General features: G+C 38.8%; 3 protein-coding genes across 4 annotated transcripts in view; 2 read left to right on the top strand and 1 right to left on the bottom strand.

Moving 5' to 3' along the window:
- The window catches only part of slc6a3 (solute carrier family 6 member 3), a 25,557-nt gene extending 17,460 nt beyond the window's left edge, over positions 1-8,097 (top strand). The window contains exons 8-15 of the mRNA XM_037783503.1: positions 18-142; positions 727-839; positions 1,679-1,807; positions 1,987-2,086; positions 4,358-4,458; positions 5,155-5,322; positions 5,515-5,586; positions 6,135-8,097. Coding sequence (XP_037639431.1) covers positions 18-142; positions 727-839; positions 1,679-1,807; positions 1,987-2,086; positions 4,358-4,458; positions 5,155-5,322; positions 5,515-5,586; positions 6,135-6,158 — 832 coding nt within the window. The 3' untranslated portion in view covers positions 6,159-8,097. The remainder of the gene's footprint in view (positions 1-17; positions 143-726; positions 840-1,678; positions 1,808-1,986; positions 2,087-4,357; positions 4,459-5,154; positions 5,323-5,514; positions 5,587-6,134) is intronic.
- A 6,869-nt stretch (positions 8,098-14,966) lies between these two features.
- LOC119496520 (doublecortin domain-containing protein 2-like) lies at positions 14,967-43,575 on the top strand. The gene is made up of 9 exons (XM_037783894.1): positions 14,967-15,845; positions 18,661-18,715; positions 23,024-23,100; positions 23,906-24,040; positions 24,480-24,629; positions 25,369-25,423; positions 25,880-26,063; positions 40,617-40,687; positions 42,051-43,575. Exons 1-9 carry the CDS (start codon positions 15,559-15,561, stop codon positions 42,795-42,797), a joined length of 1,761 nt encoding a protein of 586 aa, XP_037639822.1. The 5' UTR covers positions 14,967-15,558; the 3' UTR covers positions 42,798-43,575.
- A 3,543-nt stretch (positions 43,576-47,118) lies between these two features.
- nrsn1 (neurensin 1) lies at positions 47,119-55,984 on the bottom strand. Of its 2 annotated transcripts, none has more exons than XM_037785715.1 (6): positions 55,847-55,984; positions 52,242-52,360; positions 51,947-52,039; positions 51,741-51,859; positions 49,957-50,144; positions 47,119-49,809 (listed from the first exon to the last, which is right to left on the bottom strand). In XM_037785715.1, exons 2-6 carry the CDS (start codon positions 52,338-52,340, stop codon positions 49,706-49,708), a joined length of 603 nt encoding a protein of 200 aa, XP_037641643.1. In that variant the 5' UTR covers positions 52,341-52,360; positions 55,847-55,984; the 3' UTR covers positions 47,119-49,705. The 2 variants fall into 2 exon arrangements, with proteins under 2 accessions (XP_037641643.1, XP_037641644.1); XM_037785716.1 differs by having other exon boundaries at positions 52,242-52,357; positions 55,847-55,979.
- Between the last annotated feature and the right edge of the window lie 16,105 nt (positions 55,985-72,089).

Below are 72,089 nucleotides of genomic sequence, written 5' to 3'. Positions count from 1 at the left end.
TGATTTTATTGATTCAGAGACGCCATCATCACCAGCTCCATCAACTGTTTGACCAGTTTCTTCTCCGGGTTTGTGGTCTTCTCCTTCCTTGGGTACATGTCCCACAAGCACAACGTAGCCCTGGACAAAGTTGCCAGAGACGGTATGATATTACGTGTCTGTGTTTGTAATGTAGCAATGTAGCTACATTTTATTTTTATTGCACTTTGTATATTTGACTACGAGCCTACTGTTGGAGGTTCTCCTCATACGTCAGTAATACGGTGTGTGAAATAAGAGAGAAGGTATATATTACTATATATAACCCACAGCAGGCTACTTTTGACATTATTCTGTGATGGGTGCTTTAAATGACAGTTAAGATAATGTGCATCCACAAGTCAACGATACTTAAGATGAGCTATCTTTAGTTGGCAGGACTGTAATCAACGAAAAAGAAAACCCACATGAACCTGCTGACTGGATTCAAATACCACCAATGCTGTTACTGGATCTGTGTTGCTTACTGTATAAGTCGATTAAAATTAAACTTGTTGCACAAACTATCCTGTACTTCTGTTTTTTGTTTTTTTACAACGTGTAAGTTAGATTTATTCGATGGTCATGCATTTTGCTTTTTAGCTATCTATTCTTTTATGTCTGCTTCCATGTTAAATGCTCCAAATGCTAATTTGTGTGTGTTTGTGCTGTCTTCTATTTCCCTTGCTTGAATTTGTTGTTCTGTAGGTGCTGGTTTGGTGTTTGTGATTTACCCAGAAGCCATTGCAACATTACCTGGTTCATCCGTGTGGGCGGTTATCTTCTTCATCATGCTGTTGACACTTGGCATTGACAGTGCTGTGAGTATGCACCCATCCACCCACACACACACACACACCTTTACATTATTATCTCCGCCAGGCCTGTGGGGAGATCATGCGTTTGGCCTTGTGTGTCTGTATCTGTCTGTCTGTCCACAGATAATCTTGCATTCTACTGGACCCACCGGTATGCTCAAAGGCCTCTCTGGGTTGCAGTGATTCACGATTTAAAAAAAAAACTATTTTATTGACTGTTTTATACCGTCATTGACAGCTGACTCCTCGCTCCTCTTATCCGGCCTGTAGGGGCCGCAAGTGATCAACAACCGCTTCGGTAGCAAATTGCATTTCTGGCAATCGGCAAGGCTAAAAACAAGCCTTACCTTGTCTGTTGCAAGCCATATTTTGACCTTTGTTGTGGCTGAAAAATTGATATCCATAGAAGACTTTGGTCTCTTTTTGAACCAGAGCATCTGCAGATTAATTCCATACCTGATATGTTATGACTCACTAAAGTTAGGCACGATAAGAGATTAATATATCCCCGTTTTTGTTATCTTTCGCCGCCATCTTGACTGTAAGGGAGCCGGGAGAGACAATTGAGTGAATTATTCCACTTTTCTGGTTTGTGACATAAATTGTGTCAGACAGGTTGTGATGTTGCTGCAATAGTGCTGGTGTTTATGGGGATGTATTTAGTTTATGTACCGTAATGCTTTTTAGACAATCATTGGCAAAAAAATGTATAACAAACAATTTTCAGTTCAAATTGTTATGTTTTGGAACTTCAGCGCGGCAATTATGCAACAACAAGTTGGACATCTACAGTGACTCGCTGACTTTGTGCTTTAATCTAACTCTTGTGCCTTCTGTTGTAGATGGGTGGGATGGAATCGGTGATCACGGGGCTGATTGATGAGTTTAAATTCCTCCACAAGCACAGAGAGCTGTTTACCCTCTTCATCGTTGTTGCCACCTTCCTCATATCCCTCTTCTGTGTTACAAATGTAAGTATCTGGTTGGAACACTGTCCCACTAATCAAATGATGACAACTATCAAATGCAAATGCAGTGAACTGAATAATCTGATTTTTTTTTTCCTATTTGTTCTTACTGTAGCATACAATAAAGCTCATTATAATAATACAGTTATTATACATTCATTATATTTTTCCTGTCTCTCTAGGGTGGGATGTATGTGTTCACACTGCTGGACCACTTTGCGGCAGGAACATCGATTCTCTTTGGAGTGCTTATTGAAGCCATCGGCATTTCATGGTTTTATGGTGAGAAAGACGGACAGTTGGGAAAGAAGAAGGAAAAACAGATGATTCATGTTTTCATGGCCGGCAAAGCTGATGCTATATTAAGGGTTTGATGAGAAATCTCTTGGTATAGGCATGCTGTGCCACAATGCAGCATAGTTCTATTAGACGTAGGGATACCACAGCTAGAAAGTCTATTCCCATTAACGGTGTTGGCCACTTCAGTCCCTGTGCATGTGTTGTTAAGGTACAAGGAGATACTGTAGCTGTGGTGCTCATAAGAGCTCAGCTAAATGTTAAATGGCCTGCATGTTGAACACTGCCAGCATTACCTCTGTGTTCGCTCGGCAGTAGTGAGCCACCACATAAAGAAAATTGCAGCTGGGGAACAGGCAATTCCCATTTGTCATGGACAGGAATCAGCTGTCTAATAGCTAGGTTGTAGATTGTTGTGGGTGGCAAGTGGGGGTGACCTCAAAGTCAATTTCTCTCCAGATGTCTAAATTCTATTGACACTTGATTTAACACAATTTTGCCATCTTCTCTACACTGCTATATACAGTGTTATATGTATCACTCTTCCAACACACAGCATCTCTATAATTTACTGTGCATCTCTGCATGAGATAAGACAGTTTGTTAGTCTGGAGTGAATGATGAATGTAATTTCCAAGCACTCTATCAGCACAACATGGAATACATATTATGTGTAACCTCATTATACTATATGTTAGGGCCTCAGAATTCAACCCCTTATGTGCTGTTTAGTGACCAATTATGGTTCTGTAAATAATTACAGTATGGTTAGCCATTTGGGTTTTCCTCCTTTTCCTTCTTTCCTGTTTAGTAATAGTAGTAGTAGTAGTAGTAAATTAATAGCTAAAGTCCAAGTGCTTTAAGATGGATAATTACCTCTGCATGTATTTTCACCTATAGCACCATCAGCTGAAAACAAGAAAAAATGACTTTTCAAATAGTGTGAAAAACTCACCCACATTTTGAAACTCCAGCAACCACAAAATACGTGTATTATAAGAACAATCTTAAGGTTATGGAAAATGGTTGACCTGAACTTGCGTATCGAGTTTATTGTCTCATGACTGCTGAACCTGACTGTGGAGGGATCCATAAAGGGCTAAATACTAACCAGGCCCCAGGCGGTGGGGTCAGAATATTGCCCCAGTTTGGTGGGTCTTGACCTTGGCAAGCCAGATAAATCAAGCCTAAGGCTTGAGTGGTCCTTTTTTCCCATCCTCATAACTGCCTGACAGGAACCCTTGACCCCTGGCCACTGTGGTCTTTCGTTCTGCTGTCCACTACATAAGTACGTTTAGCTGTGCTGAATACCTGGTTGTCAGTTTGGATCTATCCCTCTACAGTGAGAGATGCCCTCCAGGCAGGAAAAAAAATGTACAGCAAGGTTTAGGAGAGAAAGTAAGTTGTGATAAGCTATCAAGGGTTTCTGCATGGCCAACTTTTGATTTAAACTCATGCATAGGGACCATATACAAAAGCACCAATTGCCTTGATAATATTTCCAGTACCAATTTTAGCAAAGGCTGTATTTAACTATGCCTTGGAAGTAGGGCTGGGTATTGTTTAAGAAATGACGATGCCAATACTAATACCAGTAGAGGACTTCTTGCGATACCCATCATGTGAATGGAAGCTGTATGTGTGTCTGACTGGCTAGCTCTTGGAGCCACTCCACTCAAATTTCTCCAAAAAAAAGACAAGCTGTGTAATAAGGGTTGTAGCCTACAGAATGTTTTTTTTTTTATTATTATTTTATAAGTCATCTTTCTTTAATAAATATAACTTATCAGTTTTGTTTGATTGCTGCTGGACTCACCATTAATACAGGTGCATCCGGTGCGCAGTAAAAATGTTTTGAAAGGCTAAACGCCATCAAATATGGATTGAAGCAGAATATTTCTTTACATAAAAACACGTTGTAAATTTTGGAAATAATTACATCTATCTTTTTCAAAAACTGTTGACGTTTGGACTTTACAATGCTCTGGAGTTCTTGGAAATGTTTGGATAACAGAAGTCTGAAACAGTCTTTTACACAGCCACTGTGCGCAATAGACAGGTACACTCTGGGTCAGGCTTGCTCAGGCATGTTTCAAACTCACAATGTGAGCCGTCCTGGAGCGATATTGGAGCAGGATGGAGCAGGAGATAAGATAATATCTACGCTGTACTAATTTGGTTGATACCAAAAAAGATATTGAGTACCAATACACAGCCCTACTTGGAAGTAATATCAAGTATTTCCATGTGTTTCAGGAGTGGACCGATTCAGTGATGACATTGAGGAGATGATTGGCCAGCGACCAGGCAGGTACTGGAGGCTTTGCTGGAAGTTTGTCAGCCCCTGCTTCCTCCTGGTGAGTCTGTGCACAGACTTTTTGTACATTACAACCCAAACCAAGACAAGTTCAAAATAAATAGCAGGATGAAACTACTCAGACTGAGTTTAACCTCAACACGTACAAAGTGACAGCCAAACAAAAATCAACATTTTTTTTCACCATGACTCCAGTCTTCCTTGTATCCAACAATCCATCACCCACCCACCCCTACCCCAACAACATTTTTCGGTCAGTACACATACACAGCTACTGTATATCTTTGGTATAAAAGAAGACCCATCGTAAGGTTCATTCTTAATTGATGCCTGAACTACTTTGGCCAAAAGATACATTTTGGAAAACACTCCTTGTCCACACAAGACACATAGACAAGTTCAAGAAAAGAACGTCAATCCTTGATTTGAGGGAAGGAGAGGATCTAAGGTAAGATTCAGAATTTTGACAATCACTCAGACTCTTGTTTGTGCCTGTTTATGCTAGTATTTTTGTTATGTATTTCCCTGTGAGGCTGAGAGGTGTGATTTGATGATAATTGGAACACATGGATTGGCATTCAACACACCCACCACTTCCTAACATTTACTGCAGATAGTTTTAATGGTTTGACAACAGAAATATTGACACTATGTTTTACTGCTGGTAGAATATATCATGTAGCAGAAAATTAGAGGACATGAAGGTATGCTGCATTCAAATCATTTTCTTCCATAGTTTGTGGTGGTGGTGAGCTTTGCCACGTTCAACCCTCCAAACTACGGCACCTACTTCTTTCCTCCGTGGGCTAACCTGGTTGGATGGTGTCTCGCCCTTTCCTCAATGTCCATGGTGCCTCTCTACGCCATGTACAAACTCTGCATACTGCCTGGAAAGTTTTGCGACGTAAGTCAGAGCTTCTTGGCAAAAATGGAGTAGAGAGAGGGGGAATGAGTTATTGTATTTTCACGCTTAAATGTTGATCTTTCATCTCTAATAAGATTTGTCTTGCCAGATACCTTTCAGTATTCTTTTTAATTATTTATTTTTAACTTTTAAAACGATGTCAATTTAACTTTTCCCTTTCTCCTGAAACAGAGACTGGCTTACGCCATCACCCCAGAGACAGAGCATCATTTGGTAGACAACGGGGAGGTTCGGCAGTTTACAGTAAGTGCTGACCTAATTATAATTTATTTTTAGGTAGATGCTGTTAGCACCCAGGTGTCAGCAGACAAAAATATTATTTGCACCTGGGGCGGAAAAAGCCAATGTGGCTATTTACACCGGGGTGTATATAGCATGGCAGAGATAAGCACCCAGGTGTCCGTAAAAAACAATTCTATTTGCACCCGACCCGGGCACACATTACATACTGTATGTGTATATGTGCTATATGTGTATTTTTCCTAAACCTAAATAAGTAGTTTTGTTGATTAAACCTTACCAACTAGTTTTGTTGCCCAAACCTAACCAAACTGCAACTGAAAACTACTACTATTACCTGGTGTAAATAGCCGAATAGCTGCCGTGTGATTATTCTCACCCAGGTGCAAATAGACACTTATTTTTATTAAGTATTTTTATTGCTTGCATGTCTGCAGGTTTTGGGCCAATATTAATATAAATTATACGACTGATTTTTAGCCTTTTGTTCAATTAAATAGTAAAATAATACTTTGTTTTATTTCATGATCATCTTCCATTTTCCCCAACAGCTGCATCACTGGTTGGTGGTCTGAAAAGTACAGGGAGAGAGAGAGAAAGAGAGAGATAAAGAGAGTGAAAGAGTGAGAGAGAGAATATGAGAGTATGGACATTGGGTGGATGAATGCATGCACAGCAAAGGTCTGAAAAACTAAGAAGAAGAAAGAAATAGCCATTCAAATCGATGATGACGATGGTGGTGGTGGTGGTAGGAGCAGTTTAAAAGTGCCGATAAAAAACCCATAGACATTGTAGTGTGCTTTAATTTCAACAGTGGGTGTGTGAAGCTGTGCATTGACCCCGTCCACCATTGTGTTGACACTGGTGAATGGGATTCAGTCAAACACGCAATGTGGTGTTCCGATTGCTTCTTCCATTAATACAAAACTCTTCCTGAATGGAATTGGAATGGGATTTCATTTGACATAAGATGCACAATAAAAATAGTACATATTTTGTCTATGTTTATGGGGTGAAGATGTTGAGTTAGTCACAACATCTGGAAGAGTTTATTGGATTGTTTTTGGAAATCAATTTTTTTTAAAGATAATGTAAACTTATTCTATATTTTCTCAGTCAATTATTGTCAAGCAGTAGGTGTCATTTTTTTGTAGTTATTTTTCAATTTGTCATTCTGGATCAAAACAATTAACAATATACATACAAATGATTGACATTTGTATTTGATATTTGACAAAAAAAATTAGCAGTCAGACATGTAATGGATGCCACAGGTTTCACTGAATTCCAGTCCATGTCTTGTTTGTTATATATATTTATTTATTTATTTACCTTCTCTTTTTAAAGACTGTTATAATACACACAATTCCTACAGACTTTGAGAAAAAGGAACCTCCTTGTGTTTACATCAAAATCAATACCAGTTGCTACATCAATAGACCAAAATAACACAATTTAAATAAACTTAAAACAATGTCTGATTTCTCCATAAATAGTATAATAGTCACATTGGATGGACCAATAAAAACTCAATCGTACCAAGTATTGGTGTCAAGTGTTGGTTTATGGTAACACAGTCATTCCATCACATGGGTGAATATATTCTAAAAACATAAATAACTTAGTTTAAACAGCTGTCCCGAAGCCCAATCAGCCTAAAAATAAGTGAACAAACACTTTTCTGTTCTAAACTTCTCAACCTACAAATAATTGTCACTGACACACTGACAAAAATAACATCAGCCACACTGCTGATTTCATCAACCAAAGAAAACAATAATTTTCTTTAATTTTAATCAATAGACCACTTGATTGTTAACTTTATCGTACCGGGTCAATCTCTCTTCCCCATGTTAACAAATTAGTGCCAATGCACATTTCATTTTAGTTTAGTTGAACATTAGTTGTGTGTTTTGATCCCCACAAAGTTCCAGGTGGTGATTTGAAAGCTATGACTGTCACATTTCCAGAAAGCATAAAGCTTTAATTTCACCGTTTACAGAATCATATTAAGTGTTTCAAGACTGTTTAAAAGCTGCTTTTTATTGAACTGCAAATGAATAGTGTGTAATGTAATATATGACGTAATTTAAGTTATATATCTGTGTAAGTAAATGTAATGTAGAGGGGCTTGTATTGTATTGTATTGTATGATATTGAATAACAAGACCAACAAGATTATATATATATGGATTATTGCTTTGTTACTGTGAAGTTGATACATGTTAGCCTTAAGGATCTTGATGAGAATTATCCATATCCATAAAAAAATCCATATAAACTTTCTTCTCATGAACTTTTTCTGTTAAATCGGAGACCATAAAACATTTTTCAAACGGGTCAGCGATGACTTGTTGTCACCTTGTGGTACATGTAACACAGTGAAGGGTTAATTATGTCCCAAATTGTATGCCTGTGCTGCTGTACTGTGCCTTGTGGTGTTTCTGACTGTATGACTTTGTTTTGTACTGTCGAATAAAGTCTAATTAATTAAATTGTTACATTTAAAAGGTCCCTCTCTGTTTTGCCCTTTTCTTTCTTTTATTTTGTGAGTAAATTACAACTCTCTGTGCCACTTTTTCCCCTTTCTCTCTGGCACTGCTGTGGTTTTATAGAAGGTCAGACGGGGACACATATAAAACATTAAGCCAACAAGACTAAATGACCACTTGTGTTTTCTCCTGGAGAGTACATTTCATCTTACCTTGCACGGCAGCTGGATTCTCGCGATGTCACATAATAATGTGAAAATCGCGGGATCACATATCGCATGAAAATCCATCTTGTCAGGTTTCAAGTAATGCGTTTGTGTCCGGCAAGCCAGATCATGGACCAATCAGTGTCATGTGAGGAGCTATCGGCAGCTATGGGCGTGGCTTAAAGGTGTGTGATGACACAGAGATGCGACTGTTTGTTCTAAACAACAATGGCGTCTCCTGAAGAGTTTAGCATAGATACTGCAATGGCAGTTGAAAGAAGAGCAACAAAACGGCATTGAAGGCTTTTCTCGATAGAAAAGATCTTTTCGCTCTTCTCCCGACTGGCTTCGGCAACAGTTTGATTGACAGATAGTTTATCCAATCACCTGCCAATTCCTTTTTTTTTATGTCCCTGTCTTTTTCCAAACAGTTTCTTCTGACGGCTACTCAAATGGTTCTGAGCACAAACCATCTGGCAGGTCAGGTTACATTTCATCACTATTCTAACATTTTGGCGATTATGAGAAGCTCGTTTCCCAAATAGTTAAAAATGCATTTAACACTTTTTTTTTTTATACTATATTTTTTCCCTTTTTTCAAGGTTGTTTTCATATATGCAATTAACAGTTCGTAATTACAATAGTTTATAAACCAATTTTTTAAGTAGTTGAGCTTATAGATGAACTCATTAAGTACACTAGAGAAAACAACTTCAACATTCAAAATTGAAATAAAATTAAGAAAATAAATAATAATAATAAAAATAAAATAAAAAAAAAAACAATACAAAAATAAGAGGGTAATAATAATAAATTAAATAAATAAATAAGTTAATAGAAAATAAAAGGGGGTGGGGGGGGGCATTTAACATTATAACTGCACATTCAAACACAATGGTAGAGGTAGAGCAGGTCGTCCACCAATCTGGAGGTCGGCGGTTCGATCCCCAGTTCCTCCGGTCACATGTCAAAGTGTCCTTGAGCAAGACACTTAACCCAATGCAAAGTTCCATCGGTGTGTGAATCAGTATTTAGATTAGATCCAGTTACTGAATGACATATTAGGGCCTACTTCATTCTACCACTGTACTTACACCATTAACAATCATCAGTTGTAAAATGCATGCTACAACATGTTCCGTTCAGTAGAAGCTGTAAAAAATCTACTCACTGTCTTTAACGCTCTTCATCACTTACAATGTGAAAAATAAATACAGATTAATGGTCCATCATGATATCGTGTTCAATATTCCAAAATGAGAGATTTGTCGTGTAACCTCCAAACAGATCTATACACATGTCTTCCATCCAAGCAGAGAAATCACAAATAGGGAAACATGAGGACAGTCCTAATGGAGTGAAGAGTACCTATAATTGTTGTGAGCTTTTTTTGAGATTGGTCAGCATGACCCTGAATCAGCAGTGTTCATTACAGTAACCAGAGAGTCAAAACACACTGTCTCAGGGACAATCGGCACAGATAGAGGACCCGATATCCACAGCAGACAATATTTGGGGATGATTACTGTCTAAAAAGCTTTCGGATATATTGACATCTGTTCTAATCAGCGTGTGGCCTGACAATCATTCTTGAGTTTTTCGTGAGGTTCATACACTATTGACCTTTTTACAAAAGGAACCAGTCATATTTATTTTTGGGAGGACAATCGAGCCTCCTGTTGTGCGTGTAGGTGTAGTGTCCTATATTTGCAGTCTTGCTCAGTAGCTACTTATTATAGCTTTTTTTATTGAACACTTAAAAGAGGAAAAGACAGAAATAAATACTTTGTGGCTGAACTGCGTCATCTTTGTCATTTCCCCCTATTTCATCCCCGACCGAGCGCAAAATCCACCTGCACCATTTTTTCCGTGTGTGACCAATGTTTGTTTGATATGCTCACAGTATCCTAAAAACAGACTGCAGCTGAAGAGGGAATTCTTACTGCAACAGATACACATATTGGTATTTAATTTATTAATGAGAGGGGTTTTAAATGTAAATATTCACTTTGTAATTGTTCTGTGTAATCCACAGTAATTACCCACTCAGCATGTCTCTAATGTTGGCACGCTATAGCTTTCGTAGAAGAGATCAGATGAGCTGAAAATTGCACATTAGCATTAAGATACATTCATAAATTCATATTGTTGTAATAGTAGAGACCTGATTGAATATACACAACATACTCAAACTCCATTAACCTTTTATTGGAACCCATATCATTAACTATCTGTCATGCTTCTTACATTTTATATGACATTAAGGAGGACCTTAATTTATCTAAATGTGTGTGTTTTTGTGATGCCACCTTTCCTCCATGTTGCCACTGGTAAAGGGCTCTGTCAGGTGCTGTGTGGTTTTCCAAACGTTGTCAACCCAGGACAATTGCAAAGCAATTTTGGCCGAGCAGGGATCAGGTTTAAAAGGTGCCATTATCACATCCAATAAACAACAGCAATTATGTATAATTTCATGTCTTGCCACAGAAACTGAAAGGATATACACACGGAGAGGTGCAAGAAAATGGGATTTCCTTATTTAGAGGTGCACTGCCCTATATGATATTGGGTTTGTCTGCACTTTGGTCAGGTTTGCATCCAAATGTAGTGCAAATTTTAACTGAATTTTCATAAAGTTGGGAAAAGAAAATGCAAATTGATGCGTTTCCGTGGCGTTAATTCACTTCAGAAGAGGGCGTAACGAGATGACGTAATTAAAAGAGCAGTCTCCTCATTGGTGCACACAGATATGATGTTTTTGTCTGCCGTCATTTTTCATCTTTCCAGTGTGGAAGCTTCAGTGTGTTTAAGTCACATGCTTCATGTACATCATGAATAGATTGCCAAGTCTGTTTCTCGCGTTTTCATTTTGTTGCTACACCAACCTTTTCACCTCATTATTTAGTATAGGATAGACTGTGCTTTTGGTGTTGTAGCTTAACCTAAACTTTGGAACTCTCTCCCATTGAACTTAACATATTTAGACACGGAGGACACCTTTAAAAAGCAGCTCTAGACCCATTTATTAAGACTTGCTTTTATTTACTTTCTCATTTAATCACAAACTTTGTTTTTAGCATGTTGCTTTATGTCTGCATTTCATGTCTGTTGCTCTGTCTTTTATGTATTTATTCATTCATTTAATTATTTTTGTCTTTTATTGCGAAGCACTTTGTTACGTCTACTCTTGAAACTTATTTTCTCTCTAGGTACTGTAAACTTAGAAAAGCATGCCATTTGAGACAGGACAGCAAGAGAGCTCCAAAATGTTATTTTAACATCAAGAAATTGCATTTGATCTGAGTTATGCTTTATTTTGAATTTTCACAAAATGTGCATGTGTGCGTGTACTTGTGAGAACCAATTTTAGTCCTTGAGAGTGAGGACATTTTTGGAAAGTGAGGACATTTTGCCTGGTCCTCACCTTCGGAAAGACTTTTAAAGTTCTATTTGGGGGTTCAAACTTGGTTTTATGCTCCAGGTTAGGTCAGGTTAAGGGACGGGGTTAGGCATTTAGTTGTGATGAATAAGGTTATTTGTAAGGGGCTAGTAGGGAATGAATTATGTCAATGAGGGTCCTCACAAGTATAGAAGTACAGGATTGTGTGTGTTGCCCCTGTGTAATGCTTGTTTTTTGTTGTACACTGCCTTCTACTGACAAAATGCCTGCCCTACACATCACTACTTTAGAATAGTTTTGCAGACACCATCCCATCATAACAGTCCACAAGTTAATGCACACACTCCAGATGCCTGAGCCCAAATGAGAATCATTTTTGGTATTATCTTTGCCAAAGATGAGAATGTTTGTCAAGCTATACTGGGTAATAATCAAAGTTCAATCAAGTCAGGAACTGTAAACAAATCCTAAAATACATCCTTTATTTCTCTTTGACTGTGGGGGTTTTGAAAATCCCTATGCAAAACATAAAGTTTCACACTTTTAGCAAAAACTGCATTCAATTATACTTACACAATAAAAACTGACAATAACCTGACATTTTCAGGTGAAATTTCATTTCATTCTCACTGTGCAATATCATTTTCCACTTGTGCAATTTTGTTAATAGTCTGTTTATTGTCAATACTGTATATAATGCTCCTATTTTTATACTTCCTTCTATTTAAATGGTTCATATTTTGTTACACTTTGTTTAGCTCTCTTTTTACTGTGTTAGCTGATGCATCTTGTTTTTTGCACCATCCCCTTTGCTGCTGTACACTGCAAATTTCCCCACTGCTGGACTAATAAAGGAATATCTTATCTTATCTTATCTTAGTCAGTAAGCACTAAATACCAAAAGTCCAACATAAAACACAACAGATACAATTAAATTGAATTCCTAAAAAGGATGCAGAAGCAAACTACCCGTCCAAAGCAATCTTAAAGCCTCTTTCTTTAGTATTACAAGAGAAATTATAATTCCATAATTGTAGCGCCTTTATATAACATATCTGATCTATCTTGAACCTACATGATTTACATGTCAACCTCTGCCACCCCATGTTTCAACCACTCTGTACAAAGAGACTAAAAATACAAAATATAACCTGAGCCTCATCAACAGTATCTTATGAACTATCGTAAATCTAGTATTACATTACATAATTTATCTGCAGCTACTCCCCTGCTGAACACTTTTTTTTAATTCTAGCACACTATTATAAAACAGCACCATCATGTGTTCTCAAGAGAGAATGGCATCTAAAGAAGTTGAACTACAGGTGGATGCAGCTGTACAATGTAGGCGACTCTATTGCTGCTGACAGAGCTACTATAGGTTACAACAAGCCAGATGATTAGAGTACATCCTGTATAATATATTACTACATCTATACTGACTGGCCTTTATTGTTGGCTCACTCACCCAACACGTCCCAATAGAGCAAGAATTCTGCTGCTTCTGATGATGAAAGAGGTCATGAGGACAATAAGGTGAACGAGGAGGGAAAGAAGTAAAAAAGAGGTTCTGGTGATGATTTGCCCTCTGACACAATATACAGCAACTGACAAAACTATAGACATTCACATCAATTAAACTGGTAGCTTTGCCACAACTATTATATGGTGCATGTATGAATAAATATATAATATTTCATGGGGAAATATTCACATATCCTCCTGGGAACCCGAGTTAAAAAAAGTGTCTTCCAATTACTTTTTTTTTGTGATTTCCTTCCTATTTAGGGTTAAAAGAGAATCTTAACAATTTAGGCTTGTTAAACTTTATTTTTATTGTCCACTGTAGTGGACTACAGGACTATTTTACTGTGAAAAGACTAGAAAATGAACAGATTATGGCTGCAGAGTGATATTAAACCAAGAATACATTCAAATTGCTTAAAAAAAAACACATGCCATATCACTGGAAAGCCCATGATGTCCTCTTTACAATACACCAGGGGTTGATAGAGTAAGTCAAAAGAGTAAGAGGATATGCATGTGGACAAAATGTCCACTACAGAGGACACATGTCAATGGGCTGGGTCTCAGGAGGATATATTGACACTGGTGAAATTGGATAAACAATAATTAATCCAAATGTTTGTATTATGAATAGGCCTACATTTTGCTTTTAATTGCTGTGACAGGAAGGGGTGCCACTTGACAATAAATGTGCAAAAAAAGGACATGGAGTTCAGATCTCCTTGTTGTTACGCAACACAATTATAGTACACAGAACAAACATGTTTTCTGTACCACTTTGTGGGATGTCACCGCCGGGTGTCCAATTGGTCTCTTGATGCCCAATTAACTTTCTCACATGTCTTGTTGGAGAGTTTTTACAGCGTTCAAGTCTTACAAATGTTTCCACTTTTCATTCCCTCTGCTCACAGGGCTCGTCTTTGCATCTTTGATTATGTTTCCTATACGAACTGGCAGTTTGCACACATACTGTTAAGAATTTCCCAGTAAAATAACAGTAAAGAACTGGCAGCAGGGTTGCCTTTATGTTACTGTAAAATTAACATTATTATACTGTCGCTGACATTTACAGCTTTGTACTGTTAATAAAAAATACAGTTTTAACTGTTTTTTTTATTAATTTCACAGTATTTTACAGTTAATTTAGTGTTTAAAGATATAGCTGTTTTTCCACCTTTCTTTTACATTATCTTACTGATTTGTTTTAATGCACTATTTAGGTTGTATTTTTTACATACATTTTAATAAAACATTATTTTTTGCCTAGATGAATAGACTTAGCAGGTTACAGACATAAGAATAGTCACACTAAATACAATTAAAGGCACTTGTTAGGAAAAAGGCTATAATAGACTTGTTGACACTTTTTCCAAAAATGTCTGTCTCTAGCTGGCTACAAGCACAGAATGCAAACCAGAACAACATGTGAGTGAAGAACAATAAAGCTAATTCACAGATTTTCCAATCATGTACAATGTACAAGCCTCACATGTGCAGATCAGGTCCCAGAATTAAAAAAAATACTGCATGAAACTGTTACTGATGATACTTTAGACAGTTGATCAGCAGTAAAGTGCTGTTTTTTAAGAATGCATTATAGTTCAGTTAAAAAACTGGTCTATAGCCTAATTTAACAGGTTTTCTTTTGTATTAACTGTAAAGCACTGTTTTTAGCAATAACAGCTTAATACTGTTGAAATCCTGCTGTAAATTAACAGCAATTGTTTACAGTGCATCTTTGATTATGTTTCCTATAATAAAATCTATTTCTCATCAGTTAATCAGTTGACTGACTATACCTGTTAATTATGGCTGTGTGTGTGAGGTCCCTGGTAATGGGTGAGAGAACAGCGTGTGTGTTTCCATAGATACATCCCAACAGATGAGCTCCCATGATACCCAGCCTACAGCAGCGTTGAGAAACTACAGAGCGCCGTTTGGCTTTTACCATCACCTGCTGCTGCGTAAAGTGGTGCGCACAAGAAGCGGATATATGCGCTCTTTTCCTCTGCGCTTCTGCAAAAACGTATATGGATAGTTGACATTTTATAACGCCAGTTCCATGCATGTGCTCTTGTTTTTATCCAGTAACCTAATTTAACCTGTGAGTGTAGCCTTTAACCCCCTAAAAACGCCTCCAACGCGTCCAGACTGCGAACTGTCCTCATCGGAGACCTGCGTGCCGCGTTCAACCCTCAACATTTGGCCGGCATGGAGCAGCTCTAATGTCATTATAATGGCCTATAAGCTTTTGTCTCGCAGTTGGGATCAACCCGTTGTAAGTTTATTATAACAAAGATCTTTCTCTGTCTCTGTTGCGCGTCAGCCTGCTTCCTTTTTACGCACAACGATGAGCTCGGAGAAGCCCAACTTTCTGTCACAGCCCGTCGTGAAGAACATTTTCATGTACCGAAACGGCGACCCTTACTACGAGGCTCGCCGCATTGTGATCAACCAGAAGAGGGTGTCCAACTTTGAGACTCTGCTGAGAGAGGTGACCGGAGGGATACAAGCTCCGTTTGGAGCGGTGAGGAACATCTACACACCCAGAGGAGGCCACAAGGTGGACTGTCTGGAGAGCCTGCAGAGCGGAGAGCAGTACGTCGCTGCTGGGAGGGAGAGGTTCAGGAAACTGGAGTGAGTAACTTTTGGCAGATTTTTTTTTTTATCATTATTTTTTTTTATTGCAAGACAAGAGACAATACATTAACACATCAAGGACGACAAGAACAGTGAAGACAGGCCAGTTAGCACATTTATGTGTGTGTGTGCCTTGGGGTGGGGTCTATAGGGTGGATACATGGAGAGAGGAGAGGTTAATAAAAGAAAAAATAAACTATATTTATATACATACATATACATACATGCATATATAAATATACAAATACATAGACATACAGCATATACACAAATAAATACACACATTTATTTGGGCATATTTAATAATGTTTTTGTTTTTTTCTTTTTTATTTGCACATATATAAAACTTCACAAAATCCAGTCAATGAAAAAAACAAACAAGAAGTGTGTCAGGAGAGGTCAAGAAGCCACAGGCTTATATACAAAGGACCTTCCCCCCCCCACCAACCCCAGGATAAAAAAAAAACAGTAACAAAAAAGGAAGAAAGAAGCTAACATAATTTTAAAAATACAACAAAAGTTAAACAACAACAAGAAGTACACAAAATTTGCAGAAAAAACCTAACCAAACAGTGGAAAACAATCCAATAAAAAAAATGAAATACATACAAAAAAACAGTACAGAAGAAAAGAAAATATATCTAAACATATCAAAAGATAATTAGACATCATTAATTATAACTATGTTCACATGGGTTTCTCACAGTGACTAAATAATATACACGAGTATGTAAATACTGGTGTTTTTACATCCCAGGTTTAACCCACTTAGCAGAAGACTATGACCTGCAGGAAGGCATGCTGGTCAGTTGTAGGCTAATTACTGATATTGGAGGTAATTAAAATCCACTGCACACATGTACTAACTGGGTTCCACAGTCAATGTTGTCATTCAGCCATTCAGTAATCGTTTTGGGTCCTGTTTTATATACTTTTTTTAGCTTACATATATTGTTGTTGTTGTTGTTGTTGTTGTTGTGGTAATGTTTTATCTATGTTTTTATGTACAAGCTGCTCCAAACCAATTGTCCCGAGATGGATTAATAAAGCTTGAATTTAATTGAATTGAATTGTCTCCATTCATACTTTTAAAGTATGACTAGTACTGTAAGTCATTTTTGGCATATTTTTTTTTTATTTTATTTTTTTTATTTTTTATTACAAGACAAAAGAAAATACATTAACACAACAACAAGAGGACGACAAGAACAGTGAAGACAGGCCAGTTAGCACATTTCTGTGTGTGTGCCTTGGGGTGGGGTCTATACATGGAGAGAGGAGAGGTTAATAAAAAATAAATATTTATATACATACATATACATACATGCATATATACATATACATATGCATACACATACAGCATATACACAAATAAATACACAAATTTATTTTGGCATATTTGATATTATTTAATAACTATGTTCACATGGGTTTCTCACAGTGACTAAATAATATACATGAGTGCGTAAATACTGGTGTTTTTACATACCAGGTTTATTAACCCATTTAGCAAAAGACTATTACCTGCAGGAAGGCATGCTGTATAGGCTAATTACTGATATTGGAGGTAATTAAAATCCACTGCACACATGTACTAACTGGGTTCCACAGTCAATGTTGTCATTCAGCCATTTGTCTACATTCATACTTTTAAAGTATGACTATAGTGTGATGGGATTTTCTATTAATTCCTCTCTCCTTGGTAGGGTCAGAGTGTTTCTCAGAGTGTCCCTCTGTTGACATTATTGGGTTGGAATCCTGTCTAGAGGAGCCGCCGTTATCTGTACAGCTGTGTCTGTAGTAGGGACCATAGAGCCAGTCGCTGGGGCAACCAGGGTCAGAGATGCCAGAGGAACCAAGTAAGTCAAAACATGATGAGGGTAAAACACTGAGCACCAGGGAGGAAGGTGCAGAGTTGTGAGGCCTTCACGCAGAGAGCACCTCAATGGTGGAGACCTGACAATTGCTCCTTGATCAAGCTTCAGTAAAGTTTCTGTGTAAGACATCAACAGCTCCGGGGCCTCTTCCTTCCTATTGAGTTAACTTATGTATCAGAAATTCCACCACAACTAGTAAGACTCCTAAAAGTTTATGTGACTCAACAGTTTTTTGCCCCCGTGCTGAGTCATAGGCATGAGGCAGATGAGATCAACACTCCAGCTCCTCCAGTGTGCTCTGCTACAGGGCCTAAAAATAAGTGGACTTATACTGCAGTTAATGAGATTTGTGCAGCGAGTTATTCATAGGATGTAGTGGTGAACCAGCTAAGTGGGAAGTTATTCTGGAGCACATGCTGACGTTTGTGTACTGTCACTATGTTCCTTGACATTTTTTTAAATACCAGGGAAAGATTTTGGGTACTGTATCTGCTGCAGAACATAATGCACTTGCACTAGTCATCATCCTGTTGTCCCCACTCACTGCTGCATACCACGCTGTTGCTTCAATACCCAGAGGAATCAGATCTAATTCTAAGAGATGATGAATACATGAATGATTCACCAACTACTCATTTCCTTGCAGTAAAGTTTGTTTGTACTTATTATGCACAATGTGAAGCTACAAACTCTGCTTTAATGGACTAGTGCCTCACATATGGTGCATCTGGTCTAAAAGAGTTAAGAGGTATAGATATTACTTTTACATGTGTTATGGTAGCACAGCTAGCAGCAAAGAAAACATTCACATCCCTCATCCATGGAATATAGTTATATTTCTTATTCTGTGAATTACAGACTACCTCTGTTAAATATCAGTGTGTTTAGTATGTTTAATTCAGGCTAACGTGACCGTATGTATGTTTTGTCTGTAGTTACCTACAGATTGGCTCGAGAAGGAAGAGGATGATGCAGACTCTTCCAATGCAGGTAAGTTCTGGGGGTGGGGGGTGGTTTTATTGATTTGGGATGCCCCAGGCAAACATTGTCTAGCTTTACTTTTCACCCTCTCTAACTGGGAATGTTGGTATTGGCAATGGTAGAAGTAATCCTGTTTTCTGAAGTAAAGCTATTAACTATTAATAGTCAAACTATTAATACGACACAGTAAAAGTCCTGCATTCAAATGATTACTTCAAGTGAAGAGTGAAAGATAGGTATCATCAGCACAATGAACTTCAATTTATTTATTTATGTCTGTTCAAGTTGGAGCTTTCAATTCCAATATAATGCGGGGTACTTTACTGAAAAATAATATGTTTCAATTGTTATATTTGTGAGTAAAATCTGAATCTGCAACGTAACATTTCTCAGTCAGGTAAATGTAGTACTACGATGTTTTCCTCCGAAGTAGAAGTACTCAGTAAGTAGTATATGAGATGCATATTTTTAAGTGCTTTGGGGGCCTTTTGTAAGTTATTTCGGGGTATAATGAGACAGAATAGTAAAATGATTCAATATTTTTCATATCTAAACATCATGATAAATCTATAGCTGTTTGGGGCCCTTTTAGTTGGGGGGTCCCAGGTAGTTGGCCACATTGCCTAACAGTAAGTTAGTGCTGCTAAAGTATGCATGCCTTCTTTCATTTTATCAGAAAGTCATTCGCGTGTCAAGTAAGTCAAGAAAGGTAAGTCCTTGTTAAATGCAGTAAAAAGTCTTAAGTAAAGTAGTGCAGTAGCTGTAGCGAATAGCAGTGTGTTCGCATATTTGCGTTAAGACCCCAGCCTTATAAAGATGAATTCATCCAGATCAAATATGAGTAACCATTTTTGTGTAATAGGAGAGATATGTAATAGAAAAGTATTTGTTAACACCTGGAATTCCCAATCTGTATAATCTTTGACATCATATAAACCCAATCTGCAGAGATGGAACCTGTTTACATAATTTACATGGTCCTGTCAATCACCAAGACAGTCTTGGGGTGCTGTAAATCACCACATGGTCTTGCCAGAGAAGATCCTCAAGTTCCACTCAATCTCCTGGTCCTCTACTTTTAGCAGGAAGAAGCACTCACTTGCTAACTCAATCACGCACTGTGGACTAGACAACATCTTAACAGTAGGCCAGTGAAATCCAGTATGAGTATCCAGTACGAAAAGAATGAATATCTTAATCATAGACGCATTGTTTAAATTGCTTTTACGTTATTGTATTATATTTTGTTACAGAGATTAATGGAACCCTTCACCGGCTATGTTTTCGAGGCATGGTTTCAGTTACAATATCCGTACTCTTTTCAATTTTTCAACATTTGAACCTGCCACTAAATGCAAGATACATGAGGATTTGATGAGGTGTAAAGGTTTTAGAAAGATCATTTAAGCAAGGTGTTATGTTTAGCATTCCCCCCCTATTGTTCTCTGTGAAGAATCACTTTGTTGTTGTCTCAATGGCCATGCATTATTGATTTATGGATCATAATCATCCCTCCTTTCAATGCATCTTTAATCACCAGCTATGAAGTCACAGCCAAAACGAGAGCAGCTTAAAACCAAGTTCACTGGTGTTTTGTTTCTGTTTTGAGAGTCAACCGTAGGTCCTCTTTCCAAATAAGTTATTTTTTTCTTATAATGACATATATTCTAGCCCTATTAATCCATTCATGGTGTTATGAGGGCCGCATGGCATAAAACAAATGGGTGCAAAAGTTTGACATGCTGATTTTAGATGGAGAAAACCATGGTCACATTAAAACACAAGGTCTTTGTCAGGTTACTCTGAACTACAAGTGTGCTGCCCATTTTTTTCTTTGACTTTAACCTTTGTCTCTGGCTACATACTGTACAGCGTTGGCTGTGTGTGCACTGCCTCTCTTCACATGTTAATCATACAAAGTGAATCTGTGTTCTTGATTTTGTCTTATCGCACGCCACTATAAGCTCATTCATCACAGATAACCTCAAGGGCTTGTTGTTGCTGCTGTGATTGCGTGGCGAGCGTAAACGGAGCCAATTTAGTTTACAAGGACCCCGCTTCCCCCCCTCCTCACTACCCCACTTAACCTGCCTGATTGTGTCGATTAATGATGAGGAGAACTCTTAGCCGGCCGGATGATTGGCAAGTTTGTTTCTTGTCCTTACTGATTTTGGAGCATTATAGGAAGGACTTATTATAGGAAGGTTACTGCTTCTGATGAACCATATGGCTTATTATGACCCCAGCTTCAGTTTTGTTCTTTCTCATACTAGATCTTCTATTGTTCTTACATTCCATTTTTACTTTGAAATGTGCTTCTTTGTTGCTCTATGTTTGATTAGGTGGGCTTGAGAGGACCCACTTCAAGCAGTGCTCCAGTAAACAGTGATGTTGGTAGATTAATGGAGTGTTTAAGTGAGATGAGAATCATAGTGATTTCCACCACTAGTCAAGATGTAGTACCTTGTTATACACACAACTTCCATCATAAATCAGCACTGACTTTACTTATTCATTTAGCTGCATATAGCATCTGCGGTCTCTAGATGGAATCGATTGGGTGTGAGATAGGGCTGTCCCGAATAACATTTTTTGGGCTTCAAAGCTTCGGTGAGAAATATTCGAAGGTATACGAAGCTTTGTGGTGCAGCGCAGAAGGCTGACATGTTCTTCTGTCTGTCTGTCTGTCTGTCTCCATCCCCCCTGTTTCAGTGCCCGGGACGGCGCCGCTGCCGCACCAGTGTACACAAACACTTCTACACACAACAAACAGCGATATCCGTCTTAGAATAATAATTCATGTTGAATATGACTAATGTTGTAGGATTATTCTTTATTTCATGGGCTATTTTGGGATTTATACTTTATTATTACACACTAACTTACTGATTTGGAGGTCAATTACCATGGCAATGCTCAAAGCTTCGAAGCATTTGGGTCAGCCTTTATTATGGGAAGTGTATGAGCAGCATTGAAAGTAAATGGTATTTCCTCTGTCTGGGTTTCCTGTTAAAAGTACATGCTTATAGCATCGATAGTGGAAAGTGATGCTTTCCGCCAAACATAATGTGTACGTGGACACTAAAATGAGCCGAGTGAACATTTCCTGCTGTACAATAAAATATCATGTGCTTATATAAAAATCATTGTCGATAGAAAAACAAATCTAGTTCTTCTAATGGCTCCCCAGAGAGTGATCCATGCCTCGTCTTGCTCGTTTCTGTTTGTTCCTGACTTGGACTGGTTACTAGCTATGTGGTTTACACTGTAGTAGTCTCTATGGTTTGCAGTACACATAGGGGAAGTGCGATTGCATTTTTATTTAGAAAGCAGCATTGATTATTTTGGCAATTATGTAAATTAAAATGCATTTTATCAATGATATTCTGTGTTAAGAACCTCGCTATAGTGTTTTATGCTTTGTTACTGGTATATATCTCTGAATGTGTCTCACAAGTTTGTGAATTCTACTTCTGGCCTCTGTTGCCAGGGTGCACTCACGAGCCCCCAGGAGACTTTTAATATACCTCCTTCCTTATCTCTCTCTCTCTCTCTCAGAGGATCCGAATCTTAGTCTTAGAGTCACAGTGGGTTACCGGGCGTTATGGGACAGGACCTGCAGTGCTCACTCTTTGCAACCTCACAACCCCAAAGGATTACAGAGGGCTCATTCTTTTGCTGTCACAGAGATGAGAGACAGATTATTTTAGTGTGCACAATAGCTCTTTCTCATTGCCATCAGGGGTAAAAGCTTTCGATGCTACACAATCTTGTTTTTTTGTCCCATGCACTGAAATCTCTCACAGCAATAGGAGAAAAAATTGGATGGATTTTTAAATGAATACACATATTATTGTTTATGCTACATCAAACTGTTGTCACTCTTGCCGGTTCTGATTATCCAAGCAGCTCTGGCTCTAGAGGACGTATAGTATTAGCCCTGTTTACTGCTCTGACATGCATGGGCGGCTATATTAAGGAGCTTAAATGTTGTCCTTACCAACTCAATATTGACCCCAGTGTTAACACTGGTCTCTAAAGCAAAAAAGTCCCTAAAGTTTGCACAGGACTGTTGTTCTGAGTCTCTACTGGGAGCTATCTTTAAATCCCAACTGGACACACTGATCTGCTAACAAGCTTTCAAAGCAGTCTTTATAACAGGTTCCCTGTTATATGTCATATAGAGTAATGAGCCAAGCCTTTTTTCCATGTACTTTTAGCTTCATTGTCCGTACCAGATGTGTCTGTGTGCCAGATAATCTTTAATGATCTCTGAGATGCTGTTTGTTTGACACATTTTCCATTCCTCTTTTCCAGGCCAAACCACTGCCACCGAATCGAATCCTTGTGTCAGCTCGATTCCTGAAACCCATCAAGGAGCCGTGTACAATATTGTAAGTTCAATTCCCCCTGTATCACATTAAAGGTGCTGTATACAATATCTACAACATTAATATAGCAGCCAACAACTATTTGCTATTTAGAGATATATTGGGTAATGTCTACCTGAGCAGAGAATGAAGTCGCTCTCCCTCTTGTGTGTGTTGTAATCAGAGCTTCTCCATGCTTTGTTGACATAGCCGGGCCGGCCGTGCTTGTTTTTAGTGCATCTTCATGGATGTGAGCGTGCCCCAATGGTTGGCTCACAGGCCGCCACTCTACAGTACTCTCATATTGCGGTTACAGATGAAAACGCCATCTTGACTGACGGCACCATTGCGGAAGAGTAGCACCCGCCCTCCGGTCCCCCTTCACGTAAACACTATTGGCTCTGTCAGCGGTGATGCCGTGTTAGTGCTCTTAGTGTACCCTAACCCTAACCCTAACCGATTCACTTATGAATTTGTATTTGTTTTTCCGTTCATTCCATGATATACTGTATGTGGTCATGTCTAGAAGGTAACCCACGAATTGCGAAATCTGATCTGAAATCTGCACAAACTTGAAAGAACTCTCTCGAGACTCACTGCCCGACGACCTATCCTAACCATAACCATCTTGCAAAAATTTCCCCAACTTGCGGGTTACCTTCTAGACACAACCATGATATGTATGTAACTCTCAGCCTTGATCTGACTGTTTATCCAAGTGGCAGATAATGTCATAGGCTGCTGATTCCTGAACTCATAGGATATACTTGACAATGGAAGCCCGTCTTTGTCAGTGTTTGCTTTAATCATGTGTATTTTCTCTTCTTAGTGTGGTAGCAAATGGCGATGTGTTGAACCCTGCCATGAGGCAGTTGATCCACCAGAGGATGCTCGGCCAGTTTGACAAAATACTAGAGATGATCACAGAGAGGATGGGCATGAAAGTCATGGGAGGTGTCCGAAGGTACAGCAAAAAAAAAAAATGCTCACACTTAACATATGGGACTGTATTTTTTCCTTACAATATTATATAATTCCTGTCTTTACTTGTTAACAAAATAACTCAAGAACAATACATGACAGCAGTTTAAGACTTACACCACATGTTCTTCCATTATATCAGATGACCTTTTCAGATTTCTAGCACTTTGCTGTATAAATTTGCATAATGAAAAAAGAAACAGATTTTCTTTAAACTTGCTTCAAGTCCCTTATGTTAACATGGACATGTTTGAATATCTTTGCTGTTGCAGAAAAACAGTATGTGCTTGTTAATGTTTTAACTGTCTTAATAAATGACCACATGCTGATTATGGGATGATATTCTGCAACTCAAATGTGACAAACTGGTACAAACACATGATGGGACCCGTGGGGCTTTTCACTTTGTATCTCTTATCCAGTCTCTACACCTATGAAGGCCACCAGGTGACTGATGGGAATCAGCTGGAGAGCGGTCAGCTGTATGTGGCTGTGGGGAGAGAAAGGTTTAAGAAGCTGCCCTACAGTGATCTTCTCTTCACCAAACCCAGAGGGACAAGGAGGGTCAATGGGTGAGCACTGCACTGTAGAAAATTTACAAGCACGTTATCAGACGCACATCTGCCTACTTTACTCCCCACAGAACATCTTTGAATGTCCTTGAACACTCCTTAAACAATTCCTTTATATTGAGGAAGGTATCTTAAGTTATTCAGTTAGCATCAACATTGACCACATTATTAGTATCCATCAGTATGTAGATTCCTGAGTCCTCTGTGGACAGTTGTGGAAATTTCAAAATGGAATACTATGGTTACCAGGGATGGTTCTTGGAGACGGTTCAGTTTGTGTTTGTCTGTGTTCCAGCGTGGCAACTAATTACTCCTCCAGGGCTAATATCTGCCTTCCAATCTCCTGAAACCTACATCCCTTAGCTCCAAATATTATTTTACTTGCTGCATGTGAATAAAAGTGTTGCCTACTGCAATGTTTGAATACTTTTCATACTATAGAAATGATTTAAATCAGGAAGGTAATGCATAATGTTTACCATTTCACATGCACATACACAAAGCTCTATTTAACAGGCTTTTTTCATAATATATTTAGATCGGAATAATACTTATTAATCAAATATCAATCAATACAGCATTCAAACCTCAATTTTTTTCATTTTCAGGTGAACTTTAGTTATATTGTGGTTTACAAAATTGCATGGTTAATTTCAGATGCCTGAGTTCATAAATTGGTGTTCTAAGGAAAGCTTCATATCATGTCTTTCTGTTAATATTGTGTCTGTTTTGTTTACAGAATGAAAGCGTACTCTCTCCCACCTATCTACAGATTCTCCAAGCAAAATGGAAACGTAAGAATCACACCTGTCTTTCGCATTTTGATTATTTAGTTTTGTTTCAAATTGGAAATAAGAAATTCAACATTTTCATAGCTGGCGTACCGTTTGTTGCTTACATAAAGCAACTAGCATTGAAATAATTAGCACAGGATTGTTAGACATACAAAGAATAGAGGGAAGTATTAGCTTTTCTGTATGATTTAGTTGCTTTACATCTCAAATGTTAAAACTCAGCCTAGTTCAAGGGTGTATTATTTGGCTCTATTGTTTGAATACTTAGTTAACACAGTTCTCATTCTCCAGCCCTTATAATATTACTATTGTAATACAATAAATGCTCAAAGTAAAACTGTAAGCAATCATACGAGGACATGAACTTTAGATAAACAGAAGCAGCTAATATAGATATCCCAATGTTGTATGTACTTTTAGTTTCCCATCAACTGACCAGACTTTTATGTCCTCCAGAGTAAGTCTGTGGTCCGATGCAGTGACAGTGGAGACGGAGACTCCAAGGCCTCTCCTCCAAGCCACAACGGCAGCAGCAAGGATCACCTGTCCTCCATCGTCAGAGAGATCTCTCAGGCCAGACTCATGTCCTTCAGGAAGAAGAGGAGTGGACAAAGCATGACCCTCGGCATCGCTGACAATGGTAATGCAGAAACAAATAGAGCGGTATGGATAGGAATACCATCATTTAATATACATGCTAATTCCAAACAGGTCCAGCAAATACAGTGTGGCTGTGGCTTTGGAGGTCAACAGCACCACATTCAAAATCACAAGATAGGACTGTAGCTCTTCTAAGTCTGTTGAGTTTTTTTTTCTCGGGATATTTGATGAATAATGCAGTGAAGAAAAAAAAGCAGCAGTATTGTATTTCTGTAGCAAGTAATTGATTTAATATTAACAAAACAGTTATAATCAACACTAGTAATAATGATTACTTCTTGCAGCTCTTTTCACTTACCACACATAAGGATATATAATAGTTGTGATGTCATTATTTTTTAAAAAGGGGCCACCAAAGTAAAACAATTACAGTATCTGTTGTAATCTATTGTACTTTCCTAAGCATTCATCATCACCATTTTCTGTTAATCTTTGTCTGCATGCGCTATTTAAAACTGGAGTGCGGGACTCACATTACATTCAAGCCCTTGCCAAATGAGTTCACACAATGCCGATTAAGCCTATTGGGGCGAGGGAAAGCTCTCTCTCTGTCTCGCAGTATACCGGAGTTGTGGCGTCTGGTGTCTGTGGCCACTTTCCTTTGCTGGTGCACCGGAAGTGATGCATTTTATGTAGACCAGCCAGGGCTAAAGAGGGCAGGAAGGGTTTGGAGACCATAGCAGCGGAGCAGCAGGAAGTTATGGTGGAAAATCCTAAGAAGCGTCCAAGAAAAAAGTTCAAGTTCCAGAAAAAAATAGAAACTCAGCGTTCAGAGGATTAAAGTCTAACGATGCATTTCCACCATGATCCGGTGAAGGAGGGCGTCCATGAACGCTTTCCATTAATTTTCTATGGAAAGCAGAAGAAGCAGTCTCCCAGTACATTGTGGGAGTTTTGCCGCAAGTTGGAGCGGGTCTGTATTTGAATAAGGTTGAAAAATCTCAACTTTTTATGCAAATGAGTTCGTCCAGCGTGACACATCCGGCTCACGAAACTTAGACCAAGCTGTCAAACTAGGCAATCTAGTTCTAAAGTGAAATGACATTCAGCAGTGGTCTATTTTTCACTTAAAATGTTTTCAGAAGTAGATTTTGGATGATTGTTTAGACCGAATAACAGAAAGTTTACGAGCAAGCCGCCATGTTGTTTTCTGTTTGAAACAGCAAGCAGAGAACAGGCGCAATCCACGTTAGAGTACGTCACCGCTTGAACAGCCAGTTGAGTGGAGCAGCGTGTTTTATAGTTTCCTCGCCAGACCTGGTGGACGTGTACCGTAAGAAAGGAAGCGATCGGCGGCGAGGGCATATGTCGAGGCGTACGTCAAAAGCACCCGTTGACCGTGTTCGTGCAATTACTGTCACTGCCAGAGGGGGGAAACAAAAGTTCCACAGTGCAAGTTTATATTAGGAGAGAGTTTGTGTGTATGTTTCTGTTTCTAAATCCCTGATAAAGTGAATACCCATGTGGGTGTACTATATGCTTACATGCGGTTACAAGTGCTTGTGCAATCAAGAAGATGAGTGCCTGGCTTAAGGACACTTCTAACAAGAACGCCACATACTTTAAGTGCTACCTGGCCTTTTAATGTCTGTATGTCTGATTTATCTTTCTCCCATAAACATTTTTAACATGTGCACAAACAGGGCTTGTATACAGTTAAGGTTATACGATATACAGACACATGATGTAATGCATGGCCTTTTGAAATCTTATGTAACCTGCTGCATTCTTAAATGCCCACATAGTGGCACTGTTGCTCTGCAAACAAATATTTCAAGAAATATTGAAAGTAGGTCCAGCATGATGACATTAACTACTATTACAAGAAACACATTACGTCATCTTTTTGGGCTTATGATCAGTTTATTATAAAGTTTTTACTTTTGTGCTCATTGGCAGCTGGCACTCATCTGAACATTAAGATATGTTGTTGTTCTGGGACAGATGTTTTCCATGAATGGTATATATATTGTATAACATTGTGAGAGGGAATTGATGTTTTTTTTTCTCATTTAAACTTTTACAGTAAAAGGGATTTAGATTTTCTGCTGCTGACCTTATTATAACTCCTACTGCGGTACGAACCACCATTACGTCATCTTGTGGCTCATGATAGATGTTGCCTGTTTGCTCCTCTGGCAGGAGAGTTGACAGCAGAAGCCCAAAGGAGCGTGGAGAATTGTGTCCGTGGTTCAGGGGAGCTGGCATTTTGCATCAAAAGAGAGGCATGAGAAATGTGTGTGTGCGCGTGTCTTTGTCCGTGTGTGCATTTGAAACCTGTAATGTCACCCTCAAAAGCCTTGGCGCATCAGATTGTGTGGCATGTCGTATTACAGGCAGAGAAAAGCATGTTGCATTATTGGTCCCCTTGGGTGACATTGAGCAAAGATTAAATTAACAGACAGACAGCTCGGAAAACAAGATCAGGCATTAGAAAAGATCGTACGTATCACATTCTCATGCACCCTTCACTGTTTGACCTATAAAGTCTTTTCTTCTAATGTTGTCATTTTTACAAGAAACAATATTGCTTTTACTGGTCTGGCTTAGTAGGTAGGTGTTGTGCATGTAATGCAGTCTCTGCATGAATGTTAGTCTGTCTCTGTCCATGGTGCTGAACAGGCTTTTTGTAAGATACAGCATTGTGACTCTTGTTGTTGATCTTCTCTCCGAAAGCAAATCAATGCTAAAATGATATTTGCACATTTGGTATCTTAAATTGGAGCACATATGGTTATTATTATTTTTTTTTTGTAAAACAGTCACTATATCCTGACAGTAGTGCATGAGAGAGGTAATCTGAAAAAATAAATCATGTTCCTCTGTGCCCTCCGGTGTCCTCCGGTGTCCTCCGGTGTCCTCCGGTGTCCTCCGGTGTCCTCCGGTGCTCCTAATGGCATCTGCAAGATTTCACAGACCGGAGGAAAACAACCAATCAGAGCCTAGCTGGAGCCTGCCGTCTATGAGCCGCTGTCAATCACTCGTGAACTCCGATCAAACGGTCAAACTAGGCAGCGCTGATCAAATATGAACCAATATTCTGTTACCGTAATGTATATTTCTCACCTCAAATGTTATCAGAAACATCTTATAGTGTACTGTTTAGCTGTAAAATTAGAAAGTCTGTGACCCTGTTGAGATCAGTTGAGGAAATACCAAGCACCGCCCACCAGCGGAAGCAAACTTTTTCATTTAACAGTTAAGCAGTACACTACAAGATGTTTCTGAAAATTGTTGAGGTGAGAAATAAGCATTACAGTAAAAGGTTATAATGGAATTTTTGCCAAATGATGCCGAAATCATTTTGCCTACTGCCGGTTTAAAAGCAAAGAAGAGCTGAAATCATAGTAGCACATTGGCTTACCAAGAACAAATTACTTCTGTACCCATTAGCTGCTAAGTTTAGTGTTGTTGTCATGTTTGTCCAGTTTCCCAGGGACACAGTGTTCATATCCCCATTTGTTTGTTTAGTGATTCACAGCAGCGCAGAGGTGTTTTTGGTGTTACTGTCCCATTGGGAAATCCTGCCCTGGCTGGGTATGAGGTAAACACATCACCAATGCGGTGCCAAAAGGAACACAGCCACAAAGTTGTCTGACTGGCAGCGGCTGTGGAAAGAACACGGCATGAAACCCACACTTCAGATCTCTGGTGCGCCGGAACATTGGAGTGAAAACAAAAGATTATTATAAAGGTGTCATGTCAGTATCAATGTATTTGCGAGAGAGGGAGGGGTGAGGGAAAGATGGAGAGATGCACCGACTGTAAGGCTTTGAAAACAAGCAAATGATAGAGAGAAAGAAAGAAAATGACAAATGAGACAGAGTGACCCCGTAACTTGAGATTCTCCCTCTGTTCGGTGCTGACTCTGTTGTGACAAGGAGGTTAGTTTTGGTGTGCGTCCATGTGTGTGTGCGCCAGTCCCCATTATTCACTGTCTATCAGCTGCTGGGAGCCAGACTGAGGATAACTCCAGCAGTTTCTGTCTGCGTGTATTGTAAAGCTCCTGACTTTTCTGCTTCATTAGAGTGAACACAGTGGCGAGTGACAGCAAAGACAAGGGGGGAGGCGGTGCGACAAGTCATGCAGCAAAGGTCACGGAACGAATCTGAACCTAGTATAACAAAGACATTTGGCTTAAAAGACTTAACCAACAAGACGTGTTGCACGCGTACACTTCAGCCAACGCAGTATGCGAGCCCTTTTAAATTGAATAGGTTATCAGTCCAATGTGGCCAGTGATCAAAAACACATTAATGTTCAGGTTGCATATAACCAGTCAGAGGTTGTTGCTAACCTCAAAATAGAAACAGGATGTTTATCTGTTTCTTAAAGGGCCTGTGTGACCAGTTCAGTTAATGGCTCCCTTGAGAAGAGAGGAGAGAAGAAGAAGAAGTAGCAGCAGGAATGGAAATAGGAATGGGAAAAGAATAGAAAATAGTAGAGACAGGAAAAGGATGTGTTTTGGCAGGATGTAAAGAGAAGGGATGAGAAAATAGAAGGTCAAAGAAGAGGGAATAAAAAGTTGAGATGATGACGGGAGGAGGATATTAAGAGGAAGGAAAGAAAGAGTACAGGTGGAATCAAATAGCGAGTGTGTTGAATAGCCTGAGATGGTGTTGCACGAGCACTGAGTAGAGGAAGAAAGGCTGAGATATTGAAGGGTAGAGGGATGGGTGGGGTTTGGATAATTGCCTTTCATTTAGATAATCTCTCCATTTAGAGTCATCAAAGCAGAATTTTACTTGCCTCGGCCCCCTTGCTGAGGCCAAATTGCTCTCTGAAAAATCAACAAAAGAGCCTTGCACTTCAAGAAGGACAGACAGACAGAAAGGTATGGACAAGAGGAGAGGGAGGGAAGGCAAAGAGAGGGAGAAAAGGCAAAGAGAGGGAGAAATCACAACAAGAGGGGAAAGAGAAGGGCGTCTACTGATCATCTGGACCCTTAAATTGTATGTGCCTCTGTGTTTGCATTAGTGAGGGGACTTTCTGATTTGCAAATTGTGTGTGCATGTTGTAATTCTTTTGATCTAATTGAACAATGACTTCTGAGGCCAGTTGAGGCACAATGCAACCAAAAAAATCAACATAAAACACAATTTGGTACCTTTATGCTTTTTCTTTTTTTGTGTTAGTAGTGGTTGCAGAGCTGCGCACACTGGAGTGATTATAGAGAGTTGGAATAATACCTCCATACTAAGGGCTAATGATACTGTGGATGTGGTCTTTGACTTTTCTGAGGATTACCTGGAGATTGTATGTGGTATTTCTACCTAAACTGTCTTTTAAATATTATGAAAAACAAGGTTATTCAATGGAAGAACATTCTAGCTAAGCAAAATTCCTCTTTAAATTGCAAGGCAGTCGTGGGGCACAACGCTATAAATTACTTGTGTGCCATGCAAGCTACACAGTAGAAATGATTTACAGTGCTGTAAATTGAGTTTTCACATGCTTTCATGGATTCATTATGCCTTGAGAAATCTTTTGGAAGCTGTGGATTTCATGCAGTCAATGCAGCCTGCAATCATATGGTCCTCCAACCCATACAACCACATAAGTTGTTTGTTCCTACCTTCTAATACAACCCACAAGATTGTTTCCTAAATTAGCGACCCTACCGGTGGCAAGAGATGAACTTTAGGTCCTCATATCTAAACTGTGAAATGTCACAGTTTTAGGTTTAGGCAACACAACTACTTGGTTATGTTTAGGTAAAGATTATGGTTTGGGTTAAATAAGTATAGGCTGTTGCTTGACTTAAGTTACAAACAGTATGTAAATTAACATCATGGATGTATAAGGAGAACTGGATACAGTGTTGTAGGCGGGCTCCCGTTCATTCCTATATGAAAGTTGCTCAGTGGCGCATGAAGCCAAAATGGCTTGACTGCCGAGTGATAAATTTACCCGGATCATTCGGCAATCTTCTGCATCTATAGACCCATAGCAGTCCAGCCGCGGTCTGGGGCTCATTCACATGAATGGTGGAAGGAAAATAACTCTGTATTTGGCTATTGATGCATTTTACAACTTTTAGGACCTAATGATTTAAATTAGGGCTATTTAAGTGTTCGTACAGGCAAGTTTATTTACCTAAAAACAAATTACCCGCTGATTTACAGACATCTCTTTCCCAATTTAAGTCTTTGGAGAAAAGTCTTTTTGGGCCAAATGGCATCCCGTGTTCAACCCAGAAGTTGTAATTCCACGGTTTGTCCGCTATACAAAAGTGCTTCAAAGTCCAGTGCTCTTCCTGGGGACTTGAAGTTAACCTAGATTACGTACATTAGGTCATGTTAACTTAACTCATGTAAGTTTAAATAACTCTAGACGAACGGCGGCCTCCTGGGTCAAAATCCTGTTTGTGTGACCCATCCATCCACCTTGACCTCCATGCACAGACTTTATTGCGCTTAATACGACGTCACCTGACTTCTTCCTTTGCTCCCGTCATAACTTCTGCGTCCACTAGAGGTCAACGCCAGACAATAAATGTATATATGGGTCATAATAAGCTGCTTGTACAAAGGATTTATGGTGCCATTTTTTGGGGGAGGACAGTCTATAAAAATCGACTGGTTAAAAAATTATCTTCAAGCAGTTCCAGCTAATAGTAGATTTTACGCCAGCAAGAATTTGGAGACACATGCCCTAAGGCCTTCATGCTCTTTCAAACACAAACCCACAGAGCAGTTTAGTATGTCAATTGTGCAGTCTCAATATCTCTTAAAGGTTCATCTTTCCTTTTGTTTTGCATCTCTAAGACTGGAGACTGAGTGAGTTCCAAACAGGTAACTCTGCTCGGGCTTCCATTGAAACCTCAAGGACATCTTATGTTCTGAGTAGCCTGCTGCCTCCTTTTCATGTACAAGGCTGCATCTGTTAATGTAGCAGGAGCCAATTCAATTCATAGCCACATAATGCATCCACATTATGTCCATTCCATTTTCCTTGAAGGAACTTTGATTTGAAGTCAAGGAAGTTTTAAGTTGAGGTATTTTTCAGAAAAAACTCATTTTCAAAACTGAAAATGGAAACATTCTTGGTATTATTTGCAAGATGAATGCGAGAGGAATGAAGATTGCCGTATATGTGAGCGTGTCTGTGTGTTTATGCGTGCCTTTGCACATGCACAAGCCATCCAAGCCTGATCAACCCTCTGCCTCTGGTGTCATAAAATGTGATGCTGCCTTGGGGAATTAGCCCTGTTAGCATATGTATCTATAATGCCTGTCAGGGTGAAATAGGGTTCAAAACAGCATTTGGAGGCGCGAGACGTGTACACAAAGAGGCTGTGTGTCTGAAATCGTGTGCCTGTGTCAAAAAAAAAGAGGCTCAGCGGCGAAGGATGAGAGATGGCAACATTTAAATGAAGTTTTTTTCCTTGCCAAGTTCTTAGAAAGTGTGGTTTGTGAGCACCGCGTTAAAAGCATTAATGTGTGTTATGTGCGTGACTGTTTTTATGTGCACACGCTCGCATGTCACATTTCAGACAACACGGCCATCCTTCCCAATCCCTTCCTTCATTCTTCCTCTCCTTTCATCTCTCCCTTTTCACTACAGCTGAAAAAGGTTCTTCGTGACCCTTTGATGCAGGATTACTGGATTAAAGTGCAGGGTAGCTGTACTAATCTGCCACATTAATCTGTTAACAAGTGTTTCAGCTGTGACATACAACAGTGGTGGCTGTGACACGTAGAGTATAGGGTTAGGATAACGTGTGACACTTTCAATGACACAAATTTTCTTAATTTCTGTCACTTCTAATCTAGCCTGCTTTGCGCATTTTAGCATTTTTTTTTTAGTAGACGCACATCTGGAGTAGCTGTGATAGGAACATCAGCATCTGGAGGATTTGTATCAGCTTGAGACCCTGAAACAGTTTTGACATTCAACCTAAATGGCAAGACTAAATATTTGACATTTGAGGAGATCTGAAGTTTACATCATGTGTTGGAGCTGGGTTTAGGAAGTTGCTGTGTTGCCAGAGCAAAGTGCTTTGTGTTTATCACTGTCAGCTATAATGCAGTCACACATAAACTTTCAAATGTTGTACATTTCTGTCATTTATCAGTTTTAGTCCAAATAATGCAGTTCAGGGTGCAAAGAGAACATGAAAAGATATTGCAAAAAATATATAAATCACTCAATGTCGAGTTAGAGTTCACAGAGGGCTCTGCTTGTGTTAATAGAAATTGAAATCAAGACACAATTATTGTTTTCCATCTGTCACCATTTTAGTTACCAAAGTTATTGGACTTTAGAACATTTGTATATAAAACAACATTTTAAATTATGTAATCATGTTGTTTGTGTTAAGAAAGAAAACTCAAATTGTAATAACTTTTTTCACATTACACTGATTAGACAGAAGCCATTCGCAATAAATCTTTCATATGATGAAAACACTGGATGGTAAGGTTTCTGGCAACGGTGAGAAAAGTGAGAGAGAACAAATTTCATGAATTATTAAAATATTTAACTGAAGCCATGACCTTTATAAATATTACTCTGCCTGTCTGACTGCAACATCGTTAAGCAAAGCTTTCCTCTGATTTAATGTCAAAGCTATCTAAGCACAGGGCTGTGCACTACTGTAGATGAGAGGCATTTTCTACATTATTATGAGATAATGTACGGTGTTTATTCAGATACATCTTGGAAACAAAGCTTAATGTAAAGGATGTTATACACTAGAAATACTATAGAAGGGTGAGCTTCTTCCAGGACCCCTTCAAGTCATCACACCCGGACCACACGGTATACCCTATAGGGTAAACAAGAACTGCCCCAGGCCCCTGAAGTTTTTGTGGAAGCTGATGGGCGTAGGCAACAAAACTACAACTTCTTTCAGTTTAGGCAAATAAGCAATTAGTTTTAGGCAACAAAACTACAACTTATTTAGGATTAAGCTAATAAAAAGGTTTAGTCAATAAAACTACAACTTCTTTAGGATTAAGCTAATAAAAAGGTTTAGTCAATAAAACTACAACTTCTTTAGGATTAAGCTAATAAAAAGGTTTAGTCAATAAAACTACAACTTCTTTAGGTTTAGGCAAATAAGCAGTTTATTTTAGGCAATAAAACTACAACTTCTTTAGGTTTAGGGAAATAAACAGTTAGTTTTGGGCAATAAAACTACAACTTATTTAGGTTTAGGGAAATAAACAGTTAGTTTTGGGCAATACAACTACAACTTCTTTAGGTTTAGGCAAATAAACAGGTTTAGTCAATAAAACTACAACTTATTTAGGTTTAGGTAAATAAACAGTTAGGTTTAGACAATAAAACCATAACTTATTTAGGTTTAGTAAAACAAAAAACTTAGTTAAGTTTAGGGAAAAACATTGTGTTTTGGGTTAAAATAACTACAAATACAAAGACAACTACACATTATTTGTTTCACACGGGATGCGAACGCTGACCTCCTGGGTGAAAACCCTGTGTTTTTTATGGTGCCTCGCACCCGGACCAAACGGTATACCCTCTAGGGTAAACAGGAACTGCCCTAGGCCCCTGAAGCTTGTGTGGAAGCTGAAGGGCGTTGCCTGGAAAACCCAATCCTTCCCATCAGGGTGGAGCAGAGCGGTCACCTCCTTCATGGCAAAGGAGAAATTCTCCCACAACATCAGCCAATTCAGAGGCATTGCCTACTAAACATGGAAGGGAAGGTAGTCTTCTCGGTGGTGGCAAAGCACATGAGCTACCTCCTGGCAAACAAGTAAATTGAACTTCATGTGTAAAAGGGATGGCATGCCCCTTTAATAGAGTTGTGTGGTGACTTTTGAGTCACAAATTTTGTGTCTACAAAGCATTATTATGACAAATATGATAAATTGGATGTGCTCGGCAGTGATTTGCAGTATCGTTGACTGCAAAACATGCATCACTATAACTCCAATGATTCTCTTGATACCTTCACTGTATGTTATTTCGCCTCATAAATCTATGAAAATGACATTAAAATATAATGTGTGTATGCATGAGAGAGAGAGAAACAGATGAACAAGCAAAATGTGCAGTCATCAGATTTTACACTATGCAGCTGGATTGTTTTTCTGTGTGTCACATCACTATAAACCCAATACCAACTGGGCCCTTCTCATGGTGGCCGCTGGCCATACAGTCATTAAATGTTTTAACAGGACCCTGGCCAGTGACTGGAGCACACTTGCTGAGTGGCAACGTTTCATAATTACCATTCAGAGTTACTACCCATGTTGTTTTACACCCCACCATAACTCAGCCATGTGCTGAGTGGGTTAAATCAGCTGGGTGTAAATAAGCAATATAATATACTGTATGGTGATATACAAGGAGTGTTGTGTGAAGTTATTTAGGTACATTAAGTCGTACGTCAAGTGTTTATTTAATACTGCAGAGCTAATCTGCTGAAAGTAGAATTGGCTTGTGGAGGCCATGTCAACGATTTGTCCATGCTTATGGTTTATAAGCATAACCACATTGTGTATTAAAACAGAACTACAACGGCTGCCATTTAGAGATTGATTATTGAGAAGTGGATTTGAAAGAATAAAGATTCTGCTCTTCTACAGACAAAACAAATCCCACACTGTACCACTGACCATGGCATCCAAAGCATTTCCAAGAACACATCTTCCTAGTATGTTTGAGCATTGGTGCATATCAGCAGTAGGGTGCAATAACAAATCATTAATCCATTAAGTTGTGGTGATAGAGGCTTTTCTGCTGTGAATATTAGGTGGTCAATACAGTATACAGATACATAGTTTGCAAAGTAAATAAGGGATACAGATCTTTTCTGATGATTTTCTTATAAGTGGAATACATGCAGAAGAGGCAACGTTTTCAATTATTTTGTTTTGTTTTTTCCATTACTCTCTCTGAGCTAAAAACCCTCACTAATATGGTTTTCTAGTACTGTCTCCCCAGACTAAGAAAAGCTTTATTCAGTTCAATAGCTTTTCCCAGAAGTGTCACAGCACTGAGAACATCTTGACATATTGAAAATGACATAACAGCTTCGAGAGAAACTGGAATAAATGATCTGCAGAACGTTAAAAATGGACGGTTTCTCCAGCATAGTGACTTCACAGCTGTTAAAAGCAACATATACATCCTCAACAAACCTATTTGCAGTTCCATTTTGCAATGAAAAAAAAAAATGGATTCATGCCCTGGTCTGCTACAGATTTCCTGTGGAGTCGAGAACTTGATTGCGCTGTATAGATTTTACTCAGAAATCCTTCCTGGAGGAGTGGAAAAGCTTTTAAACATGATGTTAGACCCTGCAAGTCTCTGGTAGACATGGTTGGCGATACTCCCAACTCTGCAGTGAAGAAAACACTGATGCAATGCATATCAACAGTGTCTCATTTGCCAGCAGGTTTTTCATGAAAAGATGCAGTGAATGAAATGTAGCTCTTTTTATTAACAAAATAAAAGCTTTATTGGTTCATTACTCAACTCCCTGCTGAATTTAGAGTCATTGCTACAACTTCTGTGAAAGAGAGAAGATTGGCAACAAGCCTTCATATCCTGTGGAATAAATTAAACAATGCACCTGTTTGCTTACACTATGCAGGGACTTGAATGAAAAAATACAAATGTTGTTGACAACGTAGTTCAGGTTCAGGGTTCATCTGAGCACAGGGAACCACGGGGGGCTGTTTGTGCTGTGATACGTATTGTTTTATTAATTGGGTTGATGAATACAATCTATACATATTTCATGGAATAGTATTTACATCATGTTACCTGGTGTAAACTGCACACTGGATTCCCCCAGTGTGTCAGGGTTGCTAGAATTGGATGAGCACATCAAATGGAATAAACAGATCAAAGTGATGCTGTTCAATGTAAATGGATGTAGCTGAGGTGTAGAGATGGAAATGGAGATCACAAGTCCTGTTTTTTTTGTTTTTCTTTTACAAACCAGTTCCCTAAAACTAAAATCCTGCAGCAGTACGGCAGGATGTGTGTGTGTGTGTGTGTGTGTGTGTGTGTGTGTGTGTTTGTAAAGGGAGAGATGGAGTTTGCTTGTCGAGAAGTGGGAGGTTATTGTAGTTTACTACCTGCTATCACTTCATCTTCAGTTGCGCTTTATTACATTTCTCTGGAACAACAGTCATTTATAACTTTACCTTTCATGAGAATGGCAGCGAGAGCCATTTATATGAGTAATTATACACACTTACAGTTGCATCCTTGTTTTACCTCACACTGATGGATGAGATGTAGCATCACTTCCGAAGTGTGGGTGTGCTCCGTCGGAGTTTGTGTGCCAATAGTGTATAAGGGGAAAGAAGGAATGTGTGCGTGTGCCTGATTATGAAAGGAAAAAAAAGAGACAGACACATATTCATATTTACACACACTGTCAAGCCATTTGCAACAGCAGAACCTAAATCTACTGGATTTAATGAAGAGCAAGAAAGGGGGATTCTAAATATTGTGTTTAATTTGATTTAGCATTTTCATGAGCCCGTGCCTCATCCTCAAATCACGTTAAGATGTTTAGAGTCGTTGGGGCTCATCCACTGCTTACTGCTTACACTCAATCGCTCGGCCCTCGCTGTTAATGAATGCGGGCGATTTCCATAAAATATTCTTAAAGAGGTCCGTTATTATTACCATAACGTTTCATCTCCCACCATAGCTAAACTTCAATCAGTTTTGCATTTGAAATGCATTAAATGTCTCCATAAACTCCCTCTAATCTCTACCCGAGTCATTTTTCTTCTTTAACTGGTATGTGAAGCAAGGGGGAAACTAATATTAAAGACATTAATTACACTGTTCTGTTTTTTTGTTTTTTGTCTCTCACTCTTTTGCCGCTTATTTCTGATTGGAAATTTCAGTCTCATCCAGTGTTTCAAAAACAAGTGTGTAATTATGTTGTTTATCAGAGCGTATAGTTGTATTCCTCTTATGATGTTTAGGGTTAATTACTCCAAGGCCTTTGATGCACAGGCTCACATGAAAACTGAAAAAAAAAAAAAAAACATTAATTTTGCACTCCAACAAACCTGTCTTGCTGTGCTGATTACTTTAATAGAAATGAGTGTGTAGCTGGTGTTGAGTTGTGGTATGATGTCTTCATTTAAAACACCGAAATCCACAGTATCGCTATGCAGTTGTTTAGACAGTAAACGATGACAGGTGATTCCTCTAGGGGACTGGGCAATATATGTTCTTGTAATCTTGCAGGCTGTTATTACGGCAGATCTTTCTTTTTTTGTGTCTACCCTCAGGTACTTTATTTAGTCTGTTTTAAACATTGCGTCTTGGGTAGAATATTATCGACTGCAGCTTACAACAACATTGATAAAAATATAGGAAATTGAAAAAGCTTCCGCAGATTAAACCAGTGATTTCTCCAAATTAAAAAGAAAATGTGGGCCCCATTTCTCCCTTCAAGTCAATTTTGAGTGCCTACTCTACAAATGAAAGCTAGTGTCAGGAATAAGCACTGCTGTTGGGGACCTGAATGAATCTCGTTTGTCTGTTGGTCAAGGTAGAACAACATCTACCTTAATACCTGTACAGGGATTATTAGGACAATTACTGCGGTAGTGATAATAATAACGATAATGAAGATGATTTAATGTGACATTTGTATTTTGAATCTTCTCAAGACCTTGAACTCTTTACTCCTTCTGAGCTTGTAAAATGTGTTCTGGCTCTCTCTGCCACACTTCCATTGTCTGGGGAGGTTGTTTACTTACCTGAAATAGTCTTGGGTGTTTCTCCTCTTCACCACCAGGTGTCAGTCTTGTGCCGTGTTTTGTTCATGAAAGCCTGAAAACACAGCTGTTGTATAAAAGATGCATAATTTCAATAAGTCACTTCCAGGAGGATGAATAAAAGCTCCCTTATTTATAGGAGAGTTTTTTTATGGATTTATGCGATGATGTAATGGGTCCCTAACTGGGTCTTGAAAAGTAGTCAGCAATATTTCTTACATTAAACCCGCAAAATTACATTAGACAATGATAAATAAATTGACGTCATGAGGATTTTACTTAACAAGAGTGGCATTACATGGATCTAAATTAACCAGCCTATTTGGGATTGTTTTGTGTTAAAGTCATACACATTGCTGTGATGTGCAGAGTTACTTTGTATTCTGCTGCACGTTCGTCTTGTTGAGCTTCTACAAAACAGAATGTTGAATCAAAACATTATTCATGTCTTTGATGCAATTCATACCATTTTATTACCTCTCTGTCTCTTTTTTGTCTGACTTGGCCTAGAGAAGTCTCTTTAAGCCTGTGTGAGATAGAATAAATGTTGATGTATTTACACCAGGATGACACCCATCACTCAACTTTATGTTATATTGCCTCTAACAAGCCCATTCAGGACACAATATCACACATTCGGATGAAACACAATGATTTATATGTCATAATGTCACGCTGAGACATGCTCTGAATCAGTGTCAAGAAACAGACATCTTCTCTGTGAAATCAGCCCACATTTCTCTTCAGATATTTGCAACCAGTGTGCTCGGTCAATATAGCTGTGTTATTTTCTCTATTTCCAGATGACCTGGAATCAAAGGCTGATGATGGAAACACTGAGGACAAGACCCCCCAAGACCAGCTAGCTGATGAGGTATGAACATACAACACTGCACATCATAGACTGTTATTACTGCAGCAAGCAATCACGTCTTTGTAAAGAGGCACACAGTATACTGTTTGACGTGACCTCTCATTAGGGCACACAGCAGGCACTGTTCCTGACATAATGTTGTGGGTTAGGTGCTTTGTCGCATGTCATTCTGTCTCTCATGAGACCCAGAGAATGATGATGAGTCAGCTCTAGTTTTGATGCATATATACATTTTTTTTTTATATTTATGAGCCAAAATGTCTATTTCAACTATCTGAAATGTATGTTTAAATATGTAAATGAGGCATAATCTAAATATTAAATATGCACTCATTTGCATACAATTCCAGAACAGAAATCTGAGCATTGGATAGAACAAGCTTAAAGAATCTTGTATCATTTTGATGAAATATTAGAGTTAAATGTTTTTACAGAGGGAACTTTTGATATCTCTTTGTATCACTCCATAAATCAGAAAAAAACAGCCATAAAAAAAAAGATAAATACATTTTTGCCATGTTTTTTGGAATAGAATATTCTATAAATCAGGCTATGAATGATATATGAACAAACCCCTCCGTAAATAAACCTTCAGAATATAGATAGGAATGAACCTGGAAAGTTTGGGGTATGTAAGTGCTACTGAAGTGGAGATTTCTGTATGTATGAGAAAAGAAAATTGAGAAAACTGCTTTAAAAGACATGTATTGAAAAATTCCACAAATTTTGCACTACAGGTGAATAGGGTAAAATTATTTAACTGATAGATACCACCATGAAACTTCCCCAGTTGATTACTTACATCAAGACAATTATTTTTTGTATTACAAGTTTTCTGAAATGTTATGTTTGAATATAGATTTTTGATGAATGTAGGAGAAATCTACAGATGCAAATAGACAACGTTTAGTACAATAAACACCTAAATGTGTATTTTGGATGTTTTCTTTTAACTAGTCTGAAAGAAGACATGTTCTGGAAGAAAAATAGCGCAAAGTCAACAAATTGACTAGTGCATGAAAAATGCTATTTTCGCCTTTGGGTGTCTCACCTTAGGATACAGAATTCATACGGATATCACCCATACAGTATGTTATGAATTAGTTTGATTCATATTTGCCAACTAATGTATTACTTTACATTATTTGTTGCATATTGTTTGACATGCCATAAAGTGTTTGAAAAAAAAACATAAATCTTTGGCTGCATTTGATTTGTAAGTGCTCCTGACTCAATAACATTGTCACTCATGAAAATGCAGGTCACAGGGAGAACTATTGTAAACTAGGCAATTACATTGTATGCCTGTTAAAATATTTAGAGCTACAGTATAAATTGTTTCTGTGGTATTATTGCATTACAGAATCCTGCAGATGATGATACAAAAGCCGCAGGGGAGAATGATGAAAAGGAAGGGGAGAAGGAGGTGGCTGCTACAAAAAACAGCACAGAAGAAGACACCTCGAAGGAAACAAGTGACGAAACAGAGGGAGGGGAAGCGAAGGAGGAAAATGCCAAGCAAAATGATGAAAAAGAGGGTGAAGCAGTGGAAGGATCTGAGGAGAAAGAGGAGGAGGTGAAGGAAGAAGTAAAGGAGGAGGTCACGGATGAGAGTAAGGAGGAGGTTAAGAGTGAGGAGCAGGGGTCCAGCAGTAGCAACAGTGATAAGAGCCAGGACGGTAAAGAGAAAGAGGATGGAAGCCATACATCTTCTGAGGGTAAAAAGGATGAGCGAGACAAAAATACAGAAGAAGAGAAAGACAGTGGAAAGGGGGAGAAAAGCAGTGAGGACCAAGTTAATGATGTAGACACTGGGGAGGAACAGAAAGGGACAGAAAACAGCAGTGACCCGGGGAAAACCCAGTCAGTTAACGGCAGAAGTAGCAGTAGCAGCAGTATCAGGGAAGAAGATGTGAGCAAAACAAAAGAGGGAGCCACCAAAGAGAAGAGAGAGGTGAATGGAGAGGTCAGCGGAGAAGATGATGAGGTGGAAAGTGTAGCAGAGATGGACATGGACGAGAATTCAGCCAAAGATGCCACAGCAAATGGAGAGAAAGGGGTGAATGGTAATAACGACAATCAAGATAAAAGCAGGAAAGGGAAGGATTAGGAAAGAAAGAAAAAAGTCGTTGGATGAGCAGTGCTGGAAATGGTAATACTATCTTAAAATAATGAAGGTGGCAGAGCAGATTCACAGAAAGCAAAAGCAGTAAATGTTTTACTAGATGTAGAATCTGCACTGGAACGAAAACAGTGTCCCAAATGTCGAGAAAGCAATAGAAGCTTTGAATGGCTGAATGATGTCAGGTACAAAAACACAATCAGAATTTCAGATATGTATTCAAAAAAACTATTTATCAAATCATTATTTATAACTATCATGTCTGAAACAGACAAAACAAATAAAAGCTATATATTCTTATATTTCATTAAGACATACTGTTACCTTTTGGGCTGCTTTATAATTTCAGTATACAATGTCTGTGAGCGCTGTAGTGAGTGATGCTGGGAAATTGAAATATTGTTACAGTCAAAAAAATATTTATTTTTAACTGGTATGATTATACCAGTTGCTTGTTTTTAAAGAGGGTTTTTGTATGTATGGTATTTTTTGTTTATTTCCCAAAGCAAGTGATATGAAATTAACTTTTTTTTAAAAAAGTACAATAAGATATGTGTAATATTGTAGCATACTGTATGTGTCTGAATATTATTCCAAATCATAATCACCCATTATGTAGTCATTACATCATATGCATATTTGTTTATTTACACCTATCTTCTACCATAAAAAATAAAATTACAGTGAGGCACCTTAACAAGATGCTTTAAGAAAACATACTTTGTTTGCTGTCACTTCATTGTAACACGACTGTAAAATAAAATAATAATAAAAAATAAATAAGTTTGATGATGCTAACTTTTTTGTGGCACTGGATATGATCATTATCAACTTTCCATTTATCTTCACTTCAGCTACTTCTGCTACAAGAATCATTTTAATGCATATTTGGTAAGTAGTACTTTTTTATTTCAAAAGCTTGTACTTTCACTACAGCACGATCATTTAAAAAATGTACTTTTGCTTTCATTTTAAGTAAGTTTAAGATAAAAGAAGGGAGCCAAGAAAATAAGCAAAATAAAACTAAATGGTCAGGCACCATATCTTAAAGAGCTCATAGTACCCTACTACCCCACTAGAACGCTGTGCTCCCAGAATGCAGCAGGGTTACCTGAGGTTCCTAGAGTCTCCAAAAGTAGAACGGGAGCCAAAGTCTTCAGCTATCAAGCTCCTCTTCTGTGAAACCAGCTCCCAGTTTCCGTCCGGGAGGCAGACACCCTCTCCACATTTAAGAGAATTTCCTATTTGATAACGCTTATAGTTAGGGCTGGCCCAAGTCTGGCTCAGGCTGCCTTGCACCAGCCCCTAGTTATGCTGCTATAGGCCTAAACTGCCGGGGGACTTCCTATGACACACTGGGCTCCTCTTTCCCTCTCGATCTGTATGCATTCATGTCCCATTCGTGCATTTTACTAACTTGATTTCTTCTCCGGAGTCTTTGTGCTTTCTCATTTCACAGGTATCCATGGATCGGGGGTTACACCTGCATCATGGTTGCGTCCGCTGCCGCTGCCCTGCTTGACGCTAACTACTACTCATTATTATCAGCCTTTTTATTATTAGTTGTAGTAATATTTCTATTATTATTACAGATTTTTCTATATCACTGTATTATATCCACTGCTATTGATTATTGTTATTAGTCCTATTTGTATTACTACTTATAGCTGTTGTGCTATTTTTGCGGCAGCTGTGCATCTCTCTCTCTCTCTCTCTCTCTCTCTCTCTCTGTCTCTCTGTCTCTCTCTCTCTCTCCCTTTCTCTCTCCGTAGAGGCAGATGGCCACCCACCCAGAGCCTGGTTCTGCCCAAGGTTTCTACCCGTTAAAGGGGAGTTTTTTCTTGCCACTGTCGTACCTAGTGCAGGCTCATGGGGGATCTGTTGTTGGGTCTCTGCTCTATATGAAAAGCGTCTTGAGATAACTTCTGTTATAATCTGATGCCATATAAAAAAATAAATTGAGTTGAATTGAATTAAATCATGAAATGAAAACGAGGGGATATTTTTTATAACATTATTTTTTAGTGAAACATTGCCTCCAAATCAAACACAAACAGCAACAGTGATGGCGTCCATGTTGCCAAGACAACTGACCCTTAGAGCTAAAGGCAAGCACATGTTAGAAATAGATGATGTTGGATTTACATGACAGCCTTCATCCGACCATGACAACATGGTGAGCAACACAATGTTTCTGTATTTCTTTTGTCAGTCAGAAGAATACATCTCCAGTATTTGTACTTGTCAGCCAGTCTTTTCATGCAAATCAGTAATTTGTGGAATTGTGTGCGTGGTAATAATGTGTGCACAACAACTCGATGCTTCCAGTAATACAGAAAAATGTGGCACTACGAAATGTACCAATTAATATAACAATAATACAATAATAACTCATTTAGGCCTAAAATCTAGTTTAAGGAACCAAGAGGCAAAGCTTAGCAAGCAACAATCTTGAACAATCTTCAATTGGAAAGACAGGTGAGACGAGATCTAGACCAGGATGTAGCTAACGCACCTCGTTATTTTGTTCAGTAATTTTGCCTCTCTGTTTTCCCATGAAACAAGGTTGCATAAAGCCACCATAAACTGCCTCCCACAGACAGGAAACTATATAGTGTGAACTGTGATCTAATTCAGTGCCTGTGATGGCCTTGCCGCCCTCTCATCCCTGCAGCTGTTCAAATTGGGATTCATGCAGTCAATGTGTTTGTGAGTCACCATCCCACGAGAGAGGGAGAAACACGGGTAAGAGAGAGGGTGAGGTAGATGGAGAGCGCAAAGAGCAAGAGACACAGAGAGAGGCAGAGGAGGCGGGGGCGGGTGTGTGTGTGTGTGAGTCATACGGCCTGACTGGTCGAGGTGATGATCCTCAAGGTGCTATTTCTAGAGTTACCATCAATTCTGTCTTATCTCCTCCACTGGCTCCTTTTAGTGTGTGTGTGTGAGTGCATGCGTGTGCGTGTGTGTGTGTGTGTGTGTGTTTGTTAATAACCCCCTGAGCAGCACTGACACTCTTCTGTGCTTCCCCCCTACCTAAATGACTTTCCTGATTGATTACAGTAAGAGCTTCTACACGGTGTAATGAAGGCTTAGTATGTCGCAACACCATTGACAGTTTGGAGTCTTTTATTAATGAAAACCAAGTCCTATAATTACTCATTCTTTCTCTGTTTTTCTCCATGACGCAAAGGGGACACACTTTATCTTTAGGAACAAAAAAAGACTTGCTTAAAGTATATTGAACTAACCCTGTATTTCAGGTACTTAAATAACCTGAGTAAGAGAATAAAAAGGTTGAAAAGGCAGTACAAGTACAAGAATAAAACTAGATACAACTGAGACAATAAAAACATTAAGTTGAGCTATTCAGATGGTCCATGTGATGGCTGCATAACCTTTATTTCTGAGCTCAGTATTGTTAGGTATAAAGTACTATCAATCATGAAGATATACTGACAATATAATATGTGTATACAACTTAAGTGGTGATGAGGTGATAATTTTTTCTGTTAATTTGCTATTGATATTTTTTTGAGGGTGTGCCAAACTAGCCGCTAGGCAGTGTGTTACTTGGTGACATCACCATGTACGGAAGAAAAGGCAGGACTTTCAGCAAGGCATTTCAGGCAGTTCAGGAGCAGTGTGTCTGTGGGGGAGAGTAACTCCCTTTGCTGTGGGCTTTGTAACTTTGCAGACCTTTTACTTGCACAGAAAAACTATATAACACAATAAAGGAAGGAGAAAAAACACAAAAGCATAATATGTCCTCTTAAAAGTGGCAGTAGGTAGTATATTTTTGGCATCATTGGGTGAAAAATCCATAATAACCTTTTAGCATATTGTAATTCAAGTGTTCTGAGAAATAACTAGACTTCTGCTCCTCATCATGGCTCTGTTTTCAGGCATTAAAAAAATATTATTTTACAGCTTAACCGTGCACTTCAACATGATTCCGAAAACATTCGAGGTGAGAAATAGGCATTAATGTAACAGAATATTGATTCATATTTGATCAGCGCTATCTAGTTTGACCGTTTGGTCAGAGTTCACGAGTGATTGACAGCCAGCTCTCATAGACAGCAGACCTCAGATCAGCTCTTACTGCTTGTTTTCCTCCTGTCTGTGAAATCTTGCAGATGCTGTTAGGAGCACCAGAGGACACAGAGGCACATGATTTTTTTTCAGGTTACCTGTTTCATGTACTGCTGTCAAGATATAGCGACCGTTTTATAAAAATAACTTTTTTTAATCATATTTGCTCCAATCTCGTCTACTTCAGCTTTAAAAGGATAAACACAATCTTCACACATTTTGAGCTGTGGATATTTCAATTTTATTGTGTTCTTTGAAAAATAGACATACTGTATGTAGACATTGATATATATATATATTTGTTCTTTATCCAATCCAACCTCCAATAAGTATACTTTTTTTTATTTACTGGGAGAATCCACGGTTACATCAGGAGACACTTAAACTGGGACATGGTCAGATTAAGAGCAGAAGAATATCCGTTGTGGATTTGGGATTGCAATGCAGAACTCAACTTTGGTCAATGTAAGGATAAAAATGAACTCACAATTCACAGCATGGAACTACATGTCAGCACATTTATTGGTCACTTATTAATAACGCTCTGACCACACTGCAGGGTTTCTTTATGACGGATTGTTTACCAGCTTGGTGTTTCTTCTTGTACTGTATATGCTTTGCAGCTTAACAGTTGTTGTGTAAATTCCTTGAATAATTATTAGTATATTGTTCTTCATAGTTATAGCTACATATTTGTGTTGTATCTGAGACCAAATGTGTTGACATCACAGATTAGAGTGGAGGCTGTGGGATGTTGAAAGGTCAACTTACATGAATATAGGTAGCCAGCATAGCAATACGGTATCTTATATAGCTTATAATATGTGCTTATATAAGAAGTATATAAGCATATATTATTTAATACAGTATGTATCTGGCATTGTTTCTGTATGGATTTGAAGAGGATATATTGTCCGAAAGACCTGCAGCATTGACGCACAGTAGGAGGCATGTAGCTTGATGGCACTTGGACTGTGACTACCACAAAAACATTGTTTTAATCAAGTACAATAAACAAAAAATGCAGATTTTTTACAGTACTGTATCTGTATGTGTGCAATGAATTTAAAACAAACAAGCAAACAACAAATCTAACAATTTAAAGTGGCATGGTCACAATATTTAAAAATATATATATTAAAATACATACTGTAAAGACACAAAAAAAGCAGCAAAACATGACCAATAACAGCTTGTTGTGCTTGTAAGTTAAAGTTACGGCGCATGTGAGTGCCAATAAAACAATCCATTTAAAACCTGCTTGATGGAACTTTTCGTGTAGTACGCAAGTGAATATGCAACCAGTTAAAAAAAGCTTTGATGATACATACATACTGCATGCTGTTCAGCTTACTGCATAATGTAGTTTCAAGTTTTGTGTGTGAGCACAGGAAGGCAGTTATTGTGTCGAAAGCATCTGTGGATCCAGACAGACTGTAAACAACGAGCGCTGTCAAACGTGATGGAGCTGATGTGATCTCACTGGAGAGCTGAGTGCACTCCCTTCATCCCCCTGTTATGTAACATAATCTGTCACGTTGTTTGTCTAGCTCGGTGCGCCCTCGCTCTGTCTTCATTTCAACACGCAGCACCTGCACATCTTCTTTTTCTTTTTTTTACCAACTCAAGACTGCTAGTTGCAAAAAAAAAAGTGCATGCCTGGATGGATAGTTGTGTATCTACATGTTTTGCAGTTTGTCACAGAAGAGGGAAGGAGACAACGAAAAGAAAGAGCATGGGTAATGAAGTGTTTAGGAAAACAAAAAAAGATAGATGAACGCCTTATTTGTATTATCTAAAAAGCAATCTGCTTGATTAAGTGACAGACTATGTTGTTCTGCATGTCCCCGTCCGGTTCAATGTACCTTTCATCAGTCTGTCTGGTCTCGTCTATCGATCCTGTCTGAAGATTCACTGAAGAAGACAAGGACAGAGGCCTAATAAGAAAATGTCAGTGTGAAATCGACCCTGAAGGTCTGTTCTAATCGGTGTTTATCTCTAATCTGTTCTGATGATGTGTGAACTTCTTGCCAAGTATTCGTGAAGACTTCTCTCGGCTTGTTGTTGCATGTAAACATAACTTAGAAGAAGTATTCAGCTAAAGAACATGTACTCGTATAGTGTGTTTGTGATTGACAGCTCTCACTGAGTGTTGTAATGAAGTTGCGCTGCACAAACGGTACATGTACACCCAGTACACACCCAGTATTCTGCACAAAGAAACACTCATCCTCTGATGTCCTTTTAGACACTATAGGCAGAGATAATGGTTGTTGTGTTCAGTGCTCCTTTTGATCATTTTCTGGCAATGCGGGCCAATCACCAATAACTTCAAACAACACCGCATCTGCTGCTCTACACCCTCCAGCAGTACCACCATCCTCTTTTACAAAATGTGAATCCTCTCGACAGAAACAAATACACAGTGCAAGCTACGATGTTGTTGTTCAGCGGCTGTGTTCTATCGATTTGTTTCTGTGGTTTGTTTTCTGGGTAGGGCTCAGGACCTGCATGTGCTTTTGTCAGATCACTATGAATTTCATACAGCTGGTGTTCAAACATCGGGCTTAAACTTTGCTAAGCTATATTAACTCTTCACCTATATATAACCTTAGAAATTAAGCTTTAATGTCAAACACAGCAAATAGAGATGAAGAACCAATACTATCCGTCATGTAAGCTGACCTTTCGAAAAAGAAAAACGCACACGTAGATCGTCACGCACACGTGTTTTTGCACTCACACACAGTCTGCACACCAAATCAATCACACTTCTTCACTTTATGCCTTCATCTGCACTTCTGTCAGGTCTCCGACTTTGTGGTCACTGGCTGGATGTTCTGGACTTTGGAGAGCGTGACTGGCACCTTTCCCTCTCCGGGGGTCGGTGCTCTCATTATGGGGGTACCTGTGTGACAGAAGCAGTTCTGCTATGTGGTATGTTCATACAGTATAACAGTAAAGAATAACCATTTCACTTACTCTTTGGCATTTATTTTTTTAACCTTCATTCCATACTGTGTCATAACAAGACAGAAGAAGGGTGAAACCTTACCCACTGTTGCGTGCAGATCTGCCAACCTCTCCTTAAACTTCTGCTGCAGGAACAGTTCTTCTTTGGAGTAGCTTTTGGCAAAAGCGGAAAGCAGGAGACCCACAGCCATGGAGGTGCCTCCCACACAGAACAACACGGCGCCAGTCAGCTTACAAACATCCAGTGCGCGGTTGAAACTGACAGCATGGCTGTTTGAGAAAAAGACAATTAGTTTAAAGCGTTAATTAGAAGTGTAAAAATCAATATTTGTGCAAACAATGATTGTGAACCTGAAGAGTTCTAAAGTCTGTTCCCAAAAAGTCACCTGGTGAGAACCTTGTTTTACTGCTATTTTCAAATGTCACAACTCAGACTGTTCTCATACACCGTTCATAGCTATACCTACGAAAAGTAATGCACTGTAATTTGTATGTTTACCACAAAATAATTGTTTATGTAATCCACATAAGCGGGGAAGGAAGTATAAGGAAGTATAAAGAGCTACAAACACGGCGTAGGGAGGAGGTCAGGGTGGATGGGTGGGTCGAAAAACACCAGACTTTCCCCCAGGAGACCACTGTTCACACCCTGTGTGAAACAAGTCAACGTTGATTTATTTGTCACGTAATTTCCCTACTTAAGTAATGCCATTTGCATAGTTATTTTAACCCAAACGTTGACTTATTTGTCACGTAACTTCCGTACTTAAGTGTGGCTTACAGTGTTTCTGTTAACGTGCCATCAGGGCCTCCTGGGAACACATGGGCCCAGTGTTACCAGCCTATAAAAACCTGGGCTTGATGACTCATTCTCTCTCTCTCTCTTTCCCCCGCAGACACCATTGCCGGCCATGTGGAAGCTTTAGATTTGTTTGTTTTATACATTTTACAACATGCACACACCATTGACACCCTCCATGCACACCTTACACTACTAATACTACTGATATTCACACTCCATACCTTTTTGATCCTCTGTTCTGTATATTTTATTCTTTTAGGTTAAATGAATTAATTGATTTAAATGTTACCACGGTATGTCTCCATATTTTTCATGGTCCTGAGAGCCAGGCTGTTACATAAATAACGTCATTTCCGGAGTTATTTTAACCCCAATGTTGACTTATTTTTTATGTAAATGCCCTACTTAAGTAACACCACTTCCAGAGTTATTTTAACCCAAACCACAATCTTTTCCTAAACCTAACTAAATAGTTTTGTTGCCTAAACCAAACTCAATAGTTTTGTTGCCTAAACCTAACTTAATAGTTTTCTGCCTAAACCAAACTCTGTAGTTTTGTTGCTTAAACCTAACTAAGTAGTTTTGCAGCCTAAACCTAACCAAGTCTTCCTTTTCCTAAACCTAACCAAGTAGTTGTTTTACCTAGACCTAACCATGTCTACCTTTTCCTAAACCTAAGTAGATTTGTTGGCCAAACCTAACCAAGTTGCTTCCCTTGATGACGGAACTTTATTTTGAAAAGATGTAACGAGCGGAAATTGACAATATGCGTTACTTGTTGTTGGACGAAATGAAGAAAAACTTTTCGTAAGATATCATACTTACTGTCGTATGAGGATATGTTGCACAACTAGACCCTTTGTTCAATTATTGCAATTTTGTTGCCCTGTATATCTACTACATGAGCATTCCACTAAAACAATGTGGTCTCCATTATGTACATGAGATGGAAGAAGATATAGTACACATTACAACTGTGAATGATAAATATACAGAATAGCTGTGTAAGAAAATGAAATATTACATTAACTCCCTCCCGTTAATACACTGTATTGTTCCTATACCTGTCAACAAATAGGAGATCATCCTCGCCAAATGCCTCGATCCTGGCTGGAGTGGCGTAACCCACCAAAACAACAATGAGTCCTGCGAATAAGATCAGGGAGCCGAACGCGAGACAGACCTGGCGGGAAAGAATAAAGCGGCGATTACAGTATGTAGCCCAAATAACAGCAGATGAGATACAGTCTTTGTTGAAGGTTAACCTCACCTTCCAGAGTAAAGAGCTCCACCTGCTAGGCGATCTCTGAATCTGAAAATCTTCATCACGTTCCCAGATAGAAGCTGTGCACTCCTCGTAAAACTGGAGAAGAGATCAGAGAGATATGTTTTACATTCCAAACATGGAAACTGAAACCCGCGAGAGATCTAAAACCCTCAAGTTTCAAAAAGAAAAAGTCAAGTGATTACAATATGAGGCTGGGAAGATGAAGGGTTTGTGATAGAAGAGAATGGTTGATATTGTGTCAGGATATACAGTATGTGTGTCTGTGTGTGTGTGTTACCTGGTGTAGGTAGGAGCGGACTCCATACTGCTGGCAGTTCCCGTTGGCTTGAGCTTGTTCACCATACTCCGACCCACAGATCTCTGAGCAGGAAGTCATCCTTCACATCTGTCTACCTGCTTGAGGACACACACACACACATGCATGACTGCACCCTTGCTTTAAGGAACCACCCACGCGGTTTGTGGACAAACTCTCTCCGGCGTTTACCAATGCTCAAACACGCACACACAGATATGCAGCGCATTTATACATTCATACACACAAGCATGTACCCTCACACACACACACAGTAACAGAAAGTTATGTAACATTGTGCTGAAGGCATGGCTGCCTCAGCACATTGAGATTAATGATGCATTATCTTCTATGCTGTTATGAAATAAGCCATGAAATGTTGCATCGGTCCTCCTTTTTAGATTCAATAATAGTGTCGGCTGAGTACAGAGAGTCCTAACATGCACAGAATTAACCTTCTTCTCGTTTGTTTTTTATACAACAAAATCCCCAAAAAACATCTTTTTTTATGCTGTACATCAAAGATAAAGCAACATACTTAGTATCTTTCAGTTTCACCTGTTTCAAATAGAAGATATGTAAATGGCATGCTGTACTGATTATCGTTTATCATGCTTTTTGTCTTACAAGACAGATAATATCAGGTCTGCCATTCACATAACAAAAAATATACCAAAAATAACAATTAATTGTTTTCCAAACAAGATATCTCACATTGCATGTGATGTTATACATGCTATCAAATGTCAATGTGGTAGGCTCTGTAAAGATACAACTTTTAATGCATCAGTAACATGAAGAAGAAAGTAATTTGCACAAACTTGTGATTTTACAGAATTCAAATGTTTTACATAAAGATCATTCAGGGAATCTAACTAGCTATTGTATTACAACTTGTGTTGTATCATCTGTTACCTTTTTCTTTGTTTTGTTGCTATAAAAAAAAAAACTAAACAGAACTTCCATCCTGATAAAACAAATGACATTAAAAGACAGGAAAATAGCTGCTCCAGGAAATTATATTTTCCACACACTCGCAATTCCCTCAGTATCCATCTGAGATCCAGAGGTATTTCACAGCTCAGTGCCTCTATACAAACGCACACGACTATGTTTCAAGTTTCTGTCAGCTAGCACCCTAACCCTAAATCTCAAGAATTGGGACCAAAACATTGATCCAAGTGTTGGCAATGTTTCTTATAAATGCCAAAAGAAGTCAAACTAAATGAAGCCACACATTGATACACTATAAGTTATTGTTCCAAAGCAGAATTCTATCCTCTTGTGATTCGTGCGGTGAATGGACAAAGAAGCAATATTTGTAACTGATGTGACTTAATGGGCTTTCTATCAACCAGGAGGTGATGTAACGTTAAGTAAAGTAGCAGTGGTTACACACCGCTGAAGAAAAACATGTTGTTGACTTAAGTACTGTAGGGAATAAATTTGGGCTTGTATCTGGAGGCACTTTCTGGTAAACTAATCAGGGAACTATTTCCCCAATTATGTGAGATAAGTCAGCGTAAACAGTATTTGTGATATTTACTGATGCAATCTGTGCAATAATAATAAGGGAATTTGATATAGGTTAGCACAAAAGAGCATCTTTGACCTCCAGCCTGTGACACCATCAGTGTCGTTACACAACTCGTGTAGAAGGAAGGCATTACTTTTAAAGGTGTAAATATATTAATGAATCACGGACATCACCAGTTTTTTTATTTTTAGTCATCATTGACATCTGACATTACATATTTACATGTATCTTATGATGCTATATTGTCAAGTCCAAAATCACATATTTCCCTCAAAAGGCTTGACAGTCTCTAAAGCATATAGCACCCTCTACCTTTGATTTAGGGTTGACCTATTTCATTAGATTGATCAAATCTCAATTAGCACAGAGGTAATATCTGTTTTTTGTGAGTTGTTGTAATTGTAAACATTTTGGGGGTATAGTTTAAACATTGGCTAGACACAGCTAACATATATTCTATTCCTTATAGAAATTCCCTTAGAGATAATACAGATGATAGATGGTCAAAAATGTGTAGAGGAGGTTGAGAGTGTCCCACTTTAAATAAATTGCCATACATGAATTCACACAGCATATGGGAGTATATGGGAGATGTCAGGGTTTTAGTCAGATAACATGAGTGTGATGAGGGAAACTCTGCATTAAGATGAGACACGCTGTTCCCTGGTAAAGTACCTCGTGTTAATCATATTACTGCTTAATTTGTACCTGCTGAGGACTGTCATGAACATCTGGTTCTGCCCAGATGCTGTGAAGTCTCACTCATACCCACATCTGCATATATTCAAGACAATTTAAATATTCATCATCCAGAAAAATAATGAAAAACAAGAAATATGGAAATATGAGGGATTGCTATATGAACTGCATGTTAGAAAGAGACTAAATCTATCCCCACTAAAACATTACACTTGAGAGGGAAACACATGGAGTCAGGAATTTAAAAAAAGGCACATTTTGCATTATCATATTTTAATTTACAATAAGGGTGTAAAATTAGCTTCAGTGCTTGTAAATGTCATCAGTGCCTTTGACCTTGTGGTCAGGGACAACATTCAAGCATACAGAAACACACAACGTAAATGGCCTAAACTGACTTACAGATAAGGTTATTTGATTACATGCCATGTATCAATAGCTGAAATAAATAAATAAATAAATAATAACACCACCAAAACAAACTGTGAAAAAGGCCAAAATGTACTAAATTCAGATGAGCTCACAGGTCGCAGATGTAACCTCTAATGTGGCTCTAATAAGGAGATGTTTAGTCTTATCCAGGTGTATCATCCACTCCTTATTTGACATTTTTTCCTCATCCACAACACACAAACTAAATCGACCTATATCTTGACCTAAATCAAACATAGGTTTTGAAAAATAAAATCAATGCAATCATCAAAATGAAGATGTAAATGCCCCAAAATGCATTAGTAATCGTGCCTATACAAGATGTCCTATTATGAACCGTTGAACCGGAGGAGCTGTCCGTGGTGCTGAACGCCATTCTTTCCATCCAGCCCTCATCAGCCCAGCAGGAAAACACACAGACGTCATATGTGACGCCAGTCTGAAAACAGACCTCATCCCAACCCCCCATGAGACACAAATAGACACACAGGCACGCGTTTCAATTCAACTTAGAAAGACGCACTTTGCATCAAAGACTAAATCTTAACCACCTGATAAAATATAACCTCTAAATATGACATCTGCAGGTAGAAGCTTATAGGGGTTGAAGTTTGATTTCGTCTGATTAGGATCCCAACGCCTGAAAAAACGCTCATAAATGAATAATATATAAACCAGCGAATATGTGAAAGAAAGGTGACAACACAAAGTTTAAAAAGAACATTATGTTTCGACATTTTCCTCCACAAGAACAGCTACTTCCAGATGTGCAAGTTGATAGAGGAGCGCGCGAGGAGTCCATGCAGGAAGGAAATAGGATTTTCCCGATATGTTATTTATACAAAATCAACAATCCATCTGAAGCCTCTATAATAATACCAGAAATATTATTTCAAAATCATTAAAATCATCATTTTACCTGTCATTAGCAGCTCGGAGAGGGATCACTCGCTGCTGTTCCCTCAGCCGGGTCCCATCACTCTACGGTCACCTCTCTCTCTCTCTCTCTCTCTCTCTCTCTCTCTCTCTCTCTCTCTCCATCGATGATTCAGATTTTCACGCTGTCTACTGCGCAAGCGTCACATCCATGACAATATATGATTCAATGGCGAATATAAATAACCAGACAGGAGGAGGGTTGGATTGAAGGGCTAGCTGAACAGAAAGACATTCATTCATTCAAGATTCAACATTCATGCCTAGATGGATGAATGGATGAATGAATTAATAGATGGATGAAAGACAGAGATAGATAGATAGGATGGATGGATGAATGAATTTATTGATGGATAAAAGACTGAGATGGATGTATAGATGATAGATAGATAGATAGATAGATAGATAGATAGATGGATGGATTAATGGATTAATTGATGGATAGATGGATGGATGGATAAATAGATATATGAATAGATGGATTAATGGATGAATGGATTTATTGATGGATAAAAGAGAGATGGATGGATGGATGGATGGATGTATAGATGATAGATAGATAAATAGATAGATAGATAGATAGATAGATAAATAGATAGAACGATAGATATATAGATAGATAGATAGATGGATTAAAGGATTAATGGATACATTAATTCATGGATAAATTAATTAATTGATGGATAAAAAACAGAGATGGATGGATGGATTAATGGATTAATTGATGGATAGATGGATGGATAGATGGATGGATGGATGGATGGATAGATATATAGATAGATAGATGGATAGATGATTAGATGGATGGATGGACCATTAAGTAGGGCATGTTTCAACAGAGGGCAGGAACACTCATTATTTCTCAGGGGAGCTAGTCATAACAATGTCAGTGCAAAGTCAGAGGAGGGGTACAGCCCTACACGATGTATAGGTCTCTATCATGTTATGTAACTACCATTCCAGCTTCACCCATATGCACATGTTGGAACATATGGATACAGAATGACACAGAATGTCACTAGCTGAAAATACAGTGATTTGCACACACATCCTACACCAATGGGATGTCATACCAGTCACAGAAACACAAAAGAAGAAAAGCACATCTGAGTCACGCATCAAAACCCACAGCAGGTACACTATAATGCAAGACACACACGCGCACACACCATTTTCCAGAATTCCAGACACATTCCAGTACAGTCTATTTTTAGCACTGTCAATGACGTGCACCGTTGACGGAAGTGTTAGTCATCATCTCAGTGCTCATCTCGAGGAAGGTATACGTACTCAAGAGACGAACCACATCACAACTTAAGTACGTCATTCTCGCTCAGTTAAGAACAAGAATGAGCCTGCTGTTCAGTTACAGTCGACACATCAAAATGAGAGAAATGTCTTTACTTTTCAGGTTTGTTTAATGTGTGCTTTACTGTAATAACAGAATATAATAAGCATTTTCTTGGAAATTCAGCACCACATGTTCAAGCCTTAATTATGTCTATGACCTTGCACATTGTGTACTGTAAGTAGGGTATTTTTGAAATGGGTGACTGGGCCAGATGATAAGCTGAGACACAAAACTCAAAATTGACAGCTCATGGGCTGGTGTGGATTAGTCTCTGTTACCAGGAGAGGTTGGCGTGCACACAACATTAGCCGAACTAGAGGCAGCAAAGGGAGACGAGGAAGTGGGAGCAGCTGTCGCCATGACAATGATCTTGGGGATATTTATCAGGTGAAGAGATGCTGTTATGTATCAAAGGAGAGGTCGGGTTGCTCTGTGCTTCCAATGAGCATTTCAGTTTGCTTGTATGGGGACAGGTGTCATTTCATTCATGGAAATGAACTACTGGTTTCATTAGCTGTGTTATATCTTCACCATGTGGTGCTTTTGTAAAGTTGTTTAATATACACTTGGGATTAAATGACAAATTATTATACATTTTTGCGTATACCAAAGAGGAGTAAAATAATTTGCATACATGATTTTGTTTTTAGATGTAAGGTTAATATGTGGAATTGAATTTACTGTGCGTATAAGATATGGCAGCTTTGACCTTTACATAGTAAGACTACTACTAGAGTTAGACTAATGCTATTGGTGAGTGTGCAATGGCAATGCATCTCACCTCATTTGCAATTACTGGAGTGGCACGTACATATTTTTTGTACGGCCTATGAACCACATACAGATGATGATATGTGAAGGACTGGAGACCCACATCCATGCCGTATCTCTGCCTTTTTCCTGATTTATGTTGTCATAGGCCTCGGCCCCTCCATAGGATCCTGAATACTATAAAATAAAAGTACAATAACAACAAACAAATCAACTGATGATGGCCCATAAGTGATGACATAGCGTGCTTCTGAAAAGCAGCACTATATCTCTCAGTTTGCACTGGTGTTAAATCAGAATGCACCTGTTGGACACAAACACCCTTTCACATCTTTCAAAGCTCATGCTTGTTATTGTTTCTTGAGTGGTTTCATAGTGTATAAGCCAAAATATCCCTGATACGGGAGGTGCAATCTTGAGATTTGACGTCATTTGGAGGCAGAGGCTGCACGGTAATGATAGGGCGATAGAGCCGCGGTATAGAAGTCCCACCCACACACACACCCCCAACCAATCGCGAGCCGAGTGCAGCCACAGCTTGTCAGCGAGAGAGAGAATCACGGCTGCCAATCATGATGTTTCACCCCCTTTTTATAGCATCAAATAACTAATTACAACCAAACTTATCAGAAGAACACTTGAACATACAGTACATCAGCATGATATTAAAATGAAAAACTATCTTTGGGAAAATCTATTTGACGTGTACTTCGACTTGTCCCATCAGCTAACATGGAGGGGTTGGTCTTCATGACCTACACTGCAGCCAGCCACCAGGGGGCGATAAAAACGTTTTGGCTTCACTTCTGGGGAGCTGTCATTTCATCCATCTTTATATACAGTATATGGTTCACACACACCACATACACATACAGTGGACACTATGTTACATTTGGAGATTGCTTTATATATATATATATATATATATATATATATATATGTATTTTTTTTTCTTTCTTAGCCAAATCCTCTTTAAATAGATATGTTGAAATCAGCTCACGCAGTAGTGACTGTGTTCGTGATAGTTGCAGGCCAGAGGAACTAATGGACACTTTACAGTCCCGTTTTGTAAGATAAATTAGATGCGCTAAAATATGAGAGATTGAAGCTTTGGAATACCCTACGTATGTTTAGAAATAGATGAGTTCATTTCTATTTATTATTGGTTAACAGAATAATCTGTGCTGCCATCTAATACAATGACTTGTGCGTGTGCTATCACATTGCAGCATACTAATGCACTTTTGTTGGGAAGAAAATGTTCTGTCATCTCTCTCTCTCTCTCTCTCTCTCTCTCTCTCTCTCTCTCTCTCTCTCTCTCTCTCACTCTGTTTACAAGCTGAGCATCTCAGAGCGGAGAGAGGCGGTTTCTATGGCGACGTGAAAAGGTCACCTTCAGGAAGTTCTCTGTGAGCGTGTGCAGAATGCCAGTTGGATAATCAGGCTTCCTGTAATGACTGATAACAGACCACAGCTCATTAGAGAGAGAGAGAAAGAGAGATAGAAAGAGACAGAGAGGGAGAGAGATGGGGTGGGGTGGGGTGGGGTGGGGGGGATCGGGAGATATTATTAGTTATAGAGCAAAGAAACAATACAACATTTATACTAATGGTATGCCACACTTTCAATGTGAATTGCAGTGCAGTACACACTTTATTCATACATAAAATACAGATAAGCAGAAATAGTAAAGCAGCCAACAAGACATGACAATAACTTTGGACTACTAAGTGTCCACTGTCCCCTCTAATTCAAGTGGAGGACGATACTGTATATAGGTAATAAATGAGGAAAAAAAGAGACACATTTATCTGCTAAAACGTCTATAGAGTAGGCCACATTTCCCTGGTTGGCAGATCATTTAGACAGAAACAAGATGACTTCACTGTCATATAGGGCAATGCTACCTGGCTGCCTGGCAGGACATTGTGACCTACATTAGCAGCAATGCTGCTGCTACATTGCGACATGAGACATTTCTTCGGTATAACAAGAGCTGATTACGAAAGCAATAATAATTATAACCGGCAGCAGTAGCCTGCTCAGAACAGTAAATCAATTATAATAAATTGCACAAATCAAGATCTTTTGTCTGCAATCCTTTTACCAGGATATCAGAGCACGTCTTCTTCTAATCCAGTGTCTCAAAGTGTCATCATCCCCCAACACTGAATATATATTTTATAAAAAAGTACAGCTTTATGTCCCTATATATATATATATATATATATATACAGTATATATTTCTAATTACTTAGAAGAAGCGTAACCTTGGTTTCCACATGCATCCCTGACAGAAAAAATGTTTCTCATTACTCCTGTGGAATAGGATATTGGTTTAAACCAAGCTTGTAGTCATTAGCTTTCTTTTATTGTGTGCTGTAGGCTACCTTTTGGATTAAGTAGGGGCATGTTTTCATTAAGTATATGTGATTTATTTTTCTCTCTCATGATAACTTCCCCCATGACTCCACCCCCTTGCATGCTAGATTACCTACAGTATAAAGTAAAATACACACAATTGTGTCTCACTCTGTCCATCAACAATATATAAATAATTATAACAAAGCTTTAAATCTGAGTGGATGCTGATGTATGTATGTCTTCATACACGTCCTTAAGCAATTGTGAAATTGAAAAATGTTCAAACATTTCATAATTTATTATGGGGCCCCTGTGGATCTGTACTTCTCAGCTATTTACATACAATAGGTAAATAAATAAACAATTATTGGCACAGAAAAAAAACTAAAAATTTTAGCAACCACAAAAGTCTAATTTAGTACACAATAGTATCTAATATAATTTAGTATATGGGTTCTTTCTGTCACCATTGCTCAAATTTTGTCCCATTTTCTCTGTACAATATCTTGTTATGATTATATGTTTTCTGATAATGCCATCCAATAGGCACACTATTGTGATGCTAGTGATCTTGCTATGAATGAGATTAACCGATAAACCATTCAAGCAGTCCAACACAGCACATCATTTGCTATTTAACTACCACTGGACTCAGTAATTACTTCCTACCAACAAGGCTGACATCTACTGGGCATCATGGGTTCTGCATCAACAGTGTATAAACACTGTGTAGATATGGAATGAGTTTAACCATCAGAATTCAATACTTGCTATGTTTGCCTTGTATATGTCACAAATGTTTAATTTTGGCTTATTCTATTGGCTTATTGTGTGCACCGTTTGGCATTTTCCATTTTGAAATAAGATTGTGGTGTTAATACACTGTGTTGATGTAACTTTCACAACTCGTCAAACATTCTGTTCAAGGTCTGTTTGACATATTCATTCAACAATAACTGGAGCTTTTTATCCTAGCTCATGCAATAGCTTTTTCAAATGTTATTTGATTTATTTCACGTAATTTATTTCCCAGTACATTTATAAATAGAATGAAAGACATGTAGGCAATGACAGGAACATGTTATAGTTACAAGGTGCATATCTAAAATTTAATATATGGTACTATTTCAAGATTTCTTCCACTCAAATCAGTCATAAATAATGGTTTATTGTAGAGTTCCTGAAATTAGGTAAAAACTTTATTGAATTTGTACTCCCAGTTCAAGCACATGTGGTTTTAGCTGTCTTGCATTAGCCCTCCCCATATTTTATTTGATGATAGATGAGAGGGAGGGACACCTGATCTATCCATCTCAGGAACCTTAGCCTTGGTGTTGTTGTCCATTCTTCATCATATTGATTCCTCTGTCATTCTGCCATTCCAGGGCTGGAAGCTCGGACTTTCCACTTGGGCCGTGCTGTATTTCATAAACCATTGACTGGAGGGGCCAAAGAGGTGTCACTCTGATGGAAGTGATCTTTCTCTGTGGGACAAAGCTATCAAAGTTATAGCTATACAGACTTTAAAGTGTGGCAACATTTATGCAGTCTCAAAGAATGGTGGTGCATGTGAGGGACAAATCTCAATACAACCTCTATTACGTAATTTGTAAAACTGACATAATAGGTTGCCTTCGGATAAATTAATTGGTTTAAATGAATCTTTATCTCTGCCAGGTGCCGTGTATTAGAATAACGGAGGCATCACACCAGAAAGCACTCACACAATTATTCAGCTCTTTCTAGTGATACTTAGAAAATCTGGGAGCAGTGCTCTAATTTGTCAAGTCCTTTAAGTAAAGGAGAGCGCCGCTTCCTTTGTAAAAACAAGAAAACAATATATACAGATAACTATTATGCAAATTTCATTGTAATCATATCACATTCGCCCCCATCACTAATGATATCCATATATTAAAATTGTGGCCAAAGGCTTCCTGTTTTACTTGGCCTTTAACAAATCTAGTTATGAGAACACATTGCTCATATTTCCTGTAATCATTTATTAACAAGCTGAGAAGCTTCAGGGGGATACAGAGAATCAGGTTAGGATGGTAAAGCCACAGTAGGGGATATATAAACAGATCAGTCATAAAAGTACTCTAAGCTAGGCATAGAGCTATATGGGCAAAATGTAATTTTAGAATATTTTTCTTTATAATGAAAAAATAACAGCATTAGACACTTGGGCGTCCAATACAAATTAAACTTACATATTTTTTTTTGTTATAAAATTGTCTAGATCCAATTTAATACTGATTTTCTTTAAGAAATCAGGAGTCAAAATTGAAGTAATTAGGTTAAGAAAACATACGAAGAAATGAATCATACGTACATCCTCATTAATTTCAGGGGGCATATCCAAAATATAAAAGAGTATGCAGTCAAGTGTTTATGTAAATTGAAGTTACGTTTGTCCATGTTAAATATCTCATTTTTCTGTCGCCTAATTTACAATTCTAGGAAGTCTAATAGAAAGAAAAAGTTTCTATTTGAAATATGATAGTAGATGTATATTAATCATAATCATAAATCATTCATACATAACAGTGAGTGATTTGTTATAAGCTTTGTGACAACTCTTTACCTGTAGGCCCCTCCACACATGTACACACAGTTTCTGGGGCTATAGCCTTGTGTTCCTATGGTGATCCTCAGCTTCCCCCACTATTTTAATTGTACCATTTCAAACATTTACACTGAGTGGTCATCAGTCACCGGTCTATGGGGGTTGATGTATGGGTCTGAGCTGTAATAGTCTCTGCTTTGCTCTCCAGGCACAACATCACTTATGAGAGACACACTTAATAGCAATTAATCATGCTGGATCACTCCCCATAGACTCTCGCACACACATGCACACAAATACGCACACACACACACACACTTTCCTATTGTGTGTTTTTAGTGCCATTTACGTATGTGAGTATTGCCAAAAAATAGTAAATGTTACACAAACTACTACAGAATACCCACAGGTCAAGCTGATATCCAGCAATTCTGAGGGATAGTTGGCTTTAGGTAAAAGGGTCTAGGTCAGGGGTCGGCAACCTCCTTGTTATGAAGTACCATTTTTAAAAATGTTCTCGTTAATCAATGTGCCATGTCAACATTACGGTTAGCATTAACTTTAAATATGACACCACATCAAAATTTAAATCTCTAATACATCTGTAATTTTATTCCATTCACATAGGAAAAAAAAAAAAATAGACATTTTTCTTGCATAATCAGGACATTGTAATTATATATGAGAGCACTTTACAAGAAGGCATCCTTATAAAAAAATCCACATCTGAGTTTAAATCATTAACCCTACCAACCTTCAACCAATCAACTTAACAAATTCTGTGAAGGAGGCAATGAGTACTAGCCAAAAAAAAATCAATCAAACTGCCGTAAATAACACAACTGCCAATGGCTGTGAAGGAGGTCATTTGGCATGCGGATGAGAGGGCACTTCAACAATTCCAAAAAACTCTCTTGCACACTTATTGCATGTTAGTGTGCCATGCCTAAGGTTACCTACCCCATGGTCTATGTTAAGATTAGAGATGGTTGGATTTTGAATGAGTTTGTGTCGGATTAGAATCTGGGGATCGATCCATCGCTTCCTATAAAGTAACTACAGTGGACTCTGTAAGAAGACATTGTTTACTGAAGGCCTATAATGTGGAGCTCCTCCAGTGCAAACAGTCCTAACTTAAAAGTGTCATACACACATCTAGTATTTTCGAAACATACATAAAGTTTCTGTAAAAGAGTGCTATAGTTCCTTGAGTCACCCTGAACCTGATCTGAACCTGCTACCTTGCACGTGCCTCACAGTCAGTAGGGCGAGGTTGGGCCCAGCACACTGCCGGTACCTCTCCCATCTACTGCTCTTTTTGTATATTCTGTAGATCCATCTGCCATTTCGACCCCCTCTACTTTGGTTCTCTTCCCCTCTCTTTCTCCCTGCTTCTCTGTAATTGGTCATTTAAATGAAAAAGCCTCAAATTGGAGGATTAGAGGTGCATGTCTCTCTCTCTCTCAGTCTCTCTCTAGGAGTGACTGAGAGAGAGAGAGAGAGAGAGAGAGACAGTCCCATGGTGATATGGCAGACAGTCTCCAAGGGATGTCCTTAAGAACAAAAGCATCTGGAAGAGGCCTCCTTTGCACTCTCAGTTACCGTGGTTACAGGCTGGCAGCTTGTGTGTGTTTGTATAGTATGTGAGCCTGCAATGTAAGTATTTGCTATCTTGTGCAGTTGAAATATCCTGATTGAAAAATTCATGAAAGATTCGTGATGAAAATATTGTGTTTTAAATTTCAGAGATGAGGTTGAGAATCACATTTTGATAAAGGTACAGTAGCACTTGGTGTGGGGAGAATCAGGAATGGATTAGAACAAATGCTTGTCAATGGAAGGCATTCAAAAGTTTAAACGTCTGCCTGAGTGTGTGCTTGCGTGCGTGCGTCTGCGTGCATGAATGTGTGCGTGTGCCGGCTGGCAAGCAACTGTCACCACGTGGCAACAGCCAACCACGCTTCACTGCTGGCCGCGCCAAGCTCTCCAATTACAGAGGCCAGCTCTGCCAGGAGCCCCCTCTTTTTCTCTCAATAGATGGGATGACTGGGCTGCATCCTCTTACACACACACACACACACACACACACACACACACGCGCCTCTCTCCCCTCCTTTTTTCTCGTGGTGCACCTGCCTCCCTGCTCTCCAGGCCAGCTCAACCCCTATCAAAGGAGCTGAGCTCTTTTCTTCCAGAAAGCTAATCCAACACCTGTCTCCGGGCTTTATACTGGGAATAGAGGACTGTGCGAGTGTGAATGCAAGAGTACAGTGTGTGGAAGGGAGAGTGTGTGTTTTTTTGGGGGGGAGAGGGAGACAGTTTGTGTTTCTGCTAGATCAAGAGCAAAAAAGAAATAGTGTGTGTGCGTGTCTCTTTTATGTGAGGATTTGAGAATGGACATATGGAGACTACAAGGCACACTGTATTCTTTTCAGTAGTAATGGAGCATCAAAGGGCATTTTGGGAATAGATGGGGGTTTTATTTTGCAAGGGGTCAGATTAGCAGTAACACAGAGACCAAGAGAGCCTTCATTGTACTGTGAATGATACCCACTGTAACTGTTGAATGTCTGTGTTTTGGCAGACTGAAGATATACAGTATATGTCCCAGACACATGCAACAAATAATGTTATACAAAAGGCATTCAACAAGCATATAAAGTACAAAAAACAGACTCTAAATCTTATAGTCTAACGTCTCTATTTGAGGGATCTACTTGTCACATGAGGGCCGTTCAGTAACCATGCGAGGCAGAGCTTTTTATGAGTTTTTAGCTCTGGGCCTATTTCTGTCTCACCCTGGGTTTAGCCTCTTTGAGTCTAATGTCATATGGGAACTCGCAGGCCTTGAAAACCAAGACGTAAGTGATGCATACTGCTCTGTGTATGCAACATGTATGGTGTTCTGGTCTTGTTGCTGTATAAACATGGGGAGCCATTGAAATATTTTTGCCATTTTTTACAGACTTTAATTTAACAGGACGACTCACATCAGGCCCTCCGAAGATTCGCCTCCAGCAGCGGGGGTCTCTCAAATTGGAAATTGGAGGTAAAATAAATCTAAGATTGCTTCCCTCCCTGTAGAGTCCCGAAAATGGCTGCAGGGGAGATATTAGAGAGAGGGCTGAGGAGGAGGAGAGTTAGATGGATAGAAGGCGAGAGCAAGGAAGAAAACAGAAAGAGTGTGAGAGAGAGAGAGAGGACGAAAGAAAGAAAGATACATTAAAGGAAATAAACACAGAAGGTGAGAGGAAAATGGAGAGAACTGGAGAGAAAAGAAGAGGGATAGTGTTAATGGAGCCTTATTCACTTTAGCCATCGGAGCCTGAAATAGTCATTTTTACCAGTAAAAGGTTCTCAAACCTGTGGTGCATGTCAGGGAACATGCATGAGTCTAGGTACGTGTCTGTGCTCGCAGATGTGTCATGGATATCACAGCATGTGGCCATGTATACTTTGTTATACAGTATTCCACCAATCATTGCGGGAGAGCGATGATTGGACACACTTAATCGTGGCATGCCAAAGTCCCATGAACATGTGTCACTGAAAATGAAACAAGGTTTATTTGAATCAGACGTGCCAATGTGGTGGCAGGTGATCGGTCACACCGCGCACACGTGAATACAGCGCTGGCAGTTTGTCGTCGCCTAGACATGTTCTTACATGAAAAGTGCTGGTTAGATTATAATCTAAATGTGTTACTAGGTCAAGTCTCAGAGATAGCAAGATGCATGTCCAATTGATTGGCCACAAGAATGGAAGATAAATTTGAAGCCACGTGATATGAAATTACAGTGTCTATGGGTTGTTAGATATTAAAGTTCTGATATGTATGGAACCCTTTCAGGCAATTTTACTCTGGATTATGCTTAATTTTTGACACAAAACAGAGTTGTATTAAATTCAGAACACCTATAGAAGAGCTTTTTTTATTAGCTATAAGAGTTGGCATAGTTGGCTCATTTGTGACTTTTTGAAATGTTTCAAATGGTTAGGCCTCTCTCACTTGGCGTTGTTAAACAGGCATCTATACGGTATGTTCTTACACTTAATACGATTTAACTGACTTCGTAGTCTACGAAGATTGACAGAAAGAGACAGAGAAGAAGCTTAAGAGGGTGAGTAAATGCAGGGAAATACACAAGATAATTATTGATTCATTTTTTTAATTGTGTAATTATTGTATGTGATCTAATTGTGTCTAATTCTGGTTCTATGTCAAATCCCAGGCAGAGAAAGATGACGACACCACCCCCAAAGGAGGAAAACCAGGACCCCCCCTCTCCCCTGAGGACAATGTTCTATCCCAGTGGACATTGCAGATGCAGATTACTGCGCCGACCCTGGAGAGGGATGTTGGGAATAAGCGGCAACCTCCGGTGCTGAGAAATGAAGCCAATGCTTGAGTGCCAAAAACTGCAGTTCTTCGAATGGCCAGTTGAGGTATGTTAAAATGCTCAATTTTACAGCAAAAAATAAACATGTTTACGGCCTGGTACAAAAAAAATGTCTTTGGTCTCTATAGCTAATAACCCTGTTCATGACAACTGTATGGGTGGAGAATTTTGAAATTACTCAACTGTTTAAATCATATTAAAGCTTAAAAGACCAGTGTGTAACAATTAGGGGAATCTAATGGCAGAAATATAATATAATATTAATAAGTATGTTATCTCTAGTGTATAATCACCTGATAATAAGAATCATTGTGTTTTCGTTACTTTAGAATGAGTCGTTTATATCTACTTATGGAGCAGGTCCCCTCTCCACAGAGTCCGCCATGTTGCACCGCCATGTTTCAACAGTAGCCCAGAACGGACAAACCGAACTCTGTTAACTTTTCCTGCTTGTGACACAGTCGATAACGTTACCTGCTCCCGCCGACGCTCTCTCTCTCTCTTGCTTCACCACTCACACTCTATACATGCTGAGACATTTTTCATTTGGATCAACCTAATCCAAATGCGTCAGTGTTGTTGAAACAACACCTTTGCCTTGATGACATATTAGAAATGTTATACTCAAGCATAAATGACCTCGCTCTCTAGCTCTAAATATGTATTTTTACCAATTGTCACTTTACAACTGATTCCTCCGTCACATTGTCACATACTGTAAATGCATGCACACATTAATCCCTTCCTCTGTGAACTGGACACACTTTTTCTCTCTCTTTAAACCAACTTCCAAACACACACAAACACGTTCCACACTGTACTCATGTTTACCCTTTGCCTTAACACACACACACACACACACACACACAGTTGCATTTTGCTGAGTGCCTTAGAGGTAATTTATACTCACTTTTCCATTGCAATGAGATTATAACTGTGTCATCCGGTACTGGCTAAGCAGTAACTGGAAGCATGGACAACTGGGTCTATTCTCACACTCAAGCTCACACACACACACACACACCCATACACATACATACACACCAGCCAGGCTGTTAAACTCATATCAGCAGAGGCTCACTGGATTAGCATATCTGGGTGAGATAAAGAAGCAGACGATGGTTACTTAACTTTGACTTAATGTCCCCCATCTGCCTCTTTCTATCTCTCGCTCCTGCTGTCTGACTGTCTTTGTCGTCTCTTCTTTTTGTATAACTGAATGTTTTTTTATTCTCGCCCGTGCTCATTTTGTCTCATTTTATGACTAATTGTCTTAGTGTCTGTCTTTCTCTCTGTTTCTCTGTGCCGCTCTATTTCTCTCTCTCTCTTCCCTCTCTGCGCTCTCCCTCCCTGCTTTTGGCAGATGATGATATCAATGAAAGCACATTCGTATGACAATAAATTTCTTATCATATTGCATCCACCGCGAAGCTGGGGATTATCTATTTGTGCATTAAACTGGTCTGTCTCTCAATGCACACCACTGACACTGCAAATCAAGGACATCTACCAAAAAGTAAATTCACAAAGTCCACCTGCACATACACACACACACAAAACGCTCACAAAACGTTGTGAGGACATACACTGTATATGCAATAAACACTCAAGATTACACACACTAAAATAGACACAAATGCATATGCATAGACACATGCACAACACACACAGAGACACGGGGATAAACAAAGTTTATACTCCATGCTCAAGAAATGTCACGGGTATGTACATGAGATAGGGGACCGTGACATTTTATTCCCATTTTTGGAATTTTGGATTATCCAGATAAGGATGAGATGGAAAAACGTTGCATGGTGTCTACACAGCATATCAGCATGGTTTAAATAGGATATTCTGTAGTCCCCTATTTTCCATGCATGTGTAAAATACCAATTGCTTTTCTAAGGTTATATACTGCAACATAGAGAAATTAAATGTTATTCTGTATACAACTTGTATTTTATTGAATTAGAAATAAATATATTTTAAATATATGACCGTTTGCAATTAAATAAACACATTAATACACATTTGGTAATCATTATCCCCATTGTGTGACACTGTAGCACAACCTATTCCTTGTTAAAAGTATGACAACAATGCACGTAGGAAAAACTCTCACGTAAAGCTGGAGTAGACAGATTGGAGCATATATGATTAAAAAAGTCAAATGCTTTCAGAAACATCTTGTAGTGTACTGTTCAGCTGTAAAATGAGAACGTTTGTGACCCAGCAGCCATGTTGAGATCAGTTAAGGAAATATCAAGCACCGCCCACCAGCGGGAGCAAACTTTCTCATTTTACAGCTAAACAGTACACATCAAGATGTTTCTGAAAACATTTTACCTGAGAAATAGACATCACAGTACCAGAATTAATTCATATTTGATCAGCGCTGCTTAGTTTGACTGTTTGATTGGAGTTTGCGAGTGATTGACAGCTGCCTCTGTTGAATGAACAGCCAATAGGAACGCTCTCTCTCTCTGAAATGACCTGTGATTGGCCAAAGTCTCCCTTCACGCGCTAGATTTTTTAAAGCCTGAAAACAGAGCCATGAGATGTCTAGTTTTCTCTCAGAACAATATAATATACTGAAAGTTTATTACGGAATTTGTGGCCAATGATGCCCAAAATATTCTGCCTACTGCCACTTTAAAGCTGAAAGGGTAAAGGTGCACTTATGAAGCAGTTACTGACATTCGTTTTGGCACAAAGAGTACCAACTTCCTGTGAATCAATGTGCCCATCTCTATCATGTTTAGCCTGTGTGTCATTTTGAATTTAGTTCAATTAGATTACGTCCATCATAGTCTAATAAACTATTGGTATTTGAAAGTCTAAGTCAGTGTAGAGCTAACCTTCCCTGATTGCCTGATCTGAGCCAACTTTGTTTGGTATTAGAGCTGGACATTACCAATCACCTATGATAATGAAATCAGCCCACATTACATTCCGCAATTTCACCTCTTGTAGAGAATCTGAATAACAGCGATCCATGGATATGAATGTTCCTTTTGAATCAATGGCGGTTCAAAATGTCACAGCCATACATAATCATAAGATTGACCCAGGAGTGATGGTTAAGAAACCAACTGCACTGAAACATATGAATCTCCATTTTGGAGTAGTGTTTCCATTTGTCAGAGCCTAATGGAGCTATTAGGCAGCTCATTGGCATTTGCTGCCCCACAGAATGAATTCATGCATATGGCTGTTCATCCCAAAAGGGGACACACGTGTACAGGCACCCACGCAAACATATACACAGACACACATACAGCCAGTAATACATTTGGCTGCACTCTGCAGGCATAATGATAATTTATTCAGTTCACTGTCACCTGTCAGTGTAATTGAGATTTGCTTGCCACTGACCACCCGTACTGTCTGTCCGACTAAGTCCCCGGGGTAAAATAGTGATTGCGGATGCAGCCAGATACAGTAATTCAAACAGATAGCTACTTATTAAAAAAGGCACATACAGGCATGTTCTGTACATGCATAGAAGAATGTGTTTCCAGGCACACATTAATGAATGTGGATCCTGCAATGACAAAATCATTTCACTGGATGGCTGCAGAGAAAAATATGCACGCACACAAACATGATTGCATCATCAAAGATGTACACATTTACACATACAAACCTACGCACACATGCAGAGAAACAATAATGACTAGGATTTTAATAATTCTGTTGGATAGCTGCTCAGTGACACATATAGACATTGACATACTTTATGCAAATTTATTGAAAAAAAACCCACTTTCACTCACCGTCACATGCTGCACACATATAAACATGGCAACTTCCATGGCAACCAGGGAAGTCGTAGCCATGTGAGATGATCTATAGTAATGTCACCAATGATGTAATTCCCAGTGGAGTATAGTAAATGCATAATGGGAAGCATTGCATTAGGGGCTCATTGTGGTTCAGCTCATTCTTTAAGTTGATTTGCAATTATCTTTAATAAAATATATATATATATATGTATATATATATATATGCTTAAAAATAAGTGTATCTCTACCTGTCTGTTACTGCAACTGACTCTTAGTATCTCTTACATCCTCTCATTTCTCTCCAATTTCAGGATGCCTCTCTTTCTCCTGCATTTCTTCCTTTCCCCATCTCTCTCTCGCTTCTTTAATTTACCTCAATGACGGATCCCCCACCTGCCTCGGATAATAAGATACTACCACTGGCCTGCGAGACTCATTTCCCCAGCATCCATCACTCCCTGAGTCACATTACTGCCCTTTACAAGCACCAGGATGTTTTTCTCCTTAATTGTAGCCGTATACATACCTCACCCCCCAGTAATAATAAATGATCTTGTCCTCCATTATGGCCATTAGGGAACTCACACTGAGAGTAGCATGCCGCCCACAGTGAGGAGAGCTTGTTTGGAGTCGGGGGCATTGTAGTCAAGGAGTGGAAGGAATGTCCCTGTGTTCTGGAAACACATGTTAGGGCATTCAGTGTCTTGACTTGGACTCTCTCTCTCAGTTCCTCTCTTGCTTTGTCTCTTTCTCGCTGTTCCAGACAATCCCACAACTAAATAGAAAACACCAGGTTGGATAGGAGAAGAGCAAAGGAAAGACTGGGTCTCCAGGGATTGAGCAACATTAAATGTCTGCAACCAGATGTCTCAGACAGTGAGCCAATTTCTATCCAAGAATAGGACAGTAGCCACTGTGGCCAGGAGATGGCAGTATGTTCCCATCATATTACAAACACCATGCTCTATACTGTAATCTTAGAAAAA

This window comes from Sebastes umbrosus, chromosome 11 (assembly GCF_015220745.1).
Source record: "Sebastes umbrosus isolate fSebUmb1 chromosome 11, fSebUmb1.pri, whole genome shotgun sequence".
In the NCBI taxonomy this organism is placed as follows: Eukaryota; Metazoa; Chordata; class Actinopteri; order Perciformes; family Sebastidae; genus Sebastes; species Sebastes umbrosus.
The sequence above is the reverse complement of the archived record's forward strand: the minus strand, read 5'-3'. Positions and strand labels throughout refer to the sequence as shown.

Coding starts and splice junctions, on each gene's coding strand:
- LOC119496520 (XM_037783894.1), top strand. CDS start 15,559: ATGAGCTCGGAGAAGCCCAACTTTCTGTCACAGCCCGTCGTGAAGAAC. Junction 25,424..25,879: donor TCTCCAAGCAAAATGGAAAC/GTAAGAATCACA, acceptor TATGTCCTCCAG/AGTAAGTCTGTGGTCCGATG. Junction 26,064..40,616: donor CCTCGGCATCGCTGACAATG/GTAATGCAGAAA, acceptor CTCTATTTCCAG/ATGACCTGGAATCAAAGGCT.
- nrsn1 (XM_037785715.1), bottom strand. CDS start 52,340: ATGACTTCCTGCTCAGAGATCTGTGGGTCGGAGTATGGTGAACAAGCT. Junction 52,040..52,241: donor TCCGCTCCTACCTACACCAG/GTAACACACACA, acceptor TCTCTTCTCCAG/TTTTACGAGGAGTGCACAGC. Junction 49,810..49,956: donor AGATCTGCACGCAACAGTGG/GTAAGGTTTCAC, acceptor TCTGTCACACAG/GTACCCCCATAATGAGAGCA.